We start from the raw sequence: 72,089 nt of genomic DNA on the forward strand, positions 1-72,089 counted from the left end.
TATATTCATTGAGAGTAATATGCCAAATTAAACGAGATTCTTCAAGTTTAATGGAACGCCATATCCTTTCAAGTTGTCTCGACTTTTGCTTTATTTTGCGGGTTTCGACATTATGCCATGGAGCTAATCTATGTTGTTTTATTTTCTTCGTTTTCAAAGGAGCAACAGAGTCTAATTTTATTCGCAGGGCATCTGTAGCACTATCAACAACATGATCAATTTGGGGTGGTGTACATTTTGTATAAGTTTCCTCCCCTACATGCAGACATGCTATCGAGTTAAGTATTGGTGGAATCTCTTCCTTAAATTTGGCTATAGCACTAACAGATAGGTTTCTGCTGCAGGAGCTTTTGACTAATGCTTTGTAGTCTAGTAACAGAACTTCAAAAGTTACTAAGAAATGGTCGGATAAAGCAGGATTATGCGGTTCGACTAATAGTTGCTCAATTTCAATACCATAAGTCAGAACAAGGTCGAGAGTGTGATTATAGCAGTGGGTTGGTTTATTTACACTCTGACAGAAACTAACATAATCTAATATAGAGTTAAATGCAACAGTAAGGCTATTTTTATCATCGTCAACATGAATATTAAAGTCACCTACGATAATTACTTTATCTGTTTTAAGAACCAAAGTTGATAAAAACTCAGAGAATTCTGATTAGAATTCTGAATAAGGACCTGGTGCACGATACACTGTAACAAATAAGATTGGCTGCAAAGTTTTCCAGGTCGGATGCGTAAGACTAAAAACGAGACTTTCAAAGGAGGTATAAATTAATTTTGGTTTAGTATTGATAAGTAAACTTGAGTCAAAGATTGCTGCAACTCCACCTCCTCGGCCCGTGCCTCGAGCAATATGAGTGTTGATATGGCTGGGTGGAGTGGCCTCATTTATGCTGACATATTCTTCATGTCTCAACCAAGTTTCAGTGAGACAGCATATATCAATATTATAATCTGATATTAAATCATTTACCAATATTGCTTTAGATGCTAGAGATGTTATGTTTAAGAGACCACATTTAATCTTCCTGTTTTGTTGCACTGTAGTAGTTGTTACATTTACTTTTATTAGGTTATTATGTATGACACCTCTATTAGGTTTTACCTTAAAATTGTCCTTGGGCAGAACACGGGGGGTAGAACACGGACACAGGCCGTGGGTAGAAACCGGGTGAAAAAAAAGTGTCCGAAAATAGGCACTCGTGAGGCGGGCAGAGTCCCCTGTCAGCTCCCGTTACATTCCTCCATGGTGTCATCTGAGCGAAACACTTTTACGAGAACCAGGCTGGGGGGGTCAAAAGGGCTTGACCAAGGCCGACCCAAAGTGCACGGTGGGCGGACTCATCACCTCCGTGATGAGTCTCCATTGTGATTTGAAAACTTCCATCAAACGAGTCCTTTGGTGGGCGGGAAAAAAAACGCCTCAGAATCGTCACTTCCTGTACTGACAGTGGAGGTGTCCTGAGAGTGGAGGTCTGCACCGGAACTGTCCTGAGAGTGGAGGTCTGCAGGCAGGCTCCCATGGAAATGTTTGCCGAAATGAGATCTGCACCTTTCAAAGTAGGGTGAATGCCATCTCTCTTAATCAGACCAGGTTTTCCCCAGAAGGCTGTCCAATTATTTACGAAGCCCACATTGTTTGCTGGGCACCACCAAGACAACCAGCGCTGAAATGATGACATGCGGCTATACATGTCATCATTGATCAGATTGGGGAGGGGACCAGAGAAGATTACGGTGTCCGACATTGTTTTAGCATAACTACACACCGACTCCACATTAAGTTTGGTGCATTCTGATTGGCGTAAACGAACATCATTACCACCGACGTGAATAACAATCCTACTGTATTTACGTTTATTTTTAGCCAGCAGTTTAAGATGCGCCTCAACGTCGCCTGCTCTGGCCCCCGGAAAGCATGTGACCGTGGAGGCTTCGGTCTCTAAATGCACGTGTCTCATAATAGAGCTACCAATAACCAGAGTTGGCTTCTCAGCGGGTGTCTCGCTGAGTGGGGAATATCTGTTAGATACGTGAACGGGTTGGTGGGGACCTGCGGGTTTCGCGTTATGCCCCTTCTGAACAGTCACCCAGCCTCCCTGCTGCTCGGGAGTTGCCGGGGGACGGCTAATAGGAGCTACCTTTTGCCGGTCCGCACATGCTAACATGGGCTTTACTGTAGCTGGGTTACTTTCTAAGATGCGGAGCCGGGCTTCTATGGCTATGATTCCCGCCTCCAACCTAACAACTATACTACATTTAACACATGTATCCTTACCAGTAAAGGAGGTAGGGAAGTAACCAAACATGAGACAGGAAGAGCAGGAAATAACACCCGAGGGTGGGGAAAGAGCCATGGCTAGCTATCAAGCTAAAGTAGCTACCGTTAGCAAACCCGAAAAGAGTGTAGGCAACTGTGGAGTTACAGTCGCTAAGAGAAGGAGAGTTGTGAGTGCTTAAGCTGTAGTAACGTGTGATTACAACGTCAGGCAGTTGCCGTGATCAAGAGTTTTAAAACGATCGATTAAGTTAAGTCTGAGAAAATAAAACCAAAAGTACTTGACACCACTAGATGTAAGGGAGAAAATGTTTTCTTATTTGGGTGAATCGACCCTTTAACTACAGGTCAGCTGCTTTCTAATGCGTTGATGTTCAGCATTATTAAAAGCTCAGGTGCCACCTGACACATGACTGATTATGCTCCTGATACATTTGCAACATAAAGACTTATAGAAACGTATTGCCTATAGGATAACCCTGATTGGCAGACTTATTAAGAAGCTCAGGTGCGAGGTGGTGGTGTTCCTAATAAATGAGTCCGAGAGGTGTCAGATGCCCATCAGGGTACAATAGAGGGGGGTGACAGGGCTGGGCTGTCCCATCAGTCATCGTGCGGCGGGGGTTCAGAGGTGACCCTGGCACCCCATCTGGCTCAGGATACACACATTGGTAGGAGGGGGGGGTAGGGTGTGTTGAAAGGAGTGTTCGTGGTAGGGGGGCGAGACATGCTTATTGCTTATAAAGACAGAGATATGGGGCCTGGTGCACACACAGCATGTACATCAGAGGTGGAAGAAGTACTCAGATCTTGTACTTAAGTAGAAGTACCAGAGATTAAGAATACTCTGTTACGAGTAAAAGTCCTGCATTCAAATCTTACTTAAATGAAAGTTAAAAGTCATTAGCATAAACACTTTTTATTCATTAATCAAAATCTGAAGAGCATTAGGTATTACTACTATTATGATTTATTAGGTAAGGCATTTCATAAATGTAGTGAAGTAAAAGTACATGATTTACCTCTGAATTGTAGTGAAGTAGAAGTACAAAGTAGTCAAACATTTGAATACTCAAGTGAAGTACAAACCCTTCAAAAAAAATGTCCTAAGTAATGTACTTGAGTAAATGTACTTAGCTACTTTAAATACTGATGTACACGTTCAGGAACACACACACTCTGTGGTGTGTAACCAGAGCAACACAGTCTCTCCCCCAGGAGAGGGGTGATCTGTCACACCACGTACTGCAATTGTAACAGATGGACACACACACTCTCACACACACAGTCCCAGTGAGGCTGGCAGGGTCCCGACCTGTGTGACCGGACTTGCAGACCAGGCAGGCATATGGGCCAGGACCCCGGGGGCCGAGAGCCAGACCAAGAGCTGATTGGCACCGGTAGAGGATAAACACACATAGTTTATCTAGCTTTGAAGTCGTGTAATGCACTTTACACTCCTTTTTTGACAGGAAATAGTTTTTTTTAAGATGCGTTTTTTCACAATTGCTATCAGCCCGGTGTCTGCTCCTTGCCATTATTGGTTTCTTAAAAGAAAAAGTCAAGCATAACGCGATGCTGATAGGAAAGTGTTTTTATTTGTTCAGGCAGGAGCTGGGAGGAAGCAGGTGCTGGCGGGAGTTGGCATTGTCAGCTTGGATGAGGAAGGACATACACGGGTAGGCATGGATGGCTCCAAATTAACATGGGCTGGCTCACCTGCTGCAAGCTGTGTAATTTATATCCCACGTCAGCGAGTCTTTGTACTTTATATATAGTCAGTTTGTTTTTGCCGTGGGGTTGTTAAATTGGCAGATGGCTGAAAAACAATCGTCTGTTTCTCTCTCTTTTCACTTAAAGGTGTATATGCACACTCTCACACCGCAGAGCAGCAGCACCTGTAGCCGTGAACACTTGTTTCGTCTTGTTGAATACCTCACCCCAAAACAATAATAACCAGTCCTGGAAAAATAAGATCTGTTATGACACAACAATGACACCAGTCCAATGGCTCTCTTTCTAATGTTTTACAGATTTTTTTAACATCCAGAACGATGGAAAATAACTTAAATATATCTGTGATTAATAATAATAATAATATATTTAATTTATATAGCGCTTCTCATCTGCCAAGACAAATCTCGAAGTGCTTCACAACAAGGGATACTGATACACTTTGAGAGATTAAACAAATAATTGTAATAATAATAAGAAATCAAAAAATAAAATATAAAATAGAGTACAAAAAGTCGGAGATAGCGATAAAAATGGCAGTACTCCAGGTGTACCATGCTCAAAGTTTATTGGAAGGCCTGCTGAAAGAAGAGGGTCTTAAGGCCGGTTTTGAAGACCTCGGTGGAAGGGGCAGATCTCAGCTGATCTGGGAGGGAGTTCCAGAGGCGCGGGGCGAATGAGCAGAAGGATTATTGTGTACAAACAGAAATGGGCATTTTCACAGTATTCAAGCACTAATCCACACCGTTACAGATATTGATACATGCTTATTTGCTTTCTTGCTAAGAGTTATATGAGAAAGTCAATACCACTTCCATGCCTGTGTGCCTGCATATACAGATACAGCCAGCTTGGCAAAGCGTAATTATGATTTTTTTTAATGATTTTTTATAATAAAACATTTCATTTATGATTTGCAGGATAACATTGACAGACAATGAGAACAACAATTTGAAACAGTTTAATAGTTATACTACATTTAGCGAAGGAGCAATTAAATAAATGGCAAGCAAATCAAATAATATCTAATAATGTATCAGTCAAATAAAGACAGATGTAAGCTCACCGGTTGTTTCAGTGAGAATGAGGACCTAACAGAAAACACTTCAATTCTCAAGTTTGGTTTTCATGCAGAGTTATGATGCTTTGTGTAAACTTTGTGACTCAGAAATGTGTAAAGAAAGTAACAGTGAACAATTGGGATACCATTGAACTGATCCTTGAGAAGACTTGACTGGAAGACTGTCTTAATGAAAACACAAACTTCATTCAGGTAGAGATGGCACCTCTGAAGCTCACGATGCACTAATATCTCATTTGTTTTAACTGTACAAAAACTGTAGGAAATGAGCTTGGTCATGTCTGTAAAAAAGGTCCGATGTTTTATTAGCTTTGTCTTTAAAAGTACGGATATAGTACCAGGGGTCGACCGATTATCGGGGCCGATATTCATCATTTGACCGACTATCGGTATCGGCCTTTTTTTTATAAAATTGCCGATAACACTTTGGCTCTGATGCGGCCGTTTCTCTGTCTGCAGTCACCACTCTCTCACGAGCAATGTCCCGCCCACAGCGCTATCTGATAGGCTATTACTGAAGTGTCAATCAACACTGAAGATTTTCCGGGCGGGAGCCAGCCATAGAGGCGGACCTTCTCAGATTACAGGCAGGTGCGAAGAACGCAGACACAGACAGAGGCAAGCAGCAGCGCTGAGCGGCAGAGCCATACATGTGTTTCGAAGGTAAATCAGTTGAAAGCCGAAGTTCAATAAACATCCCAATCCCCTATGCTGAAGTTGCAAAAACAGCACGATCTATTGATCTAATTCTATCAGCTTCCCAGTTACACAGGGACGGGGGAAGTCAGTCAGCGTGCAGCGTCTTGCAGCGGAACTGTGGTGCGGAGGGGGGGCTGCGAGTGAAGCCTCGCAGTTTTTCAGGTTGATATGTGAAGCTCATTAGCTAGCCAACATGTATTTAGCAAATGTTTAGCACAATATTAGAAGTGAGGCTACTAGTCTAACGTTAGGTCTACTGCAATAGCCTCACTTTTAATAGTTTGCAAAACATTAGCTAGCATAGTGTTTTGCAGTTGCTAGCAGTTTATTGGGATTTTATGCTAGACAGACAGGCATTGGTTTGATATAATAAATTAAGCATTATTGTTAGTTAAGCATGTCAGCCTGCTGCCCCACTTCTTGTCTCTCTAACTCATTGCAGATGGCTGCACTAAAGAAAAGGGCTCAGAGAGGAAACCAGTTGTAAGATGTTTTAAAAGTTCATTAAACATAATATAGGCTATGCTTAAATGCATTTCAAAGAAGTTGTGTTGGAGTTTGTGTTATTCTACATTTTGACACCAAGATTTTCTGATTTTACTGCAAATGTATATCGGTTCCAAATATCGGTTATCGGTCTCCTTGATTACTAATAATCGGTATCGGCCTTGAAAAAGCCATATCGGTCGATCCCTAGTACCTACTGTACTTTTTCAAAACTGTTATAAAGTTGCAACGTATAACTTACCATGCGAAGTGTTTCTTGGAGCTTGAACCGCACCAGGACCTAAAAGTGGGCAGACATTTGTTTTTACAAAGCCCCTCTGTACTTCATCTGATCTGGTTTCATTTGTAAGTTCCATTCCCCAGTGGCTCCTGCCTTGATTGTTTTTGGAGTAGCACCCAGGTCTACCTTCTCCTGATCATCAGCAACCTTCACCTGTGATCTTCCCTCCTTCATCAATAGAGACGAGCCTTCTCCTCACATTTAAGACCTATCACTCCATCTCTCCTCCGTTTCTCTCACACACCTCCAGCTACATGAGATATACACACAGTCGATCAACTTGAGAGCCTCTTCACTCCCCGTTTACTCCTCACTCCGTGTGTATGCATGCATAAAAACACACGCGGGCCAGTGAGATGTGCACAGGGACAAATCACCAGCTGCCAGCGGTAAATGAAGATATAACCACTCCTGGCCGCCATGTCCCTTCAGCAGCGGCACTTAATCCTGCCATAGAATCTAATGTGGATGGACACTCAGTGATGGAGAAAGACATGCACTAACAAACACATCCACTCCAGCTAACAGTGATTGACACGAGCCCGCACAAAGCTCGCTCTGTCTGTAACACACAGTCAACCACGAAAACAGGCCAACATGCACAAACATACACACACACACAAAACCGTGCGCACACCATCTACACACCCTATTACAACCACTGCAATCGCGCTTTGTGTATCTCGAGTAATTAAAACGTCACATCCTTTTGAAATGCTGCCGGATCTTTGATGTGTATCACTAAGTTACATGTTGCACTCCCCAGAGATGTTCACAAGTCTTTTTTTGCAAGTCCAAGTCAAGTCTCAAGTCTTTAGTCACGAGTCCAAGTCAAGTCTCAAGTCTTTGTGGGGTGAGACTTGATCAAGTCTCAAGTCTTTAGTCACGAGTCCAAGTCAAGTCTCAAGTCTTTAGTCACGAGTCCAAGTCAAGTCTTTAGTCACGAGTCCAAGTCAAGTCTCACGTCTTTGTGGGGTGAGACTTGATCAAGTCTCAAGTCTTTGGTCACGAGTCCAAGTCAAGTCTCAAGTCTCTAAAAAAATAAAAGTCTCATGTCTCTTCTGGTTGTAATAAGCCTTCTATTGTCTGCTGCTATCCAGTCTGTTAAGAATACTGCACAGCTCTATCTAAGAAATTCAAAGCATTTACTGTGTTATTATCACTCCTATATCTATTAGCATACAGTATCAGTACTGATTAGTTGTTTGTTATATGATCACTTTAAACAGGCTATTGCAATGCAATATGAGGACAAACATCACACTTTAGCTAAATGCAAACAACTTATAAGCAAAACACTTCAGAATCAGAAATCAGTATCACAAATACTTTATTAATCCCCCGCAGGGAAACTGTTAAAAGTACTTAAAAGCGGGTAATGATTAACGTTACCGACCGTTTTTATGTCATGTCAAGAGTTGGATGTCAACGCCACTCAACTCAAACAAGTGTGACAAGCAATTCACTAATCTTTTCAAATATTCAGTTACAAAGCTAGCAGCAAGCTAAGTTAGCATTACACAGCTGATGCTGAGCTAAACATGTTTGCTCACCGTCCATGCGTTAATGTGACTGACCTCTCCGGGTGAGTTTTCAAGTGCCTGATGAAATTCGACGTTGCGCCAGCATCCTTGATTTTGATATTGCAGACTTTGCGGTGTGCGCTCCTTTTGTTGGTGCCGCCGGTGTTTTGTTAGAAGTTTTTGTAGTTGAACCTAATTACAAGCGGTACAGCCGCAGGTGTGCCGCCGGTCGCTATTGTGTTACTACGAGGTAGTAACAGAGGCGCGCACGTCTGCGTAATGAGCCCGGCTAAAGTAACTGGATGGCCTGCCTGCCTGTCAGCCTTCCACCTGGGCACAAACTTATCTCGTGCCCTCATTGGTCATGTGCACGTTCGTGTGTGTTGGAGGAGGCGGGCTCTATAAGGAAGTAGCAGCCTCTAGCAGATTATCTCCGGTTGTGTATTTTCAAATTCTAGCGATCTCGAGCCGGTTTCTCTCAAATGTACCTACCCCACCTTTAATACGCCAAAAATAGAAAACACAATGATTGTTCACGAGTCCCAACACACGAGTCCAAGTCGAGTCTGAAGTCTTTTGGTCACGAGTCCAAGTCAAGTCTGAAGTCTCTGTGTGTGCGACTTAAGTGCGACTCGAGTCCGAGTCGCAGACTCGAGTCCCCATCTCTGGCACTCCCACATACACTTTTTTCCTATATATTCAAACACTAATCTTAATTTTGGAGATAAGATACAATTTCCAAGACTTATAAATGAACGACTTTGGTGTTTATGACTGTTAATTGCGCCATAAAAACGACAGCTTTGTTATTAAAAGTACGCTGATGCCTTATGGGAAATCATTTGCTCAAAGTACAACCGAGGCTGTGTGAATAAATTAAGCATTTGACTTGATTGTTGGCAATAGAGGAAAAAGTAATAGATTCCCAAACAGTTTACAATGTATCTATTAAATTGTATCGCAATGACTTTAATAGCTGTTGTAACATTTGACTCAAAACAACAAAAGTGCAGACTATCGAGGAAATATTACGGCATCACCAATAGGATCCATTTCCATACAAAATCTAGTGCCAAAGCATCCTAAACATGTTCATATTTTACTGTGGCATTAATAGAAGAAGAGCAAATGTTATATTATATTTTCTTAGGACCATGGCTGCATAAAACGTTATGTAAATCAATCTAAAGGTTGTTGTCAGTAGAGACCAAAGTGGTGGCTAAACAAATAGACGGAGAAATAGACGGTAGTTGGGTTTCCATCCAAAACAATTGTTCAAATGTTACCTACAATTTGGACGAAATTGGCCCACGACAAAGCGAAACCATTGTATGATTATTAACTGTTGTTCATTGAGTGAGCAGTAGTTCGTTCTATTTGCATCTCCATCCTCACGCCCTCTTTTGTTCCCCGTCCTCCCTTCAGTCAGGGTCTGTCCCCATTGCCTCCATCTGCAGAGAGCAGAGATCGTGGCTAATGACAGGCGGCTTTAATTAGCCCACAGTAAACAATTAGCACAACCCTGAAGAAGACAATTCAATGCAAAACACATCCTCCAGTGATGAAGTGTGGCAACAATATCAATGAATACATTTGCCTGTAATTAGAAATACCATCCTGTGTGTGTGTGTGTGTGTGTGTGTGTGTGTGTGTGTGTGTGTGTGTGTGTGTGTGTGTGTGTGTGTGTGTGTGTGTGTGTGTGTGTGTGTGTGTGTGTGTGTGTGTGTGTGTGTGTGTGTGTGTGTGTGTGTGTGTGTGTGTGTGTGTCTTAATACATTCCTTTAAAACTGTTTTCCTTTCCACTTTGCTGGCCTTTTATGTGACTCGCTCATTAATGCTCATAGAATTGCTCCTGTATTCCTCTAATAGAAAGCCATAGAAACGGTGATCAAATGAAGCTGAATGGGCTGCAGATGAATAGGGAAACAGGATACAGTGTCTTTCTGTGTCTCCATCTCTCTCTTTACTTGACATGTTTTTAACATATTATGTTTTAATGTGAAGTAGATTGGTATCTGTATTGCTTGAATAGACAGTTCAATAGAGCGCGTGGAAATGAAATAAAGCGGACCGCCAGGAATAGCATACTGTACAGTGACGCCATTTACAATGCCTCCATTCGCAATTAAGTGGTTAAAAACGGGACACAGATTTACAGGCTGAAAGAATTAAGTCGTATTAGTCCATCTGTCAATTGTGGGTTGTCAGGCGCGAGAGGACATCTTCTCCCTGTTGGTGATGTGGTTTGGTAAGCCACTCCGTACGCATCACACTCCCCAGATCCCTCAGTCACGCATGAATACTAGACGGCAGCATCCCAACAGTAATATGATGTCTGGCTTACAAATTATAGACAGACAAATGGCATCGATCCTCCAATGCACTGGCTTTGTGTTGCCACTGAGTGAGTAATTGGTCTTGGCTAAATCTCTGCTAAAGGCCATTTGCACGTAAAAAATGATGAAAGTTCCCATGGAATGGAACATGGGGCTACACGGGCATTTTTCACTTTCAGTCTTCCTTTCTACAAGGGGCTGCAGTGAATGGAACAGAGGAGAAATACTGCCGTTGACACAATAAATCATTTCTCATCTTCCAGAGGTGAGACTGTGGGTTTAGTAAATTGAAATGCCTTCTCCCCTGTAACAACACACCGGCTGATAAACCTGTTTCAAACCAGACAACAGCGGAAAAGTCATTTCCAGTAAACGCTGCTGTACTTATCTGGGTCAATCACTAACAAATATGTCATCTTGTTTTGACCTGTAATTGTAGGGCCTCCCTTTGGGCCTGTCACTGTGATATAATAACAGGGGCCAGATGTACAAATGATGATTCTGGACAGAACAAAAACACTTTCCAGCACAGAATCTGGTATTTATTGTTAGAAACGTGCATACCTTCACGCATGCTTTGCGCCATGTGTGACACTTATTTGAAACCGCAAGCTTTTTCATTACATCATAGCTTTCAACAACAGCGTAAACTCACTTTTGATAACATTTAAAGCTGTGTGAATAAATACCTCTTTCTCCAAGATTTCCAGCATGTGTTGTATATAGGGTCGGGTTACCCACCCACATTATAAAATATTATGAGAATAAGACAAATCTGACAGTTATGTATCATTATTCTTATTAGTAGGCTGTTCTGGATCACAGTACACAGTATTCTGATGCATATGGCTGTGTGTAATTCCATCTACAGTACATGGCCAATGCCAGATCAACAGTCTGGGTTTTGTCCAAACAAGATTAAACAGAGGAATGTTGACATCGATTCATAAATAATTCTGGGAACGGGCGTCTGCATTGCACACATGCAAACACTTTCACTCGGATGCATAAATCTGACGTGAAGATCTTATACGCCGATGTTTAGTCACCAGTCTGCGTCGTGTCTTAAACACCTGGCCCCAAGGTAAACAGTGGTGAGCTCGGCATTTTACAATCTTAAAATCTCTCATTGCGAGGATGTTTTCGTATGCCATTTTGAGCCAAACCTGTCTTGTCTCCATCTGGATCCCTGTGCCTCCAAATAGATTTCGCATTGTTCAAATTACCACTCTGATTTTGGCCAATATTGTCTACATCCCTTTAAGGGCTAACATCACTCTCCCCTTCCCTCTCCCCTCCTTTTGAGTCCATGTTTTTCATGGCATCTCCATTTTGGCCCTGTTCTCCCATTTTATTTCCCCTCTCTCTCCAGTTCTCTCTTTCTCCATTCTCTGGAGTAATTGCATTGATAGTGAACAGTGCTGCTAATTAATTATGCAACGGCCAAAAATTGAGGTGAGAGCGAGGGATGAGAGGAGGAGAGATGAGGTGTGTGCCAAATGGTCTAGGTAGGGAGAGAGGAGAGACATGGAGAGTGTGTGAAGTACTTTAAGAAAAAAAAAAGAAGCCAGATGGGAAGCATAACAAAGAAAAGGAGGAAGATGAGAGGCGAAGAACGTAACGACTGAGAGGTTATGTTTGTAGCGAGGATCTGTCAAAACGTGAAGATCAACAGCGCCAGAAGGAGATCAGAAGGATGGAGCCAAGCACTGCAGGAAAAGTCAGAGGGAAATATCAGCGTTCCCTGCTTTCCTTCGATGAGACGTGCATATCTTAAATGTTTCTCATACTCAACATATGGGCCTGTCCTCCAATGAGCTTACCAGAGCTGATGGACCTGCGGGGTCACGCGAAAGAGTACTGATTACAAGACCTGAGGAAATATATCTTCTCATGAAAACATCTGTCTGTTCCCGGTGTGTGGGATTAGCTGCTAGTAGTTTTTAGCATATGTTCTATTTTAAATTTTAATTATTTGATTCACACAGACCCAGCAGTTGAAATAGACTGTTATACAAATAAACATTAACCTTTTCACTTCTCGATATACAGCGGTGAGCTACTAATTTGAAATAGCTGTGTCTTTATAGCGTTTCTTTTAATGGCACCATGCAATGCTGCTAATCTTCTTTGTAGATTAGAATGGTTAGCTTCCACTGTTCGTACGCCGTTATAAATAGTTTCTCTATTTGATAAATATATAGCTGGACCATGATATCATGTTTTGTATTCATTTACGTCGACATTGAACTGAGCCACCTGTCGCACATCCCTTTCCAGTAACTGCTTTATGATTAGAAGTAGAAATATTTCTATCACTGTCTTTCATAAGTCTTTCTCAGCCATTTTTAAACAGAAAGACCAGCTCTGACTTTTGTTCAGTGCACATATCAAGCGCTTTCCCTTTGTATTACAGATGTTGCCACGTGCATTCATGTGTCACGTATTCCCTGCTTTTCCAAATAACATTCAATAATGCCAATATTATATTTAAATTCCTACTTTGGCACTTTCTCACTTTACGCCTCACCTCAGCCCTTCTCCACAGCCTCTTCCAATTTACTTCAAATCCCACACCTCCCCTCCTCTCCCACTGTCTTCTCCATCTCTGCCGCCCTCTCCAGCTGAAGTGCCGGCTCGACTAATTAAAAGCCTTAATCAGGATTCATAATTAGGTCTAATCAGGGCCTTGTACATCATTCCCTTGCATTCTGCCTTCGCTGGCGGTGTGGGCCGAGATGCTTATGAAATAATTTAGGCAACTTAATGCTTCCAAATGCGGAGCGGGGCTTCAGTGAAAAGGGAAGAGAGAGGAACATGATTAGAACCAGGCGGCTGATTGCTTCCCCCTCCCCCCCTCTACTTCATACATTCGGATTTGTTCTGTCTCCCTCTGCCCTTTTCCCTGTGTGTGTGTGTGTGGTGCCCTCGTGACAAGACAGTGGGGTAATAAAGCAGACAGCCTCCCAGATTACAGCTCCCCCCTCTTCCCCCACTGCATCCACCTGTTTCATTACAGCTGAGGGCACAGCACACTAAACCCCGCAACAGCCCTTCCGCCTTTACTGCCTTCTGTCCACCTGAGCTCTCATCTGTTAGGATTAACACCCGACACAAAATAGTACAGGAACAGGAAATAATTATACTGTTCATTATGCAAAAAGGCCTCTGCAAAAGCTAAGACTACAGCCTTCCCGGTGTATTACCATGTCTCTGTGCTGCTATCATCCCGCCTACAAAGTCGCAATTTGATCTCGCTGCAAAGGAGCTGATCCTTTTGAGTTCCGCTGGTGTGTGTCATCGTAGCTCATAGAGTCCTGGTGGCTCAGAACATTTCTGCTGTGCCACTGTGTCAGCTTCCTGCCGTCTGCGGTGTTCTTTTATACATCGCTTTCAAAGAGCAAAACAGCAAACAGTAGGAGACTTTGAAAGTGGCAAATAGAACAGATTTCAGAACGGTGCATATTCTGCCCTCTTTGTCCGGGCTGTCAGAACAGGACCATTTATTATAAATATACCCGGTGCCCAGGTACACACATTGCTGCGGGACACACATGTAATCGCAATTACGATGACAATGATTTCCCTGCGAGCCGTACAGAAATGTGTCAAAAATGTGACATGCATTGTTCTGTGCAAGCTATTAGGCTTATAATGCAGCGGTTACCTTGACGACCGTAAATCAAGCCAGTGAGTGCAGGATGAGGGTTATTGAGGGCAGAGGAAAAGTAGAAATTGGTGTTCTTTTCTGAAAAGGTTGCTTTATAATCAGGGATGTCCTGCAAGGTTGGTCTCTGGGTGTGAATAAGATGTCTGCACAAAGGAAATAATCACTGTACTTCCTGCATACACCGTAATTAGAAAATCTGTTTAATTTCTAATTATTAGCAGAAAGGGGCCAGGTGCATCCATTCTCAATGAAGAACAGATGACCTTTCAACTAATTCTTAATGAATCTCGACTTTGGAAACGTCTATAAAGAATTTTTAAGTCCCAGGAAATTCGTTTTCTACCTACAGTAATCTCGGATCTGTACGGTGGTGATTTAGCCTCTTGGGGCAGCAGCATACATTTGGGCATTTCTGGTAGCCCTTCTTTTCCGTACACCAGTCATGGTTTATAGCTCAAATAGCGACTTCATTTGTTAGAATTGAGTTGGAGCTGAGAGACGACTTCTACAACCATTTTATCGGAAGCAGCCAGTTTACAAAACATTTCTTAAGCTTAATTCTCTTCAGAAGTTGTGGTCCATAATTACATTTCTGCAAATATGTTCCGCTTCTTTTTCTCTCCACATGTTTATCTGCACTCAAACAATGCCCGCTCAAAAGGGATTGATCAACAATACTCAAACTACAAGCTGAAACCAGAACCTAACCATCTCTGCTGGTACACGTCCAAGAAAGTCTTCCAGCAACAGCTTTGGGAAACATTACATTGGGGGAAAAGTGATGACCCTGGACAGAAAGAAATCCAGAAGCAGATAATATCAGCTGTCTGTCGAACAGCAGTCAAATACTGTTCGTGTAATTGACAGGGAGGGAGTCAAGGTCACCGACCAGCACACTGTGAATGGTGGTAGAAAGATGACCTTCCTCCCCGTCTACAGTATATGGCTGATTTGTATCATGTGTTCGCATGACATCATTGCTTTGAACTTTAATCATTTCTTTCTGGTCCCTACTGGAATCGCTTGCTATACTTCCAAGACAAAAGAATCAATAGACAGTAGTTCTTTGGCAGGTATATTACAAAGGTCAGCTGAAGCTATTACGAGTTAACTTTAGATAAACGTTGTATACATGTATGTTGGATCATGAAACAAGGGATTTAGACTTCTCTCTCTTACATTGAAAGCTTTAATACAGCAAACAAAGTGTTTTGAAGTACATCAAGTGGGGATCAAGGGCTAGCATTAAAAGCCTACGCTAGTTCTTTGCTAATTGAAAACCCTTCACATTATGCAGAATTAGTACGTATTATACCAAATCACTCTTTATATTTATATCCTGTAAACCTTTCTAAATGCAGAAGTCCAACATATGGTGGAGTATTACTGCATCATGACATTATAACTTTTTCTTTTTAGGCTTTTCTGCGTGCATTATTGAAATAGAAAACATAACATCTAGAATGTAAAATAAACAAAGTACAATGCAGGGCTACCTCAGGTCAAATGCATCAATTAGACACAATCAGTAAGTCTTTGTAGCAGATTTAGAAACACTAAAAGTTTTCTGACCTAAATGACTGCATTTGTGCAAAAGTTTAAAAGCTGATGTGACAAGAATTATTAATCATAACTATACAGTTATCAAATGATGTATACAGTACTTTAGTGTAAATGCTGTAATCAGTTGAGACAATGGAAGAGATGATTGCTACCCTCCATCTCATGGCACAAGTATTTTTAGCGCGTGCCTACATTTCCCATGATTGCTGTAACTTTTCGTCGCAAACACAAAGTATTATGAGAGGCTTTTAAAGACCTCCATCGTATTCAGCTGAGGATCTTTTGGTTTATGGTAATTGTTTTTATGTCTCTAATTTCATGCGACACTGAATAACTAATGTTTTAGATTCCACATGGCAACAGTAATATTGTGATACTGGTCTCTTCAGTCCCAACAATTAAGAACTTATAGTTTAAAGAGACTTTAACTCGCCTCAGTGGGAATCTTCAAACATGTGGAAATGGTGGACAGTGCCCCTCTTTTAAAACCTTTTATTGCTCATAACAGCGAGAGGGAGACACATGAACTGGCACCCCAACACAATGCAATTCAACAGTTTAACAATTCAAATGATATTTTAATAAATGCATGAGCGCTGCACCTGTGGCCACTTTGGAATTACAGTGAAGTCATATTTACAAGCCTCACAGCGTGCGTCTTTGGACAGAAACGAATACACATTTCATGGATGCAACTGGAATTAAAGTGTTGTCCCCAAACCAACGCTCTTGCACACTTCGACTTAATGCCATTAAAAGTCATTAATTGGTTTTAAAGTTGCCATGTTTATTTATTCAGTGCTTCAGAGAAAGTAAAGTGGAACAAAAAGTAAAGGTCAACACTTCACAGAGGCTTGCTGGAGTGCAAATGAATGGGCACGAGCGTGTGTGTGTGTGTGTGTGTGTGTGTGTGTGTGTGTGTGTGTGTGTGTGTGTGTGTGTGTTCACATCCACATAAAATAAATCTTTGAGTTTGAATCTCACACGATGTGAAAGAGCATGAGTGACTCACTGCAAGTTGGTCTCATGGCCTCTTGATGTCACACACACACACACACACACACACACACACACACACACACACACACACACACACACACACACACACACACACACACACACACACACACACACACACACACACACACACACACACACACACACACACACACACACACACACACACACACACACACTGCAGCTGTCTGAGCAGTCGTTTCCAGGGATATTAGGGGCCATATACCACGGTGGGCCATTGACAGCAGAATAATATCACAAGTTGACCCTTGACATTCATAGCAGCTTATATCTCCTTGCTGATAGATGCAGGCGCTGCATATGGCACTCTGTACTGGAAATGAACCCACACGGAGGGAGAAGAGGGCCAAATCCCTCCATCTTAAGCCTCGCTGGAGCGAATAGCAGAGCAGCTTAGGGGAGGAGGGAGGGGCGCGAGGGGGGGGGAGAGACAGAGAGGCTTTGATACAAACTGGGGAGAGAAGCAGCGATGATGGGATAATGAGAATGTAGAGAGCAGATTTCTTTCGGTCTTTTTTACGAGGTCTTCCATCTCAACCCTGTTGCCCCAAACCCGGCACGACGGCATTCAGCCACGTGACATCACCTGTTGATTTGGGAGCAGTGATATATTACACCCCTCACTCTTTTCGGCTCTCTATTATACGCTTGTTTGTATTCTGCCCGTGCACGCCACTCACCGCGTCTTTCATTCCTGTGCCATTACTCATCGACTCGTGTTTTGCCTGTTCTTACCAGAACTCCCCTATTTTTACCTTCCCGTGATTCCCCCGCGTCCTCTGCACCCGCTGCAGGTGTGATTAATAAAGCATTGACATTGTTCATTTGCATCTCTAAGTTGCTCAAATCCCCCAATGTGCGCCATGTTTTGACCTTTTCCCCTTTCCCCTTCTGCCTTGCTTCCCTTTCCCACATGATTTCAGTTTCCTCCCTCTGTCTGCGTGCCCTTAAGCGGCAGTGTAACCCGTTTCCCATGAGGCCATGTGGCAGCCTACCTAACTTCATCTTTTCCACCCTTTCCTGCCCCCAAATGTTCCACCCGCTTCACCTCCATCTTTCCACCTCCAAACACCCGCAGATGACTCGGTGCCCACCTGCCCCAGGCATCATCTATCAGTCAATCTACACACACACACAATAGATGCCTGTGTGTGCTCCACGGGGGACAGTAATGCTGTGAAGGACTAAACTGACAGCTCCAGCCCTCAGGGATAGGCTGAACTTCTGCATGTGTGTGTGCACATGCTCAACAGTGTACATGTAAATGTAGTTATCTCTTATAAATATGTATGGTAATGCATCGGGAGAGGCTGTGAATAAAACATGGGGACAGGTGATGGTGTCTGCACTATACACTTTATGGGTGTTCATCTCTGAGGCTGTGATTGTGAGGTCTCCACAATATCCTGTTCAAATGTCACTGCATTCTGCCGTTATTCTAAAGTGTTTTATTACTATTCTTTAGGTAGGAAATTACATTAACATGACAATAACTTTTGATTATATATTGAATTGAAAGTACTTATTGCCTGAGATCGCATGCTGTGGTTTTATTAAATGTGCCAAGTGCTAGGACTGTTTTAGGGAAGAAAGCTTTTAGATGTGCAGCTCCACTAACATGGAACAGTCTGCAAAAATAATTGAAAATTACCAAGCTAGTACCACTACATGTTTTTAAAGCTCGGTTGGATGCTACACAATCAGATGCTGTTGGTACCTGGACATGTGGTTAAATATGTAAATTGTAATCCCTGTACATTTTGCTGTAGGGTGTCCTTTTGTTGTTCTGTTGTTTATGTTTTTATGTCTTCTTGTGGAACCTACTGCTGCAGGTCTCCCTTGAAAAAGAGATCATTGATCTCAATGGGATTTTACCTGGATAAATAAAGGTTTTGAATTGAATTGAATATTCTGGGAGATCTGTAAAAGTTCCACAATATTGTTTCAAATCAGACGTAAAAAAGTTTGGCAATGAACTTGAATTAAAGGTCAGCCATAAGTTCTCTTTTTATAATAAGACTTTTGTGTTTTAGGACATTCATATGCAACATATATTAATTCTAGACTCATCACTCATTTTGACAGAATTGTGTTTTTTGTTCGATGCTCGTAAACATCATAAGCTGCCAGATAAGATTTTCTCCAAGTTCTGAAAAATATAATTAACATATCTGGGATACATCCCTACCTTATTATACTGTGATACGAATATGCATTTACTTCTCCTCCTTTTTTTGTTTGTTGTAACATTTGTAGAGGAAATGAAAAAAGAAATCCCCCTCAAATTGACAGTGAAAGTTCATTATTTATTGTCTTTACTGAAATAACTAAATTGCCATATAAGGAATGCAGCTTTGGTGATATCTAACGTTTCCTGTACCAACAATACCATACAAATGTCTCAACTCTTAGATGGACTTTGTATAGAAATATATCTTACCTTTAGGATGAACGTAGATTACCTTTAAGATTTCAGTTTCCTCAATTCTTTGAGTAATGACCTAAAACCTGCCAAAATAATGAGTTTCCTCTCCAATCTCGGCATGCACAAGATGGTAAACATGTTAAACTTTACATCCGAGAAACATCAGCATATTACCATTGCGAACATGTTAGCATGTTAAGCAAGCACTTTTTCACTTATGAAAATCGCCAAAAAACGTTTTACCAGGAAACCATTTACCATCCAAAAAGTGTTCACTCAACAAGTGGGGGGATATAGTTCAAGGAGACCATTTCAATTCGAAATTCATAGGGTCCGTACAACCGGAAGAACATTTTGTATCTCAGCCTGTGGAGTGAGACTATGGAACAGTGTGAACGTGGAGTGAGACTATGGAACAGTGTGAATGTGGAGTGAGACTATGGAACAGTGTGAACGTGGAGTGAGACTATGGAACAGTGAGAACGTGGAGAGAGACTATGGAACAGTGTGAACGTGGAGAGAGACTATGGAACAGTGTGAACGTGGAGTGAGACTATGGAACAGTGTGAACGTGGAGTGAGACTATGGAACAGTGTGAACGTGGAGAGAGACTATGGAACAGTGAACGTGGAGAGAGACTATGGAACAGTGTGAATGTGGAGTGAGACTATGGAACAGTGAGAACGTGGAGAGAGACTATGGAACAGTGAACGTGGAGAGAGACTATGGAACAGTGTGAACGTGGAGTGAGACTATGGAACAGTGTGAACGTGGAGTGAGACTATGGAACAGTGAGAACGTGGAGTGAGACTATGGAACAGTGAACGTGGAGAGAGACTATGGAACAGTGTGAATGTGGAGTGAGACTATGGAACAGTGTGAACGTGGAGTGAGACTATGGAACAGTGTGAACGTGGAGTGAGACTATGGAACAGTGTGAACGTGGAGAGAGACTATGGAACAGTGATGAACGTGGAGAGAGACTATGGAACAGTGTGAACGTGGAGTGAGACTATGGAACAGTGAACGTGGAGTGAGACTATGGAACAGTGTGAATGTGGAGTGAGACTATGGAACAGTGTGAACGTGGAGTGAGACTATGGAACAGTGTGAACGTGGAGTGAGACTATGGAACAGTGTGAACGTGGAGTGAGACTATGGAACAGTGTGAACGTGGAGTGAGACTATGGAACAGTGTGAACGTGGAGATGAGACTATGGAACAGTGTGAACTGTGGAGTGAGACTATGGAACAGTGTGAACGTGGAGAGAGACTATGGAACAGTGTGAACGTGGAGAGAGACTATGGAACAGTGTGAACGTGGAGTGAGACTATGGAACAGTGTGAATGTGGAGTGAGACTATGGAACAGTGTGAACGTGGAGTGAGACTATGGAACAGTGAGAACGTGGAGAGAGACTATGGAACAGTGTGAACGTGGAGTGAGACTATGGAACAGTGAGAACGTGGAGAGAGACTATGGAACAGTGTGAACGTGGAGAGAGACTATGGAACAGTGAGAACGTGGAGAGAGACTATGGAACAGTGTGAACGTGGAGAGAGACTATGGAACAGTGTGAACGTGGAGTGAGACTATGGAACAGTGTGAACGTGGAGTGAGACTATGGAACAGTGTGAACGTGGAGAGAGACTATGGAACAGTGAACGTGGAGAGAGACTATGGAACAGTGTGAATGTGGAGTGAGACTATGGAACAGTGAGAACGTGGAGAGAGACTATGGAACAGTGAACGTGGAGAGAGACTATGGAACAGTGTGAACGTGGAGTGAGACTATGGAACAGTGTGAACGTGGAGTGAGACTATGGAACAGTGAGAACGTGGAGAGAGACTATGGAACAGTGAACGTGGAGAGAGACTATGGAACAGTGTGAATGTGGAGTGAGACTATGGAACAGTGTGAACGTGGAGTGAGACTATGGAACAGTGTGAACGTGGAGTGAGACTATGGAACAGTGTGAACGTGGAGAGAGACTATGGAACAGTGAGAACGTGGAGAGAGACTATTGAACAGTGTGAACGTGGAGAGAGACTATGGAACAGTGAACGTGGAGAGAGACTATGGAACAGTGTGAATGTGGAGTGAGACTATGGAACAGTGTGAACGTGGAGTGAGACTATGGAACAGTGTGAACGTGGAGAGAGACTATGGAACAGTGTGAACGTGGAGTGAGACTATGGAACAGTGTGAACGTGGAGTGAGACTATGGAACAGTGTGAACGTGGAGAGAGACTATGGAACAGTGTGAATGTGGAGTGAGACTATGGAACAGTGTGAACGTGGAGTGAGACTATGGAACAGTGTGAACGTGGAGAGAGACTATGGAACAGTGTGAACGTGGAGTGAGACTATGGAACAGTGAGAACGTGGAGAGAGACTATGGAACAGTGTGAACGTGGAGTGAGACTATGGAACAGTGAGAACGTGGAGTGAGACTATGGAACAGTGTGAACGTGGAGAGAGACTATGGAACAGTGTGAACGTGGAGTGAGACTATGGAACAGTGAGAACGTGGAGAGAGACTATGGAACAGTGTGAACGTGGAGTGAGACTATGGAACAGTGAGAACGTGGAGTGAGACTATGGAACAGTGTGAACGTGGAGTGAGACTATGGAACAGTGAGAACGTGGAGTGATGGGGAGGGTGTTTGACTGTATGTATCTATGTGTGTATATGTGTTTGTACTGTATATGTGTGTATATATGTGTGTGTGTATGTATATGTGTATATATATGTTTATATGTACAGTATATATGTCAATCAACAAGTAAAGCAGATTAATAATAAAAATAATAATTAATAATAATAACAATAATTATTTATAGATTATAAATAAATAATTTAGGGACAAGGGGGTGAGATTAAATAAGTTATTCTTCTTCTCACTCCTTTTCGAACACTAGATGTGTTGTTGTTGTAAATGTCACTTTGTTTTGTTTTTTCTTACTGTACATGACTATGCACTGCAACATTTATTTGTTTTTGTAATTATTTATTTTACTTGTTCGAAATAAAATCAATCAAATAGTTTGATTGGCACTTTTAACATTACAATAATACATTGTTCACATCTCCAGACAGATCTAACAACAAATTCACATAAAGTGAAGTGTCTAGTCGAAACATTGCAAAATACTGGAATAATATTACTCCTTTTTTGGCTATTCACATCATGGATTAATTACTGAGTGATTGCGCTTGATCCCCATTTGAATTAGTGTCTTGTAGGGCAGAAAGTAAAAACGTCCTTTTATTAAAAAAAACATCATCTCTCACTTATACAAAGTGGCAATGCACGATTCATCCCTGTCACGATCATAGTTAAAAATTACGAGATTAAAGACACAAATGGAAGGTCACTCAAGAGAAGAATAAGGCGGCAGACAGAGAAAAATGTGGTTTAGTTAGCGGTTTGAGTTGACGGGGGGGAACTCCCTGTGGACTGAAATGAGACAGTGTAATGAGTTGCCAGGGTTTGATCCAGTTTTCCCAATCTTACTAATGCATTCTGCTGTCGACATTTTCCCAGCTTGCCTCCCTCCTTCCTTCTCTCCTCTCCCGGCCTCCTCTCCGTCTCTCTCTGTTCCAGCCTATCAGACATGACAGTACCAGCTGGCTGCTGGCAAACTCACAGCCAGAGGATATAAGCTTGTGTGTGTGGGTGTGTGTGTGTGTGTGTGTGTGTGTGTGTGTGTGTGTGTGTGTGTGTGTGTGTGTGTGTGTGTGTGTGTGTGTGTGTGTGTGTGTGTGTGTGTGTGTGTGTGTGTGTGTGTGTGTGTGTGTGTGTGTGTGTCAACATATCGGTCTTTCAAAGTGTGTCCACATTTCTGACAGTCTTAGGTGTGTGTGTGTGCGTGTGAGCCACATTTAATAGGAGTTTGTCTGTGATGCATCAAAAAGCGTACATGTTGATTTATGGATTCTGAGCCTGAGTGATGTGAGTCACAGGTGTGTGGCGGTTACTTGGGGGCGTGGTAAAGAGCAATATTTAATTCCTATAAAGATAGTTGTCAACACTTCCTTGAAGCAGCTGTGTACTCTTGTGGGTGCTTGGCATTTGCTTTTCTCCCTGACTCACTGAGCACATTAAAAGCCACTTATTTGCCTTCCTCGCTGTCTGCCTGTGCGCCTGAAAAGATGTGTACCCTTGTCTTTTTTACTTCTGTGTATCAAGTTTGGTTAATTTATAGGAGCGACTAATGAAAAAAGGGGTGAGATACCACCTAGTTTTTCAACACGTACACGCACACAAAGAAAATCAAACCCCCCCCCCCCTTCTGTCTTGGCAGCTTGGTAGACTTTCACAGGGCTTCAGGAAACATGTAAAGCTTATTGGAAACATTCAAGATGAACAGCAGATGTGTCTGTGATTTTGGCACTGTTCAACATGTTCACCCCGACCCCTCCTCACCTTTCTCTCCCACTGCTCCCTCTCTCTCCCTCTCTCTCTCTCTCCCCCCCATCGATTAAAAACACATATTCCTTTCCTTCCATCTGTCCAGTCATACCTCCTGTAGCCTTATAGAGTTTTGCCCTAGATTCAAAGTGTGTTAAAAACATCCCAGTTGGGGGACATGTTCATTCCCCTCTCCTCGAATCTCATCTCAAATGTTATTTTTAGAACTTCAGTAAAGCAGACTTAAACTTCCCTTTTAACTTTCTGCGTTCCAAAATGATTTATTTATATTTACTTTTTACTTTTGTCCCCAATCGTCTAACCTAATTTGCCTTAGTTGTTTTTTAGCATATCAATTAACAACATTTCAATCCTAAATACAAGTGCAAAGGTCAAACTCCTGATGATCTTTCAATATTCCTGTTAGGTTATTACGTGTCCCTGTTTTTAAAAGTCAGGGTTTGGCACAAGCAATGGTGAAGCTTTGGATAGGCTTCAATCAAAATCATGGTTGCAGCTCAGCAGCTTGGCCAGACATTAAGTAAGAGCTCTAATTTGAAAGGACCACAATGGAACTTGATGTAAACTAACAGGGCCCTGTGGGTTTAACCAGACCGGCTCTGTACTAGTTGAAACGGACCCGAGCTGATGACAGACAGGCAGACCAGAAATGACGAGAACAGGGGCTCCCATGTTACATGCTGTTTGTTCTGTACTAACTCCAAAAAGTGCGAGACACGGAGGGACGGAGAGACATTTAGACAGCGTTGGAAAGGGAGAAGGAGCAGGGGAGAGATGGGAAAAGAGTAGGAATAGGGGTGAAATTAGTGGAGAAGTAGAGAGGAAATGGGTCGACAGTGAGTAAGGGGAGGTGGAGGAAAGGGTGGGAGAGGAAGGCGGCTGTGGGAGGACACTTTAATATATTCATAAGAAAAGTTTGAGTTTTTGTTTTAGGTACTGTAAAGGGCTTCGGTCTGCTTTATGTTTCAGAAATGTCACTTCTTTTCCAGGCAGAGAAAGGGGAGGAAATAGATGTGTGTGTGGAGCCCCCAGAGGTTGGAGGAGTACAGAGGGAACTTCTTAAACCTCAGGCACAGTGACAAGGAGGGATGGATGAAGGGAAAGAGGAACAGAGTGAAAAGGATTCTAAGAAAGCAGGGCTAATGCAGTGCAAAGTAAAATATTCAATTTTGAAAACAGTGAAGGGATAGTGAGGGGTAGAATAAAATAAAGCTATAATGTGTGTTTTGAGGAGAAAATAAATATCGCATGAAGAGGGACAGAATAGCTGTAGGCCAGTTGGCAGTGACCGTAACAGCCTTCATTGAGAGGTGTTGATTCTGAAAGCGAGCCTAAGAGCCACAAGCGCTTGACCTCGACAACAACCGAGAACAATGGCCACATAAACTGATAACACGTTAGGTGAAATACAGCGTTTACTGCCCGGAACAATGACATCTGGAGCTGGGGAACTGAATCAAGGCTCCAGGCTTGAGCGAGGTGCTGAGAGGTGAACATTAGGGCAGGCTGCAGGTGAGATTTGGTGTTGCATTATGGTTAAAAGTGCATCCCTTTTTATAAATCCCCAGATGCACAACCCAATGACCGGGATTGTTCTCAGGTTACCAAGCAGTTCCCTCGGGGACTCGTTAATCGGCGGATCAAGCCCTGTTTTTTATGAATCACCTGCACTGTAATATATGTCACTGCTCATTACTGATGAAACTGACTGTGATGTTGCACTGGGGGGTCTCAGGAGGGGGCTGTGACTCCTGCGGTGACGGTTAAGACCAACTTACACGTGTACATGCTGTGGGTACAGCCTCAACGCCATTAACCAATGTGTATGTGCCAGACAGTGTGTTTCTTTTAAGTGATGCGATTTCACGTTTGCTGTAGGCACAGTTTGACATATGCTGTTTTAATGCTTCTCTTTTCAGTGTAGATGTTCAATAATTAAATGATTTTTGTCTTATTTCCAAGGAAGTCTGATAAATACGTGTCTGCGAGGGAAGCTTGTGTGTCTTTGCAAAGGAGACGGAGAGGGAGAGTGGCAGCTCAGTGTGTGTTTGCGAGTTCTGCTGTGAATGTGTTCCAGATAGTGCTGCTGATGGTTATCTTTCGGAGAGAGCTCTATTGATTTGGCTGGGGTAAATAATTGGTTGGGTCTACAAGCTGTCATGTTCGGCCTGATTGCTGAGCATTGGTGGTCTCGCAGTTATCTTCCTCCATATCCCTCTTTGATCCTTCTCTAGCCTCCTTAGTCTATCCCTACATTTATCGATTAGGACCTCATATGACCATTCTCCATCTTTCAATTTGGGCAATAATCCTTGTCCCAAAGCTGTGGGTAACAAGTTATCTGCTCTACACTCCTTGTCCTGCTTTAGAGAGAGGGAAAGTACAATTTGGGAAAGCGAGAAACATAAAAACTGACGAGAATACAGAATGAGGACATTTGGAAGGGTCAGACGAACAGGCTTGCATGGCCTGTCCTACTTTTCCTTGACAGTGGACTACATCAAGTGGGGTGGGTGTCGAGGTCTGCTGGGAGTGGGTGGAAGTCACCTGCAAGTGTAATTTCATTAGGCTAACTAGAAATAAATAATCTGGAAGGGCTGTTTTAAACATTATCGTGTACATTCCCGTTCCCGTATTAGATCACACAAATGCAGACAAATGTAACACCAAATCCCATCTTAAAACCCCTCATGTGGATTTGCCTGGATCAAGCCTCTGTCTGCTGGCTCTGTGGTCTATTTCCTCTCCACTGGGAGGGCTGGGTGTCAAGTTTGCGAGGCCCTGGCCCACATGCTGCAGCCTCTCAGGGTCACTGAGCTGAGGCGATGAGAAGACCATTAGCGACCCCGCTTGAATGGCTTTGGGAACTGCAACCCCCACTGAGGTAGGAACAAGAGGCTTTATTATCCAGGCAAACCCACAAAGCTTGCTTTTAAAAATGCGGAGAAACGCCTCATTTATTGCAACTGGTGGAATTTTGTTCGCTTAAAAAACTATAACAGGCCCAACATTACATGCACATAATTCCTGCCAAACTCACAGGGAACGGCTCTAATATACCCCTACAGGGACTTTAGCATATTTAATTATGGTTTTGTATGGCATAAATGTATAACTCCTGCATAACGATACATGTACCACAGCTGACTTTAAAGTGACCCAACCGTAGATTTTCTCCAGTGGTTAGCTTTTATAATCGATTATACATATTTTTTATACATGAAGTTGCGTATTAAGCTTTTATTTGTAGTATTGCTGCAATCAAATGGAGTCAAATGTAATGCTTGAAACAGAACGGGCTTTAAATAGCGCTTTTCAAAGTATGAGACTCAGCCTAAAACCACTATGGTTAAGTATGTATTTTGGGTCGTATTTAAAGTTTTACGAAATGTTTCTTACGTCTTAATTAACACCGTTAAACTCAAATAGTGCTCAGTGGCAGTTTAAACGGGAAGCGTGGAAGTTTCTGGAAAAACTGAACTCTTTCCCGGGATGAAGTTAAGGGGAGACGGTAAACTTCCTCCGAGAGCTGCCACGTATAAACCCACTCACAGCCCCACTTCCTCTGGAGGACGTAACTTAAAAAAGGAGAAGCATCAGCGAAGGATACACTTGAATTCATTAAGGGTAACTTTAAACAAATACGCTTTTTCCGCCTTTCCTTGCCTGGAGGTCTTTGGAAATCATAACAGAGTAGGCTGGACCAGACGGCAGATGTTAGCCGTCAGTCCTGTCACCGGCTCGCTGATGAGTGTTTTTTGTTGTTGCAAGGCACAATAGAGAAACGCGAATGCTAAAAAGCTTCCTTCGAAACTTAATCTAAGGTTTTCCCGCAGCGGGTGAGATAATAACCGTGTTGCCAAGTGGGAGGAATTTACAACATCAAGTTGTGGCTCTGTAGGAGCAGGGACTGCTGTTTGCACACGTCTTTTTACACTAGAGAGGGAACCCTTAGGCTGTGTTTATATTGCTTAAAAAAAAATATGAACACAGCAATAACAGCATGAGTTGCAATTACACTGTTAAAAATCCATTAAAATATATGTTATAAATATAGATATATCTTTGTGTACTAAATGTGAGGAATGCATTCTCTTCATCCATCTCTTCACACATTATTTGTACTGACTCTGCTCTGTTTCCTCTAGATCTGCCATGTTCCCCAGGCTTCCTGTCTATTTCATAATTTCTTTGCCAGTTGTTCTGGTGCAGGGCAGCACTGCTGTTTCCTCCAAGCAGAACCCTGCACCCCGCCCGCCTCCCCCCCTTGGTGACCCCAGCTGGACTCTTGGTCTGCGCCTGTATACAAGGCCCTCCACTCTGACTCCAGCTGTGAGAACACCGTCTTCTCCCCTCTGCTTGTGGCCTCCTCACTGGGAGCGCTCGGTGGGGGCTCAGCAGGCACCACTTCCAGCCAGCTCAAATACCTCCTCAAGACCTCGACCCCCGCCAAGGCTGGAGCTGAAGACCTTCTGTCTGAGGAGTTGAAGAGCTTCACTAAAGCTAATGGTACCAGCTTTCACCTGCACGCGTCATCAGCCCTGTTTTCAAAGCAAGCTCCTCCAGTCAGCCAGGCATTTGTGAAAGAGAGCCAGGCCAGGTTTATGCTGCAGCATCAGCCTCTGGGAAAAGGAGACTCCGAGGCTGACCTGAAGCAGCTCCATGGCTGGGCTAAGGCTGGGCTGGGGGGGGCAGGAAGGAGCTCCTCTAGTGGATCACATCCAGACTGAGGCTGGAGGTCTGATACTGGCCAATGCACTGCGCCTTAAAGGTATGTAGACACAATGCACAGTAATTACACAGGTTTACAAGTGACTCGTACTTGCTCACTTCACCATGGTAACTTTGGTCATAATATGTTAGAAAATAATGCTTGAAAAATTACTATTACAATTTTCTATTATCAAAATAGTTGACGATGAATTTTCTGTCAAATAGACGAATCGATTAGTCCACTAATTTCTGCAGTCTATGTTCTCAAAATGTTGGATACAATGGTAGCGGTTGAGAAATGATTCTCATACAATAATATGCAAACAAGTCATCATTTCTCACTGTATCCAAAACAGTCATGACCGTGACTCTTAATGATTCAACTGTATAGCCAAATGAATATTTTATTATGTTGCGTACCCAGTGGCATAACCGCCTGGCTGCAGACCCGTAGCTCAGCAGCCTGGCTGGACTGAGTAATGCTGAATTAGACTGGTGTGTTTGGTAATTGTAGAGTCATTTCTAATCATGCAATGTCTCTGTATTGATGTTGTTTTGCTGCATTGGATGAGAAGTCTTAGAATATTAATGAAACAAGTTCCAGTGTTCCGACAGCACTGATAGCCTACACACCACTTTGCCTATTACATTGTGTGTGCCAGCATGCCCACCTGAGTGCAGTGTGTGTGTGTGTGTGTGTGTGTGTGTGTGTGTGTGTGTGTGTGTGTGTGTGTGTGTGTGTGTGTGTGTGTGTGTGTGTGTGTGTGTGTGTGTGTGTGTGTGTGTGTGTGTGTGTGTGTGTGTGTGTGTGTGTGTGTGTGTGTGTGTGTGTGTGTGTGTGTGTGTGTGTGTGTGTGTGTGTGTGTGTGTGTGTGTGTGTGTGTGTGTGCAGTGGACTCCAGCTGGTGGACACAGCAGATAAAGGATGATTCCGGGGCCTATCACTGAGAGCTTATTCATCTTCCATTGGGGGGTGATGTGTCTTCTTAAATAATTGAGTAACAAGTGTCCAGACTCTCTCCCTCGGTGTCATGCCTAACATCTGTGCTCGAAGCGCTCCAAGTCTGCAGTGGCGCGGCTTGGCTCGGCATTGTTCTTTGTTACACACTGCAGTAGTAGATGAAGAAGTCAATGTTTCCATATGAATGCATTCACTAGGAAGACACCCGTTGCATCTCAAAACAATCCATGTGATGTTAAATTCCTTATTTTGCCCTTTTTAAAAAGGTCAATCAAAGGTCAAAGAGCTAGTAACCTTTTGACCTTTGATTATACTTTTTAAAAGGATATCACTTTTACATCACGGTTTAAGGATGTCCGTGTTCATACAACTAGTGTTTAGTTAATTATGAGTCAAAGAAAAAGCAAATCGCCCATGGCCATGACAACTTTTCAGGGATATAATCTACCATCTATTTCTTCCTCGGAGCACGGCCAATATTTCCATGCCTGCTGATCTCATTTTTGTTTGCCATCTCCACAAAAGATGATGACGTGTTAGTTACATCCTTCTGTTTCACTCGTTCGGTTTTCTCTGTTTTTGTGCTTTTGTCATTGTTTATCACGTGTCCGATCTACCCCTGTCTCCTCTTCCTCCACATGTCTCCTGTTCACGTCCTTATCTGCCTCCATCTGCCTCTTTTCCTTCTGTTCCCTGCTGCAGGTATTCTTTTTATTAGGTGCAAAGAAGGCGAGGCGGCTGAAGTGAAAACAGGCTGCCAACAGAGAGACAGCCTTTTGAAAATAACATTCCCTGACAGACTATATACATTGATAAGCATTTTAATTAATTTTCTTTTGTTTGATGTTTTAACTTCATTACCACATTTTTGTGAGCAGATTCTCAATGGTCGGTTCATTAATTTTGTTGAGGGAAATATACAAATTAGATTATACAGCAGAGTGGAGCACATAAATTAGATTACCTAAAATTGGATTCCTTTAGTTTTGATTCGTAATTCACAAGTGGTCAATAGTTGTCTTCTTGCTCATACAGTAGCTCCCTCTGGATGCTTGGAACCTTTTGTATTTGTCTTTGATTTCACGGTCCTTAGGCAATTCATAGTGTGTGATAATGTAATGGTTTCAGAGATGTCGCCGGGACTTCTTTTGGCACTGAACAGTCGTCTGCTTCCTTGTCCGTTCCTGTTTGTTTAATTTCCCCTTTAGTTAATTATTGAAGGATGAATTCAAAAAAGCTTTTTGCTGTCCCTCCTTCCCCGGGCTGTACACAGCATCCACAGAAAGGGAAGGTCAGGGCCAATTAGTAGTGGAACATGTTTACAGTGGAGAGACGTTAAAAGCAAAGAGAACTACAAGAGCACTGCAGAGAAAGAGCAGTGCAGGGAGAGATGTCTGGGTGGGAAGGGGACAAAGAGACGCAGGATAAAGAGATGGGAGCAAAGCAAATGGCCAGAAACGGAGGAAAGCAAAGAAAGGGTGGCCTGCTGAGAGAGCCAAGGAGATTGACAGACATGGTGCGGGATGTAAAAAGGCCTACCTTGGGAGTTTCAGTCCACACTAGTTAATTAATTCAGGCTTTGTTCCCGTTTTAGACAAACACTGCAGACGGAAGAGGACATCTAAGATTGTGAATGAAAAGAAAAAGGGGAAACGTAGACACAAGATAACACGGGGAACGAGAAGAGGAAAGAAAGGGCGGGAGAGAACAACAAGTTCCCACTTATTTTATCTCTAATAATAGCTTCTGAAATACCACAACTTCTTGTAATCAAAAGTTGATGAGGGAGCAGAGGGAGCGGGTCCGTCTCATCGATTCTCCTCTGCTCGTAGCCTCAAGTGTACAGTATGAATTGGTAAGTCTGCGAGCTATTAGATTTCTTGGCTGGGCATTTTTCTCATTGTTTATCGTTGATGGATATTAATGAATGCAAGTGTCAAGGGATCTCTCCGCTACAGTGCTGTCCTATACAAGAGGATACTGTAGTGCAAACCCAAAGCAGGCCCTGCTGCGACACACACAGAGACACACACACAGACACACACACACACACACACACACACACACACACACACACACACACACACACACACACACACACACACACACACACACACACACACACACACACACACACACACACGGTGAGGTCATTAGAACGACACAATTCAAACATGTATACATACTGCGGAGGGGTTATTCCTCATTGTGACATCATTGCAGCAACACGGCTGCCACTTCAGGTAATCTTCAACCAGTTGTTTTTGAATTCCAGCGTGATCATGTTTCAATCTCCGATGTTACAGGAAGCGGAGCGAATGTCTGTGACTTGCGCTAGCATGCCTGGAAGGGAAACTCACATGTTGGAGCTGTACTGCTGTGACTTGTTATTGGCTGAAGCACAATGAGGGCTTGGGGGTTTTTGGGAACGCCAAGTGCTGGAGCAAGAAGCCTATTAGTTGATCAACATTACATTACATTGCATTTGGCTGACGCTTTTATCCAAAGCGACTTACAATAAGTACATTCGACTAGGAAGACCTTGAAGAAAACAGAATCATATAAGTACAGCATAATATACATCCACTATTTGGGAAGTCTATTTAAGGTGGCTCCAGTTTTACACAAGTTTAGTGTAGTCGTCATAAAGAATTCCAGACAGCCCATAAAAAACTGTTTTATTGGCTCTGGAGCTTTGCAAAGTCTGATGAATATCACCGATGACTCAATCGGGGCAGTATGGTTGAAAATAACTTCTTCATCTTTACAATTTCAAAATGTTTTGGAAAAGTATACTAACGGAACATGGTTTCATTCATTTTGAACATTCTTTTTTAGCCTTGCTGGCGATGTGACCGAGCCTTACTTAAAAGAAGTGCAGTGCTTAATATAGAGTATCTTTTTAAGTCATTTATCCAGCAGAACATCCAAACATTTAAATAACAAAGAATATCTGGCATGTAGCTGGGTTTACTTTATTTAATTTGTATTCAGAATCCACAAAAGGACTTCCTTTTATATTTACTTTTAAATTGAATTATTCAACTTGAATTGTCTCTGTTTTCGGACTAATAATTGAGTATCGATGGAGAATAGAAAGCCTTTAATGATAGTCTTTATTGACATACATGTAGCCAAGCAATACAACTATAGACTATTATCAGGGTAGATGAACCATTAGATTGATTTGGCCTTCTGGCACCTTAGTATTGTGTCAGAAGTGTGTTAATCGATCATTTATGATGAAAATCATCGCTAACTGCGGCCCTAGCTGGCGTCAGACGTCACTCGCAAAGAGGGACATGAGTACAAGTCATAATCCGTCGACCTCCTCGCTCCACGCCTGCACCATTGAATGGCCCAGCGGCTTGGGGAATGTATTGTGAGGTTATTACAACAGTAAGTCCAACACTCTCAGCCCCTTCTAAATTGACAGCTGTCAGGGGGTGAGCAGGGCCAAGTGGGATGTGGTGAGCAGTGAATAGGACCATGTGGCCTTAAGGACCTCATAACTGCCTCAGTGTAGCACTCAGCAGCTTTGAGACGAGTAGACGCTTTATGAGTGGCAGTAGATATTGAAGATTCATGAGCAGTGTCAGCCGATGTCACCGTGCGTGAGGTCGGAATGTATTTTATGAACATGGCATTGTTTAACCTGTTGTCCACTTCTTCCCCTCTTCCGATCATTAAGTATTTCCTCACAGGCTCTGATTTGCTGCATTCAAAATGTCCTCTGCTTGTTTGTGTGTCTGCTCAGGGCCGTGGGAGAGAGTTCAGCGAGGGGGGCAAAGATCTTCCAACCTTCCTGGGGAAGAAGTACACCAAAGAGATGATGATGCACAGAGCAGGTAAAAAAAACACACACGGTCTGCTGCCACTGACCTCCTGCCAGCAAAGCAATTTGAGTTGTGAAATTGTTTGAACATCTGTACAGTCCAAATCTGCAGCTTTCCAATTTGTGTGTCTATAATTTATTTAACACGCTTTTCATATTTTATACTTTGTCAAACAACAAGGAAGAGGAAAGTCCTGCAGTAGCAGCAGTAAAACATGTTAGGGAGATAACTTTACAGTATATACTACTTCATTATAATATCATTTATTATTTTTAGGCAGGTGAGAACTTGCTGCTGAACTTCCAAGAGAACTGCTGATTCACACTTTACTGTTGAAAAGCGGTAAATATCACTTTATGGAAAATGTTCTCCTTTCCTCTCTGATGTTCCTGTGCGTGCCTCCGCCTGTCACTGTCCTCCAGGGTTGTACCGTTACCATGAGGACGTGCAGGTAGGTTCTGGAGGCGCCCCTATGTGGGGGCAAGGCCAGCATGGTGCTCCTCATGCCCTTCCATGTGGAGGATCTGGGGAAGTTGGAGAAGCTCCTGACCCCGGAGCTGCTGACCAATCGGCTGCCCACGGCCAACATCACCAGCACGCTCAGTCTGAAGGTCAGGACAACACACTTCTAGTTTTATCCGTATTTGGTGTAATATTTGTAACAAAGATTGGTATGTAAGTTCTCTTTAATAATGAATTTAAAGTCAGGGTAGTTAAAAGGTATGTTGCATTTTTTAGTAAAAAAAAAAGACATAAAGATAACATTAAATTAAGATGGAATGAGCTTGACCTCATCCCATACATCTCACATGTTGAGTCCCAGACTAGAGTGGCATCTCTAATGCTGAATGCTCTGATATGTCTTGATAAAAGCTGGAGCTGATGTCTTATTCCTCACCTGATAGGCTAAGAGACTCTGCGAGGGGCTTCTTTACGTCCCTGACTATCTGAGGCTCCCCGTTCTCAGTTGTTTAGTACTATAGTGGGATCTGACCGAGTCGATCCCTGCAGCAGCCTCAATTGTTGTCTATTTTTATTACTTTCTACTTTTCATTTATTTCCACAAACTGCATCACCCTTCAATCCACCTCATACGGTTTCTTATATCTCCACGATATCCATCCTCATGGTTTCCTCTTCATCCTCGCCTTTGGTTTCTCCACGTCTCCTCTTCTTTGTTTTACGCTTCTGCAATTTCCATTCATGTCTTCCCTCTGCCTCACTACTCTTCCTCCGTGTTGCATGTCATTTCTTCCTCTTTCTTGTCCATCTCCATACATTCGTCACCTGTGACCTCTGTTTCTCTCCTACATTTCTCTCGTCCTCTTCCTCTGCCTCCCAGTAACTGAATCAGTGGCCTGCCTTGCCCCTTCCAGTTCATTGCGGACTGACTTAGGGGGGTTTAAATGTCACTCCGTCCCACGCTTCTCCACTCTCCCTTGAGGAGATGGGGCTGAAATATCATTCAGCAGGGAATCAGACCCTAGGATAGGGTCAAGAGGCCTGGAAATGACCATACCTCCTCAGTGGGCTTCCAGACCCTCCCACAGACTTCCTTTCATAGGGTCACACCACCGCCCAGCTGTTAGTCTGTGCTGCCCTCAGCCTCAGAGCAGCAGGTAGCCGGTCTGAGTCAGAGCAGACAGACAGGCAGCAGCAGCTTAGTGACTGCTGATGCTAATATAAGTGCATGGGGTTTGTTAAGGTTCACACAGGCCAACCAGAGGCTGTGTCGGGGGCCGCCGACGAAAAAGGCTGGAGGCTTGTCGAGCTAGCGTAAGAACATGTATTTGACCAGGCCACAGGGTCCTTCACACGGGGCGAGGTCACAGACAAGTTGCTAGAATCACGCAGCCTCCACACCGCTGAGAATATCCTGCTGATGTGGGTCAAGGCCAGAAGAAAGTTTCATTTTCGAGCTTTGTGCGCTGACCTTTACCTTCAGTCACGGTTCGACAGGTTAGCTTTTTTCCTTGGCAGTTGCCTGGAGTCTAGTTTTATGTACGTGTCTGCTGATTTTCACAAGCTACATGATTCAAATACTTCTGGTCCTGGTTGATCTTATCACGCTGAAACACTCCCACTTGCACTTGAACTGTCGGTTCACAGAGTGGAGTATATTTGTCTCACAAATCATATTCCAAGGGCAATGTTTGCCATTTCATCTGGCAGACAGAATGTTCGTCAGCATTGGCTCAAAATGAGAGGGCTGCTATAAATGTTTTGTACCCTGAGAGCAAAAAGATTCTTATAAGATTTGAGCTTCTTCACTTGCATAGGGAAGCACGATGCCGATGTCGTAGTAACCCTAACCCGACGTGTTTACAGATTGAACTAGTTAAGGACAGACCTTAAGACGCATTTAGATTGGATGCAAAGACATTTGACTCTCCATACTTACATTTCAGAACTCACAATTTTCCGTTAATTTCTTAAATAATTGTCCTCAGCTTTGGTTCCATTTAAATGTTGCCTCGTACGATTTTGAAGTGAAGTCATACAACCTCTGGATAATTTGTAAAGTTGAACCATTGTCATACTGCATGGATCTGTCTTCACATCACTTCCAGTAGCTCAGAACAAGATGCCTCCTGTTTGCATCCTCTTGCGTCTTTCCCTTGGCTCTGCAGGAAGTCACACTGCTTCTGAAAGGCCGCATTGAGTCTGGGAACATACTCTTTGAGTCAGAGAGAGACAGTTGCTGGTGGGAAAAGATCGTGGGTGAGTGAGAAAGACACAGTAAGAGAGAGGTTAGTTGAACCTGACAGACACACAGCATGTCGGGAAAACCCATTTCCTTAGGACAGGGTACGCTGCCTGGAATCTATTACCACGGCCCCCTTAGATGTACATTGTAACCTCATCATGGACTGATGAAATCCACTTTGGCCTCTTTCTGGTTTGACAAACATCTCTGAAGAGTTGTGCTGCCATGATATTCTGCTCGCCATGCCCTGAGGAAACACGCGTTTGACGTTAACACTGTCAGGGCGCTCTGGGGAGGACTCTGTAATCTAGAACTAAAGCTTGAAACAACTCCCTTTGACACGGCCATGACTTTGCAACGGGAAGAACAGTACACAAACTGTTACACACATCGTCTTTTGTCTCTACGAGAGACTTTGCCAGACAGAAGAAAAAAGATTGACTCGTGCAAATAACTAAAAGTAGCTTTGCTCTCATTGTGTAACCTAACCTAATTATGGAAATGCACTTGAATGTTTTGGCCTCTATTTCTCCGACTCGTCGAGAGTTGTCCGCCTCTGTTTGCTCTCTTTAGGAAAAGAAGGTGCATTTGAGGAATCATTATGAAAGGACTGTACAAACTCTCAACCCACTCCCATCTCATTTCATCTCACTTGTCAAGCCCCCATGGCCAGCCTGCCATGTCCTCTCTTGACGATCATTTCTCCAATTGGTACGGGGCAAATAATTGCTCATCACCGCGCGTTAACACTGTTTACACTCTGCCTGTCAGTGCCTCTGATGGCCATGGACTCCTGGGAGCGGAGACAAACAGATGAGCATAGTAGTGTGTGTAACGCCAACCCTAACGCCAGTGTCCGCTGAGCAAGGACACAGCTAAGAACAAACCAAATGAAGCACCTCTGGGTTAGGGATGCCAGCGATTATTCGATTATTCGAATATTCTTTACAGTCTACATAAGTCGAATATTATTTTAAAAATCGATTTTATTTATATATTTTTTTTTATTATTTATGTTTTTTTTTTTTTTTTTTCTGGCTTAGTTTCAACCAAAGAATATATTATAAATATATATATGCTAATGATATATATAATGCTAATCGGTCGAATAATCGATTATTATCGCCAGGGCTGCCGAATAATCGATTTTTATCATGGTTCAGTTTCTGGGCAACCACTACTCTGGGTCATGTGGCACGGATTTTGCCACTTTCCAAACGCACCCATTCCCTCCCTCACCTCTGCCCTCCCGTCTTATCAGTCCCACCAGATCTAATTCCGTTGTCTCACATGTTACTGTAATACGCTATCAGTCAGCGGCCGCACGTTTGCTCTGCTGACCTAAATAGGAATGACATTTCGGATGGGAAGTGAGCAGGAGAGGTGGAGGACGACGAGGGGGGTCAATGATTGCTCAGGGACAAGGTTACAAGTGTTTGAGAGAGTACTATACATAGCTGCAGAAACCGGCCTTCCTTTCCGTCTGCCCATTTGCTGCGTTCTCCTTCGCTGAAGGGCAGACTTTGTCGGAGTCTGTAGTCGGAGAACTCTCTTAACAAGCCTGGCCCAGAGGTCACTGGATAAACCACCCTCATCGCTCTCTCCCTCTCCCTCTGATGCAGGGCTGACCAGGCCACACACACATACACACTAATGGTGAAGCTTGAGCTCCATCCTGGCTATATCTCCAGCCGGTGACTAAGGACATATGAGCGCGCACCGGAGAGCTCACTCAATCACGGATAATGAGGTCAAAAGGCCATCAAATATTTACAAGAGCACACTGGCAGTATACAGTGTCGAGGGACAGCTGTTTTAAACACAGCTTACCTCAGCCCCTGCTTATATGAATAATCAGTAGTGTTTCACTGGCCATTATTTAGATATCCCACACAAGCTGCGGCTACTTTTTTCCTTTTTCGTTTGCGCTTAAGTAGCCCTGTGGAATAAAAGCGTTGCATGTATTTGAGTGAGTGAATGAGACACATAGTGTGTGTTGTACAATAGGTGAAAGCCCAGTAAATAACACCACCGGTGGTGGTATTGCTGACGAGACTCAATGATAGAAGCCTCAGGAGAGCTCATAGAAAGAGACCTTTCTTCTTTCTTTTAAAAGCTTGCATCAGATGTGTCCTTATCATGGAGCTGTGATTGAAGCCAGTGCTACACGCTGCATGTTTCCACCCACACTGAATGTAAAGGGCAGTATTGATTTAAGCAGAACACGTCTGTAGTTGTTTAAGGCGACGCAGTCTGCGAGTGTGATTGGTAAGCCAGAGGCAACAGGAGGTGGAAACTGATGAGAGAGAGCTGAGATGAGAAGATTTCTAGTCTTAGTCCTTTTTAATGGTTGGTTTATTCCATCAGAATGTACAGTAGGTGTCACAATTGGTTAGTTCTGGTTTATGTAGATATTGCTGGAAGGAAGAAATCATACCGTTAATGGTGTTCAATAATGTACAAATAAATGGCCTTCATATTAGTTATTATGATGTTATGCTGGATAAATGAAGAGGCAGACAGGACAATGCTGGAGCTCACAAAAAACAACCAACACAAGTGATTTGATTTATAAGTATTTTGGATTTGAACAATTTATTCTTTCAGTCAGCTTTTTCCAGCTTCTCTTTGTGATGATTTTCAGTTGTTTACCTTGCTTCATATAATTGTAGACCTGGACATGTTGTAGATGTGGACTGTTAGTCTTCAGAAAAAGCCATTTTTAAGATGTCATATTGGGCTTTATGAAATAATGAGTGGTTATTTATTGAACTATTTTCCAACAAATATAGACATCGTTTTTCATGAAATGTTAGCAATAGCCTAGTGCCAACTTGATCCTGTCTGGGGTACTCTACTGTTTATTAAGAAGGTGCTCATAGTTGAAATCCCATAGTTCACGAGCAGCTGCTGATATAAAAAGAGCAGACAATAGTCACCCCGTTATATATCTTCATTTGTCTTCTCATCTCACCTCCTACAGTCATTTTAAAGGCCGCTCTTACTTGAAGTACCTCCTCACAGATAGAGCTGTAACATGTCCCGGCTGCCACAACCTATCCCCTTTAAACGCCCACAGGTTCACCCAACACGCTACTTAGTGGGCTCAACCATCGAGCTGAAATAATGTGATGCGGACTGGAGTGCTGCACACCTGAGGGCTGGTGCCTGTAAGCTACACACACACAGAGGACACCACTGGCTGACAATGCCTGTGGCTGTAAATACTCAGACAAATAGCTCATTGATGCTGTGTGCGAGGCATCAGCAGTCTGCCCAGTGATGTTCCATCTAGATTCATGTGGCGCTTCAGAGAGAAAGGGCACCTCCCAAAGGCTCTTCACACAATTTAATGCAGCGCCACATCCCTCCATAGGATCCTCTGACACCTGGTCCGTTTCCCAACGCGGTGCCACAGGGTTCCTTCATTTTAAAACACTTTATATCTTGAAATAAAGAATTACCAAGTGTTCCTGCCCTGACAGGAAGGGTAGGAGAGATGGAGGGGAAAGGCTAGGTCAGGTGGGGTTGGTTGGTACTATTTATATGCTCCATCGTGGTACCAGCACTACTGTAGGCCAAGAGAGCACGTTCCTCATGGACTACTGCAGAAAGTGAATGAGGCAGACACCCAGACACCAGCTGCGTTTCCTCACACACACACACACACACACACACCACACACACACACACACACACACACACCACACACACACACGCACGCACGCACGCACACTCATTGGTCTTTAACAATTTGCAGAATCCACCCGCTTACATCTGCTTCTGTTTCCTCTTTAGATAAGGAGTTGTAAAAACCTGGATAGGATTTGCGAGAGCAATGGATACCGGGCCCGGCCGAACTGTCAGACACAGAGAAGGATGAGGTGGGGAGAGAAAAGACTGAGTTTGGAGCAGAGAGAGTGAGACAAAGGGGATAAAATAAAGGCAGATGAGGGATGAGGATGCCAGGCAAGTGGCAGAGCAGCAGAGGAAGACAGTGATGTAGTGGTAGCGAGTGGAAGGAGAGAGGAAGAGTGGAGCACTAATGGATGAGGACATATAGAAGTGCATTAGAGCAGGAGGTGTGTGGTCTGTGTGGAGCGGAGCTTTGCATGCAAGCACTAGAATGGGATTGACAGATGCCTACAACTGTATATACATCTACTTATTACGTGTTTAGGCATACTCCGACATGATGCAGCCTCTAAGTAGAAAAGCAGACATTCTACATGGATTATTACAATTGCCCATTCGCATGTGGTCCTGAGCAGTATTATACTGAGCTACAACAATGTGGCTTTGAAAAACAAAGCCAAAGGAAGCACGCACCGTCACCTAGACAACTCTTCTAAATTTACTCTTCGTGTCTGCCTGGAACAACATATATCCAATAAAAGAGTTTGATTAGCAAAAAGTTTAAGAAAAAAACAAGATCTTCACCCACTCATCTCCCTCTGCAACTTTCCCTCCAGTCGTGGCCTCCCACTCGTCTGCACAGTCACACGCTCACACCACACATGCTCTCATCCGGCCCCTGGAGAAGCCTGTCACTGTGAGTGGACCTCGGCCATGGGAGAATAAACTACCTGTCATGACCACGACTTTATGTGGAATTCATATCAGAGCCAAAACAAAGGAGGTGCTGGGGGTCACGGGGCATCACTCTTAAATTATTCATCCACCGCTTCCTCCTTCCGTCTCCTCTCTGCCTGTCGCCCACTTTGTTCTGCCAGCTCACAACAAGGGCAACCGTCAGCCTCCTTCCCATCTCGAAGTATCGGGGTTGGAAAGTAAAAAACAATAGTAAACAATACTATCCAAAACTCCTTTAGAGAAGTTACTGATTCACTGTTTTGGTGGGTTTATGTTTACATTGAACATGGGGCCGGGTTCAGTGCGGTTCCCCCCGCTTCCGATTTAGTATGACCTCAGAGCTTGGGGATAATTGATTCTAAGCAGATTCTATCACTCTGTGTTTTCTTGTTGCAGAAACAGTTCTGGGTTGGACCGAAGCGTGGGACCAGAAGGTGGCTGATTTCTCCATGGTGCCAGACAAGGGCAAGGGGAAAGTCCACCTGGGGGGTGTTCTGCACTGGGCTTCTCTGGAGCTGGCTCCTCAAGCCGGGAAAGGAGGCAGCGATGTAGACGAGAACGTAAAAAAGCCCAAGCTGTTCTACGGCGATCACCCCTTCATCTTCTTCGTCAGAGACAACACTACTGGAGCCCTGCTGCTGATGGGAGCTCTGGACCAGGCCCTGCGTGATGAACTGTAACACCCACACACCTCTGTTCTTTTCCCTGTCTTTATTTCGCTCTGTTCCCTACACACTCCTTCTCAAAGACTAGACATGCACTGTGGTACACTATCACATCAGACTATGGCTGCCTGTCACACATTGACACTGCATACTCTCACGCTGACTGACACTGCCATCCCCGACACTCTCACAGTCACACACATACCGACACCTACATGGGGCGCTTAAAAATACAGTCGAAGACGTTACTTAAGTTGACGGATTCAGCGAAAACACTAACTTGACGAGTATTTTTTTCGTCACCCAAAAAATGTCAAACAAGAATGCACTGACGAACACTAACACGCAGTCGTGGTTACACGTTAATGAATAGAGGCTCGCAGTGACACGTCCTCCCTGTCAGGAAAACAGGTGAATGTGTGTGTGTGTGTGTGTGTGTGTGTGGTGTGTGTGTATGCGTGTGAGTTGACCACAGATGCCCATGCGGTGTTCTCGGAGTGACAGGGGTCTAAAATAAATATCGCATGAAGAGGGACAGAATAGCTGTAGGCCAGTTGGCAGTGACCGTAACAGCCTTCATTGAGAGGTGTTGATTCTGAAAGCGAGCCTAAGAGCCACAAGCGCTTGACCTCGACAACAACCGAGAACAATGGCCACATAAACTGATAACACGTTAGGTGAAATACAGCGTTTACTGCCCGGAACAATGACATCTGGAGCTGGGGAACTGAATCAAGGCTCCAGGCTTGAGCGAGGTGCTGAGAGGTGAACATTAGGGCAGGCTGCAGGTGAGATTTGGTGTTGCATTATGGTTAAAAGTGCATCCCTTTTTATAAATCCCCAGATGCACAACCCAATGACCGGGATTGTTCTCAGGTTACCAAGCAGTTCCCTCGGGGACTCGTTAATCGGCGGATCAAGCCCTGTTTTTTATGAATCACCTGCACTGTAATATATGTCACTGCTCATTACTGATGAACTGATGCTGTGATGTTGGCTCTGGGGGGTCTCAGGAGGGGGCTGTGACTCCTGCGGTGACGGTTAAGACCAACTTACACGTGTACATGCTGTGGGTACAGCCTCAACGCCATTAACCAATGTGTATGTGCCAGACAGTGTGTTTCTTTTAAGTGATGCGATTTCACGTTTGCTGTAGGCACATTTGACATATGCTGTTTTAATGCTTCTCTTTCAGTGTAGATGTTCAATAATTAAATGATTTTTGTCTTATTTCCAAGGAAGTCTGATAAATACGTGTCTGCGAGGGAAGCTTGTGTGTCTTTGCAAAGGAGACGGAGAGGGAGAGTGGCAGCTCAGTGTGTGTTTGCGAGTTCTGCTGTGAATGTGTTCCAGATAGTGCTGCTGATGGTTATCTTTCGGAGAGAGCTCTATTGATTTGGCTGGGGTAAATAATTGGTTGGGTCTACAAGCTGTCATGTTCGGCCTGATTGCTGAGCATTGGTGGTCTCGCAGTTATCTTCCTCCATATCCCTCTTTGATCCTTCTCTAGCCTCCTTAGTCTATCCCTACATTTATCGATTAGGACCTCATATGACCATTCTCCATCTTTCAATTTGGGCAATAATCCTTGTCCCAAAGCTGTGGGTAACAAGTTATCTGCTCTACACTCCTTGTCCTGCTTTAGAGAGAGGGAAAGTACAATTTGGGAAAGCGAGAAACATAAAAACTGACGAGAATACAGAATGAGGACATTGGAAGGGTCAGACGAACAGGCTTGCATGGCCTGTCCTACTTTTCCTTGACAGTGGACTACATCAAGTGGGTGGGTGCGAGGTCTGCTGGGAGTGGGTGGAAGTCACCTGCAAGTGTAATTTCATTAGGCTAACTAGAATAAATAATCTGGAAGGGCTGTTTTAAACATTATCGTGTACATTCCCGTTCCCGTATTAGATCACACAAATGCAGACAAATGTAACACCAAATCCCATCTTAAAACCCCTCATGTGGATTTGCCTGGATCAAGCCTCTGTCTGCTGGCTCTGTGGTCTATTTCCTCTCCACTGGGAGGGCTGGGTGTCAAGTTTGCGAGGCCCTGGCCCACATGCTGCAGCCTCTCAGGGTCACTGAGCTGAGGCGATGAGAAGACCATTAGCGACCCCGCTTGAATGGCTTTGGGAACTGCAACCCCCACTGAGGTAGGAACAAGAGGCTTTATTATCCAGGCAAACCCACAAAGCTTGCTTTTAAAAATGCGGAGAAACGCCTCATTTATTGCAACTGGTGGAATTTTGTTCGCTTAAAAAACTATAACAGGCCCAACATTACATGCACATAATTCCTGCCAAACTCACAGGGAACGGCTCTAATATACCCTACAGGGACTTTAGCATTTTAATTATGGTTTTGTATGGCATAAATGTATAACTCCTGCATAACGATACATGTACCACAGCTGACTTTAAAGTGACCCAACCGAGATTTTCTCCAGTGGTTAGCTTTTATAATCGATTTACATATTTTTTATACATGAAGTTGCGTATTAAGCTTTATTTGTAGTATTGCTGCAATCAAATGGAGTCAAATGTAATGCTTGAAACAGAACGGGCTTTAATAGCGCTTTTCAAAGTATGAGACTCAGCCTAAAACCACTATGGTTAAGTATGTATTTTGGGTCGTATTTAAAGTTTTACGAAATGTTTCTTACGTCTTAATTAACACCGTTAAACTCAAATAGTGCTCAGTGGCAGTTTAAACGGGAAGCGTGGAAGTTTCTGGAAAAACTGAACTCTTTCCCGGGATGAAGTTAAGGGGAGACGGTAAACTTCCTCCGAGAGCTGCCACGTATAAACCCACTCACAGCCCACTTCCTCTGAGACGTAACTTAAAAAAGGAGAAGCATCAGCGAAGGATACACTTGAATTCATTAAGGGTAACTTTAAAACAAATACGCTTTTTCCGCCTTTCCTTGCCTGGAGGTCTTTGGAAATCATAACAGAGTAGGCTGGACCAGACGGCAGATGTTAGCCGTCAGTCCTGTCACCGGCTCGCTGATGAGTGTTTTTTTTTGTTGCAAGGCACAATAGAGAAACGCGAATGCTAAAAAGCTTCCTTCGAAACTTAATCTAAGGTTTTCCCGCAGCGGGTGAGATAAAACCGTGTTGCCAGTGGAGGAATTTACAACATCAAGTTGTGGCTCTGTAGGAGCAGGACTGCTGTTTGCACACGTCTTTTTACACTATAGAGGGAACCCTTAGGCTGTGTTTATATTGCTTAAAAAAAAATATGAACACAGCAATAACAGCATGAGTTGCAATCACTGTTAAAAATCCATTAAAATATATGTTATAAATATAGATATCTTTGTGTACTAAATGTGAGGAATGCATTCTCTTCATCCATCTCTTCACACATTATTTGTACTGACTCTGCTCTGTTTCCTCTAGATCTGCCATGTTCCCCAGGCTTCCTGTCTATTTCATAATTTCTTTGCAGTTGTTCTGGTGCAGGCAGCACTGCTGTTTCCTCCAAGCAGAACCCTGCACCCCGCCCCCTCCCCCCCTTGGTGACCCCAGCTGGACTCTTGGTCTGCGCCTGTATACAAGGCCCTCCACTCTGACTCCAGCTGTGAGAACACCGTCTTCTCCCCTCTGCTTGTGGCCTCCTCACTGGGAGCGCTCGGTGGGGGCTCAGCAGGCACCACTTCCAGCCAGCTCAAATACCTCCTCAAGACCTCGACCCCCGCCAAGGCTGGAGCTGAAGACCTTCTGTCTGAGGAGTTGAAGAGCTTCACTAAAGCTAATGGTACCAGCTTTCACCTGCACGCGTCATCAGCCCTGTTTTCAAAGCAAGCTCCTCCAGTCAGCCAGGCATTTGTGAAAGAGAGCCAGGCCAGGTTTATGCTGCAGCATCAGCCTCTGGGAAAAGGAGACTCCGAGGCTGACCTGAAGCAGCTCCATGGCTGGGCTAAGGCTGGGCTGGGGGGGCAGGAAGGAGCTCCTCTAGTGGATCACATCCAGACTGAGGCTGGAGGTCTGATACTGGCCAATGCACTGCGCCTTAAAGGTATGTAGACACAATGCACAGTAATTACACAGGTTTACAAGTGACTCGTACTTGCTCACTTCACCATGGTAACTTTGGTCATAATATGTTAGAAAATAATGCTTGAAAAATTACTATTACAATTTTCTATTATCAAAATAGTTGACGATGAATTTTCTGTCAAATAGACGAATCGATTAGTCCACTAATTTCTGCAGTCTATGTTCTCAAAATGTTGGATACAATGGTAGCGGTTGAGAAATGATTCTCATACAATAATATGCAAACAAGTCATCATTTCTCACTGTATCCAAAACAGTCATGACCGTGACTCTTAATGATTCAACTGTATAGCCAAATGAATATTTTATTATGTTGCGTACCCAGTGGCATAACCGCCTGGCTGCAGACCCGTAGCTCAGCAGCCTGGCTGGACTGAGTAATGCTGAATTAGACTGGTGTGTTTGGTAATTGTAGAGTCATTTCTAATCATGCAATGTCTCTGTATTGATGTTGTTTTGCTGCATTGGATGAGAAGTCTTAGAATATTAATGAAACAAGTTCCAGTGTTCCGACAGCACTGATAGCCTACACACCACTTTGCCTATTACATTGTGTGTGCCAGCATGCCCACCTGAGTGCAGTGTGTGTGTGTGGTGTGTGTGTGTGTGTGTGTGTGTGTGTGTGTGTGTGTGTGTGTGTGTGTTGTGTGTGTGTGGTTTGTGTGTTGTGTGTGTGTGTGTGTGTTTGGTGTGTGTGTGTGTGTGGTGTGTGTTGTGTTTGTGTGTGTGTGTGTTGTGTGTGTGTTTGTGTGTGTGTGTGTGTGTGTGTGTGCAGTGGACTCCAGCTGGTGGACACAGCAGATAAAGGATGATTCCGGGGCCTATCACTGAGAGCTTATTCATCTTCCATTGGGGGGTGATGTGTCTTCTTAAATAATTGAGTAACAAGTGTCCAGACTCTCTCCCTCGGTGTCATGCCTAACATCTGTGCTCGAAGCGCTCCAAGTCTGCAGTGGCGCGGCTTGGCTCGGCATTGTTCTTTGTTACACACTGCAGTAGTAGATGAAGAAGTCAATGTTTCCATATGAATGCATTCACTAGGAAGACACCCGTTGCATCTCAAAACAATCCATGTGATGTTAAATTCCTTATTTTGCCCTTTTTAAAAAGGTCAATCAAAGGTCAAAGAGCTAGTAACCTTTTGACCTTTGATTATACTTTTTAAAAGGATATCACTTTTACATCACGGTTTAAGGATGTCCGTGTTCATACAACTAGTGTTTAGTTAATTATGAGTCAAAGAAAAGCAAATCGCCCATGGCCATGACAACTTTTCAGGGATATAATCTACCATCTATTTCTTCCTCGGAGCACGGCCAATATTTCCATGCCTGCTGATCTCATTTTTGTTTGCCATCTCCACAAAAGATGATGACGTGTGTTAGTACATCCTTCTGTTTCACTCGTTCGGTTTTCTCTGTTTTTGTGCTTTTGTCATTGTTTATCACGTGTCCGATCTACCCCTGTCTCCTCTTCCTCCACATGTCTCCTGTTCACGTCCTTATCTGCCTCCATCTGCCTCTTTTCCTTCTGTTCCCTGCTGCAGGTATTCTTTTTATTAGGTGCAAAGAAGGCGAGGCGGCTGAAGTGAAAACAGGCTGCCAACAGAGAGACAGCCTTTTGAAAATAACATTCCCTGACAGACTATATACATTGATAAGCATTTTAATTAATTTTCTTTTGTTTGATGTTTTAACTTCATTACCACATTTTTTGTGAGCAGATTCTCAATGGTCGGTTCATTAATTTTGTTGAGGGAAATATACAAATTAGATTATACAGCAGAGTGGAGCACATAAATTAGATTACCTAAAATTGGATTCCTTTAGTTTTGATTCGTAATTCACAAGTGGTCAATAGTTGTCTTCTTGCTCATACAGTAGCTCCCTCTGGATGCTTGGAACCTTTTGTATTGTCTTTGAATTTCACCGGTCCTTAGGCAATTCATAGTGTGTGATAATGTAATGGTTTTCAGAGATGTCGCCGGACTTCTTTTGGCACTGAACAGTCGTCTGCTTCCTTGTCCGTTCCTGTTTGTTTAATTTCCCCTTTAGTTAATTATTGAAGGATGATTCAAAAAAGCTTTTTGCTGTCCCTCCTTCCCCGGGCTGTACACAGCATCCACAGAAAGGGAAGGTCAGGGCCAATTAGTAGTGGAACATGTTTACAGTGGAGAGACGTTAAAAGCAAAGAGAACTACAAGAGCACTGCAGAGAAAGAGCAGTGCAGGGAGAGATGTCTGGGTGGGAAGGGGACAAAGAGACGCAGGATAAAGAGATGGGAGCAAAGCAAATGGCCAGAAACGGAGGAAAGCAAAGAAAGGGTGGCGCCTGCTGAGAGAGCCAAGGAGATTGACAGACATGGTGCGGGATGTAAAAAGGCCTACCTTGGGAGTTTCAGTCCACACTAGTTAATTAATTCAGGCTTTGTTCCCGTTTTAGACAAACACTGCAGACGGAAGAGGACATCTAAGATTGTTGAAATGAAAAGAAAAAGGGAGAACGTAGACACAAGATAACACGGGGAACGAGAAGAGGAAAGAAAGGGCGGGAGAGAACAACAAGTTCCCACTTATTTTATCTCTAATAATAGCTTCTGAAATACCACAACTTCTTGTAATCAAAAGTTGATGAGGGAGCAGAGGGAGCGGGTCCGTCTCATCGATTCTCCTCTGCTCGTAGCCTCAAGTGTACAGTATGAATTGGTAAGTCTGCGAGCTATTAGATTTCTTGGCTGGGCATTTTTCTCATTGTTTATCGTTGATGGATATTAATGAATGCAAGTGTCAAGGGATCTTCTCCGCTACAGTGCTGTCCTATACAAGAGGATACTGTAGTGCAAACCCAAAGCAGGCCCTGCTGCGACACACACAGAGACACACACACAGAGACACACACACACACACACACACACACACACACACACACACACACACACACACACACACACACACACACACACACACACACACACACACACACACACACACACACACGGTGAGGTCATTAGAACGACACAATTCAAACATGTATACATACTGCGGAGGGGTATTCCTCATTGTGACATCATTGCAGCAACACGGCTGCCACTTCAGGTAATCTTCAACCAGTTGTTTTTGAATTCCAGCGTGATCATGTTTCAATCTCCGATGTTACAGGAAGCGGAGCGAATGTCTGTGACTTGCGCTAGCATGCCTGGAAGGGAAACTCACATGTTGGAGCTGTACTGCTGTGACTTGTTATTGGCTGAAGCACAATGAGGGCTTGGGGGTTTTTGGGAACGCCAAGTGCTGGAGCAAGAAGCCTATTAGTTGATCAACATTACATTACATTGCATTTGGCTGACGCTTTTATCCAAAGCGACTTACAATAAGTACATTCGACTAGGAAGACCTTGAAGAAAACAGAATCATATAAGTACAGCATAATATACATCCACTATTTGGGAAGTCTATTTAAGGTGGCTCCAGTTTTACACAAGTTTAGTGTAGTCGTCATAAAGAATTCCAGACAGCCCATAAAAAACTGTTTTATTGGCTCTGGAGCTTTGCAAAGTCTGATGAATATCACCGATGACTCAATCGGGGCAGTATGGTTGAAAATAACTTCTTCATCTTTACAATTTCAAAATGTTTTGGAAAAGTATACTAACGGAACATGGTTTCATTCATTTTGAACATTCTTTTTTAGCCTTGCTGGCGATGTGACCGAGCCTTACTTAAAAGAAGTGCAGTGCTTAATATAGAGTATCTTTTTAAGTCATTATCCAGCAGAACATCCAAACATTTAAATAACAAAGAATATCTGGCATGTAGCTGGGTTTACTTTATTTAATTTGTATTCAGAATCCACAAAAGGACTTCCTTTTATATTTACTTTTAAATTGAATTATTCAACTTGAATTGTCTCTGTTTTCGGACTAATAATTGAGTATCGATGGAGAATAGAAAGCCTTTAATGATAGTCTTTATTGACATACATGTAGCCAAGCAATACAACTATAGACTATTATCAGGGTAGATGAACCATTAGATTGATTTGGCCTTCTGGCACCTTAGTATTGTGTCAGAAGTGTGTTAATCGATCATTTATGATGAAAATCATCGCTAACTGCGGCCCTAGCTGGCGTCAGACGTCACTCGCAAAGAGGGACATGAGTACAAGTCATAATCCGTCGACCTCCTCGCTCCACGCCTGCACCATTGAATGGCCCAGCGGCTTGGGGAATGTATTGTGAGGTTATTACAACAGTAAGTCCAACACTCTCAGCCCCTTCTAAATTGACAGCTGTCAGGGGGTGAGCAGGGCCAAGTGGGATGTGGTGAGCAGTGAATAGGACCATGTGGCCTTAAGGACCTCATAACTGCCTCAGTGTAGCACTCAGCAGCTTTGAGACGAGTAGACGCTTTATGAGTGGCAGTAGATATTGAAGATTCATGAGCAGTGTCAGCCGATGTCACCGTGCGTGAGGTCGGAATGTATTTTATGAACATGGCATTGTTTAACCTGTTGTCCACTTCTTCCCCTCTTCCGATCATTAAGTATTTCCTCACAGGCTCTGATTTGCTGCATTCAAAATGTCCTCTGCTTGTTTGTGTGTCTGCTCAGGGCCGTGGGAGAGAGTTCAGCGAGGGGGGCAAAGATCTTCCAACCTTCCTGGGGAAGAAGTACACCAAAGAGATGATGATGCACAGAGCAGGTAAAAAAACACACACGGTCTGCTGCCACTGACCTCCTGCCAGCAAAGCAATTTGAGTTGTGAAATTGTTTGAACATCTGTACAGTCCAAATCTGCAGCTTTCCAATTTGTGTGTCTATAATTTATTTAACACGCTTTTCATATTTTATACTTTGTCAAACAACAAGGAAGAGGAAAGTCCTGCAGTAGCAGCAGTAAAACATGTTAGGGAGATAACTTTACAGTATATACTACTTCATTATAATATCATTTATTATTTTTAGGCAGGTGAGAACTTGCTGCTGAACTTCCAAGAGAACTGCTGATTCACACTTTACTGTTGAAAAGCGGGTAAATATCACTTTATGGAAAATGTTCTCCTTTCCTCTCTGATGTTCCTGTGCGTGCCTCCGCCTGTCACTGTCCTCCAGGGTTGTACCGTTACCATGAGGACGTGCAGGTAGGTTCTGGAGGCGCCCCTATGTGGGGGCAAGGCCAGCATGGTGCTCCTCATGCCCTTCCATGTGGAGGATCTGGGAAGTTGGAGAAGCTCCTGACCCCGGAGCTGCTGACCAATCGGCTGCCCACGGCCAACATCACCAGCACGCTCAGTCTGAAGGTCAGGACAACACACTTCTAGTTTTATCCGTATTTGGTGTAATATTTGTAACAAAGATTGGTATGTAAGTTCTCTTTAATAATGAATTTAAAGTCAGGGTAGTTAAAAGGTATGTTGCATTTTTTAGTAAAAAAAAAAGACATAAAGATAACATTAAATTAAGATGGAATGAGCTTGACCTCATCCCATACATCTCACATGTTGAGTCCCAGACTAGAGTGGCATCTCTAATGCTGAATGCTCTGATATGTCTTGATAAAAGCTGGAGCTGATGTCTTATTCCTCACCTGATAGGCTAAGAGACTCTGCGAGGGGCTTCTTTACGTCCCTGACTATCTGAGGCTCCCCCGTTCTCAGTTGTTTAGTACTATAGTGGGATCTGACCGAGTCGATCCCTGCAGCAGCCTCAATTGTTGTCTATTTTTATTACTTTCTACTTTTCATTTATTTCCACAAACTGCATCACCCTTCAATCCACCTCATACGGTTTCTTATATCTCCACGATATCCATCCTCATGGTTTCCTCTTCATCCTCGCCTTTGGTTTCTCCACGTCTCCTCTTCTTTGTTTTACGCTTCTGCAATTTCCATTCATGTCTTCCCTCTGCCTCACTACTCTTCCTCCGTGTTGCATGTCATTTCTTCCTCTTTCTTGTCCATCTCCATACATTCGTCACCTGTGACCTCTGTTTCTCTCCTACATTTCTCTCGTCCTCTTCCTCTGCCTCCCAGTAACTGAATCAGTGGCCTGCCTTGCCCCTTCCAGTTCATTGCGGACTGACTTAGGGGGGTTTAAATGTCACTCCGTCCCACGCTTCTCCACTCTCCCTTGAGGAGATGGGGCTGAAATATCATTCAGCAGGGAATCAGACCCTAGGATAGGGTCAAGAGGCCTGGAAATGACCATACCTCCTCAGTGGGCTTCCAGACCCTCCCACAGACTTCCTTTCATAGGGTCACACCACCGCCCAGCTGTTAGTCTGTGCTGCCCTCAGCCTCAGAGCCAGCAGGTAGCCGGTCTGAGTCAGAGCAGACAGACAGGCAGCAGCAGCTTAGTGACTGCTGATGCTAATATAAGTGCATGGGGTTTGTTAAGGTTCACACAGGCCAAACCAGAGGCTGTGTCGGGGGCCGCCGACGAAAAGGCTGGAGGCTTGTCGAGCTAGCGTAAGAACATGTATTTGACCAGGCCACAGGGTCCTTCACACGGGGCGAGGTCACAGACAAGTTGCTAGAATCACGCAGCCTCCACACCGCTGAGAATATCCTGCTGATGTGGGTCAAGGCCAGAAGAAAGTTTCATTTTCGAGCTTTGTGCGCTGACCTTACCTTCAGTCACGGTTCGACAGGTTAGCTTTTTTCCTTGGCAGTTGCCTGGAGTCTAGTTTTATGTACGTGTCTGCTGATTTTTCACAAGCTACATGATTCAAATACTTCTGGTCCTGGTTTGATCTTATCACGCTGAAACACTCCCACTTGCACTTGAACTGTCGGTTCACAGAGTGGAGTATATTTGTCTCACAAATCATATTCCAAGGGCAATGTTTGCCATTTCATCTGGCAGAAATGTTCGTCAGCATTGGCTCAAAATGAGAGGCTGCTATAAATGTTTTGTACCCTGAGAGCAAAAAGATTCTTAATAGATTTGAGCTTCTTCACTTGCATAGGGAAGCACGATGCCGATGTCGTAGTAACCCTAACCCGACGTGTTTACAGATTGAACTAGTTAAGGACAGACCTTAAGACGCATTTAGATTGGATGCAAAGACATTTGACTCTCCATACTTACATTTCAGAACTCACAATTTTCCGTTAATTTCTTAAATAATTGTCCTCAGCTTTGGTTCCATTTAAATGTTGCCTCGTACGATTTTGAAGTGAAGTCATACAACCTCTGGATAATTTTAAAGTTGAACCATTGTCATACTGCATGGATCTGTCTTCACATCACTTCCAGTAGCTCAGAACAAGATGCCTCCTGTTTGCATCCTCTTGCGTCTTTCCCTTGGCTCTGCAGGAAGTCACACTGCTTCTGAAAGGCCGCATTGAGTCTGGACATACTCTTTGAGTCAGAGAGAGACAGTTGCTGGTGGGAAAAGATCGTGGGTGAGTGAGAAAGACACAGTAAGAGAGAGGTTAGTTGAACCTGACAGACACACAGCATGTCGGGAAAACCCATTTCCTTAGGACAGGGTACGCTGCCTGGAATCTATTACCACGGCCCCCTTAGATGTACATTGTAACCTCATCATGGACTGATGAAATCCACTTTGGCCTCTTTCTGGTTTGACAAACATCTCTGAAGAGTTGTGCTGCCATGATATTCTGCTCGCCATGCCCTGAGGAACACGCGTTTGACGTTAACACTGTCAGGGCGCTCTGGGGAGGACTCTGTAATCTAGAACTAAAGCTTGAAACAACTCCCTTTGACACGGCCATGACTTTGCAACGGGAAGAACAGTACACAAACTGTTACACACATCGTCTTTTGTCTCTACGAGAGACTTTGCCAGACAGAAGAAAAAAGATTGACTCGTGCAAATAACTAAAAGTAGCTTTGCTCTCATTGTGTAACCTAACCTAATTATGGAAATGCACTTGAATGTTTTGGCCTCTATTTCTCCGACTCGTCGAGAGTTGTCCGCCTCTGTTTGCTCTCTTTAGGAAAAGAAGGTGCATTTGAGGAATCATTATGAAAGGACTGTACAAACTCTCAACCCACTCCCATCTCATTTCATCTCACTTGTCAAGCCCCCATGGCCAGCCTGCCATGTCCTCTCTGACGATCATTTCTCCAATTGGTACGGGCAAATAATTGCTCATCACCGCGCGTTAACACTGTTTACACTCTGCCTGTCAGTGCCTCTGATGGCCATGGACTCCTGGGAGCGGAGACAAACAGATGAGCATAGTAGTGTGTGTAACGCCAACCCTAACGCCAGTGTCCGCTGAGCAAGGACACAGCTAAGAACAAACCAAATGAAGCACCTCTGGGTTAGGGATGCCAGCGATTATTCGATTATTCGAATATTCTTTACAGTCTCCATAATCGAATATTATTTTTAAAAATCGATTTTATTTATATATTTTTTTTTATTATTTATGTTTTTTTTTTTTTTTTTCTGGCTTAGTTTCAACCAAAATATATATAAATATATATATGCTAATGATATATATAATGCTAATCGGTCGAATAATCGATTATTATTCGCCAGGGCTGCCGAATAATCGATTTTTATCATGGTCAGTTTCTGGCAACCCTACTCTGGGTCATGTGGCACGGATTTGCCACTTCCAAACGCACCCATTCCCTCCCTCACCTCTGCCCTCCCCGTCTTATCAGTCCCACAGATCTAATTCCGTTGTCTCACATGTTACTGTAATACGCTATCAGTCAGCGGCCGCACGTTTGCTCTGCTGACCTAAATAGGAATGACATTCGGATGGGAAGTGAGCAGGAGAGGTGGAGGACGACGAGGGGGGTCAATGATTGCTCAGGGACAAGGTTACAAGTGTTTGAGAGAGTACTATACATAGCTGCAGAAACCGGCCTTCTTTCCGTCTGCCCATTTGCTGCGTTCTCCTTCGCTGAAGGGCAGACTTTGTCGGAGTCTGTAGTCGGAGAACTCTCTTAACAAGCCTGGCCCAGAGGTCACTGGATAAACCACCCTCATCGCTCTCTCCCTCTCCCTCTGATGCAGGGCTGACCAGGCCACACACACATACACACTAATGGTGAAGCTTGAGCTCCATCCTGGCTATATCTCCAGCCGGTGACTAAGACATATGAGCGCGCACCGGAGAGCTCACTCAATCACGGATAATGAGGTCAAAAGGCCATCAAATATTTACAAGAGCACACTCGGCAGTATACAGTGTCGAGGGACAGCTGTTTTAACACAGCTACCTCAGCCCTGCTTTATATGAATAATCAGTAGTGTTTCATGGCCATTATTTAGATATCCCACACAAAGCTGCGGCTACTTTTTTCCTTTTTCGTTTGCGCTTAAGTAGCCCTGTGGAATAAAAAGCGTTGCATGTATTTGAGTGAGTGAATGAGACACATAGTGTGTGTTGTACAATAGGTGAAAGCCCATGTAAATAACACACCGGTGGTGGTATTGCTGACGAGACTCAATGAAGAAGCCTCAGGAGAGCTCATAGAAAGAGACCTTTCTTCTTTCTTTAAAAGCTTGCATCAGATGTGTCCTTATCATGGAGCTGTGATGAAGCCAGTGCTACACGCTGCATGTTTCCACCCACACTGAATGTAAAGGGCAGTATTGATTTAAGCAGAACACGTCTGTAGTTGTTTAAGGCGACGGCAGTCTGCGAGTGTGATTGGTAAGCCAGAGGCAACAGGAGGTGGAAACTGATGAGAGAGAAGCTGAGATGAGAAGATTTCTAGTCTTAGTCCTTTTTAATGGTTGGTTTATTCCATCAGAATGTACAGTAGGTGTCACAATTGGTTAGTTCTGGTTTATGTAGATATTGGAAGGAAGAAATCATACCGTTAATGGTGTTCAATAATGTACAAATAAATGGCCTTCATATTATTATTATTATGTTATGCTGGATAAATGAAGAGGCAGACAGGAAATGCTGGAGCTCACAAAAAAACAAACAACACAAGTGATTTGATTTATAAGTATTTGGATTTGAACAATTTATTCTTTCAGTCAGCTTTTTCCAGCTTCTTCTTTGTGATGATTTTCAGTTGTTTACCTGCTTCATATAATTGTAGACTGGACATGTTGTAGATGTGGACTGTTAGTCTTCAGAAAAAGCCATTTTTAAGATGTCATATTGGGCTTTATGAAATAATGAGTGGTTATTTATTGAACTATTTTCCAACAAATCATAGACATCGTTTTTCATGAAATGTTAGCAATAGCCTAGTGCCAACTTGATCCTGTCTGGGGTACTCTACTGTTTATTAAGAAGGTGCTCATAGTTGAAATCCCATAGTTCACGAGCAGCTGCTGATATAAAAAGAGCAGACAATAGTCACCCCGTTATATATCTTCATTTGTCTTCTCATCTCACCTCCTACAGTCATTTTAAAGGCCGCTCTTACTTGAAGTACCTCCTCACAGATAGAGCTGTAACATGTCCCGGCTGCCACAACCTATCCCCTTTAAACGCCCACAGGTTCACCCAACACGCTACTTAGTGGGCTCAACCATCGAGCTGAAATAATGTGATGCGGACTGGAGTGCTGCACACCTGAGGGCTGGTGCCTGTAAGCTACACACACACAGAGGACACCACTGGCTGACAATGCCTGTGGCTGTAAATACTCAGACAAATAGCTCATTGATGCTGTGTGCGAGGCATCAGCAGTCTGCCCAGTGATGTTCCATCTAAGATTCATGTGGCGCTTCAGAGAGAAAGGGCACCTCCCAAAGGCTCTTCACACAATTTAATGCAGCGCCACATCCCTCCATAGGATCCTCTGACACCTGGTCCGTTTCCCAACGCGGTGCCACAGGGTTCCTTCATTTTTAAACACTTTATATCTTGAAATAAAGAATTACCAAGTGTTCCTGCCCTGACAGGAAGGGTAGGAGAGATGGAGGGGAAGGCTAGGTCAGGTGGGGTTGGTTGGTACTATTTATATGCTCCATCGTGGTACCAGCACTACTGTAGGCCAAGAGAGCACGTTCCTCATGGACTACTGCAGAAATGAATGAGGCAGACACCCAGACACCAGCTGCGTTTCCTCACACACACACACACACACACACACACACACACACACACACACACACACACACACACACACACACACACGCACGCACGCACGCACACTCATTGGTCTTTAACAATTTGCAGAATCCACCCGCTTACATCTGCTTCTGTTTCCTCTTTAGATAAGGAGTGTAAAAACCTGGATAGGATTTGCGAGAGCAATGGATACCGGGCCCGGCCGAACTGTCAGACACAGAGAAGGATGAGGTGGGGAGAGAAAAGACTGAGTTTGGAGCAGAGAGAGTGAGACAAAGGGGGATAAAATAAAGGCAGATGAGGGATGAGGATGCCAGGCAAGTGGCAGAGCAGCAGAGGAAGACAGTGATGTAGTGGTAGCGAGTGGAAGGAGAGAGGAAGAGTGGAGCAATAATGGATGAGGACAATAGAAGTGCATTAGAGCAGGAGGTGTGTGTCTGTGTGGAGCGGAGCTTTGCATGCAAGCACTAGAATGGGATTGACAGATGCCTACAACTGTATATACATCTACTTATTACGTGTTTAGGCATACTCCGACATGATGCAGCCTCTAAGTAGAAAAGCAGACATTCTACATGGATTATTACAATTGCCCATTCGCATGTGGTCCTGAGCAGTATTATACTGAGCTACAACAATGTGGCTTTGAAAAACAAAGCCAAAGGAAGCACGCACCGTCACCTAGACAACTCTTCTAAATTTACTCTTCGTGTCTGCCTGGAACACATATATCCAATAAAAGAGTTTGATTAGCAAAAAGTTTAAGAAAAAAACAAGATCTTCACCCACTCATCTCCCTCTGCAACTTTCCCTCCAGTCGTGGCCTCCCACTCGTCTGCACAGTCACACGCTCACACCCACACATGCTCTCATCCGGCCCCTGGAGAAGCCTGTCACTGTGAGTGGACCTCGGCCATGGGAGAATAAACTACCTGTCATGACCACGACTTTATGTGGAATTCATATCAGAGCCAAAACAAAGGAGGTGCTGGGGGTCACGGGGCATCACTCTTAAATTATTCATCCACCGCTTCCTCCTTCCGTCTCCTCTCTGCCTGTCGCCCACTTTGTTCTGCCAGCTCACAACAAGGGCAACCGTCAGCCTCCTTCCCATCTCGAAGTATCGGGGTTGGAAAGTAAATAAACAATAGTAAACAATACTATCCAAAACTCCTTTAGAGAAGTTACTGATTCACTGTTTTGGTGGGTTTATGTTTACATTGAACATGGGGCCGGGTTCAGTGCGGTTCCCCCCGCTTCCGATTTAGTATGACCTCAGAGCTTGGGGATAATTGATTCTAAGCAGATTCTATCACTCTGTGTTTTCTTGTTGCAGAAACAGTTCTGGGTTGGACCGAAGCGTGGGACCAGAAGGTGGCTGATTTCTCCATGGTGCCAGACAAGGGCAAGGGGAAAGTCCACCTGGGGGGTGTTCTGCACTGGGCTTCTCTGGAGCTGGCTCCTCAAGCCGGGAAAGGAGGCAGCGATGTAGACGAGAACGTAGAAAAGCCCAAGCTGTTCTACGGCGATCACCCCTTCATCTTCTTCGTCAGAGACAACACTACTGGAGCCCTGCTGCTGATGGGAGCTCTGGACCAGGCCCTGCGTGATGAACTGTAACACCCACACACCTCTGTTCTTTTCCCTGTCTTTATTTCGCTCTGTTCCCTACACACTCCTTCTCAAAGACTAGACATGCACTGTGGTACACTATCACATCAGACTATGGCTGCCTGTCACACATTGACACTGCATACTCTCACGCTGACTGACACTGCCATCCCCGACACTCTCACAGTCACACACATACCGACACCTACATGGGGCGCTTAAAAATACAGTCGAAGACGTTACTTAAGTTGACGGATTCAGCGAAAACACTAACTTGACGAGTATTTTTTTCGTCACCCAATAAAATGTCAAACAAGAATGCACTGACGAACACTAACACGCAGTCGTGGTTACACGTTAATGAATAGAGGCTCGCAGTGACACGTCCTCCCTGTCAGGAAAACAGGTGAATGTGTGTGTGTGTGTGTGTGTGTGTGTGTGTGTGTGTGTGTATGCGTGTGAGTTGACCCACAGATGCCCATGCGGTGTTCTCGGAGCTGACAGGGGTCTGCGGCGGGGTCCCCTGGGCTAGATCAGCGGAAGACTGATGGATCAACCAAGTGCTTATTGATGAGCCAGCTTAATGCTAATAGCCGTAATGAGTCACAACGCCTGTCAACAACACGGAGAGACGGGATCCTTTTAATCTCTTAATACCAGCCGGGATCAATGACAGCGTTGCCCCAAGAACATGACTGACATCGCTGGACTTAAATGTAATGACTTACTACGTTTAGGATGATTACAGCAATTCGAAGAGGTATTGATTTTTTTGTATATTTGTTTTCTAAGCACCGGTGGGGATTGTCTTGACATGGGAATGACTGATAAGGTGTATTATTTGAGATGCATTTCTCTTAAATACTTCTAGAAATATTTTACTGCTTTAAATGTACTTTATAAATATATTATTCACGTTGACTTCCGCAGCTCCATCTTGCTTGACAGCACTGATGCAAGAAGCTTCTTTGCTTTTACCCTGTACTGAATTGGCTGACATTGAGCCTCAAGGGTGTATGAAAACAGATTTAAAAACCCTGAAGCAGCTTCAGTTATTGAATTTTGAGGGACAACACTCGATAGACTTGCAGTGCTTAGAAAGTGCATCAACAACTTTGTCAACACACTCAGCAAAAATGCTTTCCAACAAGCAAATATAAAAAACTCATCATGTGTATCAACATTTCATGTATTTTAGTTTCAATTCCTACATTCTGGGCTGTAAAAAGTATGGTGATTATTTTTATGCTTTCAGTGTTTTATTGACTGTTACATGTGTTACAGGGTTATTCGAAGCATCGAGGCACACATCTGGTCCATCTGATGCACATCATTCCTTCTCCAGGAACACAGCGTTGTTCCTAATTTAGCCCTCTGCACAGGTCTGCTCGGCAACAGTGGGTGTGGTGCACGTGTGTGCTCTTGTACTGTTCACGTGCACATTCGTGTGTGAATAAAGCTACTACAATGACCTCTGCAGGGGCCTCCTGTGCAGCAGAGATTGTAAAGGGCACGGTACCGCAGGTATACAGCGTGCTGAATAAACCGGAGAGCCCCGTTCAGACAGGACTATGATGGATCCGAGTCCTTCTGCTGTGAGCACATCAATCCTGCTCGTTCCAACAGCAGCTCCCCGCTGACTCACCTTCACATTGCATTCAGTGCAGAACACTGACAAACACATACAGGCCCACGTCCGCTCACAAAGACCGGGTAAGAAGGCCACATCTCTCTACTCACAGTATTTACGGGTTTGGAAAATACGTCAATGTACTTATTGAGTGGTTTTAGAGGGAAATTGCACTCGTAAAAAATGTATGAGGTTTTTTTCTATCCTCTTTCTGTACACATTTTTGTGTTTTTCCCATTTTTGGTCATAACACATGTTTGTATTAAGACAGCATGACTTTGCAGGGGTCTGTGGAGTGAGCCGTGAAATGCACACATGCTTCTTGATACACGTCTTATTTGGGCAACTTTCATATACTTTTATTATTTTTTTCTTGTGTTTTTTTCTTTTCGAATTGATATCACTGAGCCATACTTTGCACAAAATAAATCATTTATCTCCAGATTACAGCAGGCACAGAAGGTTTCTAACTAATCAACACAAAATAATTGGTAAACCAGTAATTAGTGCAAGATCCTATAGGTCTTTTGAATATAATTATCCATACATTGAATTATTCAATTTGTGTCTGCATCTGTGAAAATGATCATGCCACCATGCTTGATATATACCACAATGAAATAGAGTTGTATTCAGAGCCTTTTTCGATACATGTTGACAGTTTGTGTGTTTTCTCTTCAGCATCCGGGAGCCCCATTTGGCCGACAGCTACAGCAACATTTTGGACAGGTAATTGAGGTGAGCTGCAATACAAGCTCTCTGTGATCATCACCAACAGAGCTTCGTCTCGCTCGCTCACATGAACAAATGGTTTGAAGGGAATTGAATGTTTAATCTCCATTTTTAAATAAATCATGATAAAAGTGGGACCATGAACTCCCTGTCTTTCCCGCCGCTCTGTACGATGGGATTAACTCTTGGACATTCAAAGTGGCAGAAAAGAGGGTGAGACCACGAAAGAGCACTCAGAGCAGTCAACCCAGTTACAGTACAGTACTTACCCTTTAGAGGAAATCATAGAAGTGGCTCTGCTCAACTAGGGGTCAAATGCTGACAGAAATGCTACAGAGGCTCGTCCCGCTCCAGCTTGAGATAGGTCAAAAATAAGAGGCAGGCCTGTAATACATGAAACAGCCATTTATTTTACTTGAGTTGTGTAGAGACACACATCCAACTGCATGGAAGCATTTTTAGATGTGGATTTAAACCTACAAGGGAAATGCAATTCAAAAACAAGTGTTAACATAGCTTTAGCAGGAGTTCACATAAGGCTCTTACAATCTGGGACATGCCTTCCTGTTACTCTTTATTAAAACAAACCTAGTTTATTTTGTATAACATCTGTAATTTAAGCAAATATTATAAATTGTATAATATTATTCTAATTTATTCGTAGATGTTAAAAATAAGGTACCGTCCTGAAAACAAAATAGAGCCAATGCTGAATGAGACCGAAATGCTAAACATATCACTCTTAAAACAAACTAGTTACATAGTCAAAAATATGCCAAGGTTGCAGGCTGATACCTAATAAATCAATTTGTGTGCAAGCACAAGTGGATGAACTATTCAGACTGATATTATTATTATTTATGTGGGTCTTTTATAAAAGTGTATCACACCAGTGAGTTTGTCATCAGTTATTTCAAAATGAACAAACTTTATGAGACGTATTTATCGAGATTCGTACGGTGGCCCAGAGGGCTCAGTATGCAGGTAAGAACGTTGTTGTGGCCAATTCATTCTAACTTTTTTTTTTTTGTCGTTGCAGTGAAGTTGTAAAAGGCGATAAAACATGTTTTAAAACTATGTTTCCGCATTAAGCCTGTGAGTTAGCTTATGTTAGCTACAGGTTAGCTAACTGTTAAGTGGCTAATCAAGTTGGCTAATTACTCTTACAGTACGCTAGTCAGTGCCATTTTATTTGGTGTTACCATGTTTATTACATTAAAACGTATTTTTTAAATATAAATATACAGAAATGAACTGTACTTGCAGAAATAAATGGTATTATATGGTTAATACAAAAAGTATGTTCAAATAAATGACGTCGATATTTTTGTCGATAAGAAACAACAACAAAATGAATAGTGGCATAGCTTAATTGAGTTACCTCAAATATTTGGAAAACAAAAGTAATGTGTCAGTATTACTTAAACTTAAACACCAGTAGGCCTATGTGTAAAGCATTCTCAAAGGGCAGGTCATCTCTGCTTTATTTATGTCCCTAAAGCTTAAAGATGATAATAATAGACTCTGTAGACATTTTGGCATACTACATAAGGAAATGTAAAGGGAAATGTGTAATTATTAGATAATAAACAATGAGTTTAGTACATTTAGTCACCTTGGTATTTTTTAACTTGGCTATCTGACATGGCTTACTGGGACACTAAATGGAAGCAGTAATTAACACAATTAGTTTCACCTGTGCGTTCCCTATCGTTGCAGCACCGTCAGTTTATTGTTGCCTGCTTGGAATTAACTCTATTGCTTTTTTGGTGAGAAACCCCAATACCACCATTGATATAATAACATGTTTGAGAGTATCTTGAAGTTCTGGCAACCTATTTCTTTAACAATTTCAATAGGCTTGATCACAAAGGCATGACTTAAAGCTATTGTAACTGACGGCTACGTTATTTGAATATGCATGGTTAGGGGCGGGCGTAGGTATGGGTCTATGGGTGTGACGCTGCGAACCCCGGAATCATAACTGATTTAAACTGTTCCCAGGCAACGAGGTCTAGCCTGTGTTACGGACAGGCCCGGTTCTACTGGGGTGCATAAGGGTGCATTGCACCCTCAGTTGAGTCGTTATGCACCCTCATTTGAAAAATTAAAAGTAAAAAAAATTAAAAGTGAAAAACATTACATTTTGCCTACTATTACTAACAATAGTAGTAATAATAATAATAATAATAATAAGAAGAATATAGTTGAAATAAAATAAATTGTAATTGTGGTTGAATAGCATTGTCTGCTGCATTTATTTGATCAATTTAAACGGTAAGTAACATTATTATGTCAGGTGTGCGTGACCTGTGCCGCTGCACATTCATCATCTGCAAGGTGCTTACACAGCAGTCAATGATGGATCAGAAAATGGTTAAAACAACAAGCCCTTATCGCCAGCATACACTGCATCTACTGCAGGTAATAACAGTTCAGATCATGGGGACATTACGTTACTGTCGTGGACACTAACGTCCTCCTGCCCGACTCGCCGGCTTTGCCCGCCACGCCCACAGAGGCGGAGCAGCCACAGCCGTCTTCGTTACCCCAAACACCGCCACCCCTCGGCGGCCCGCAAGTGCCAGAGGACCTCTGCAAAACAGAGCCTGCCCAGGTATATTTAAAAAAGTACCCAACTCGCCTGTACAGTGGGGTGAGGTGCTCATTTTGCAGCTCATGGTTTCAAAACAGAGATTGGCTGGAATATTCATGTAAAAAAGATGCCATCTTCTGCTATGCATGTGGACATTTCGGTTCAAGTAAGTCAGATGCCTTCACCACAACTGGCTACAACAACTGGCGCCATGCTGTTATAGGCTACGTGATAAGGGACTGGGAAGGCATAATCAAGCAAAGAGCACATAGATCCATAGATCTCTTCATGTTGCTCTCAAAGTAACCAGATTGATGGTTTTAACTTCAATATTTAAAAAAAAAAATCTTCCCGGGGGAGCATGCCCCCGGACCCCCCCCCCCCCCAGAGGAGGTGAGGACCCTCATAGAGAGTGTTAGGTACACTCCCCACTTATAAAAATAGCACTTTACCACTGCACCTTCTCTAATCTCAGATGCACCCTTAGTCATTTTGTTCTGGAACCGGGCCTGGCTACGGACCTCTCAAACATACATGTAAGTTACTGAATTGCCACGAACATTGTGTTATATAATCGGTTTATATAGGTTTGAATTGAAACTGTGTGTGTTGTTCCTTGGCTCAACTGTTCATAGTGCCAAGTGATTTATTAAGATAAGGACTGCCTTGCCTGACGTCGCACATATTGCACCCTCGGTGAGCGGAGCGAGGTACGTTACAGGGACTGTATTACAAGTGTTTGTTTGATCCGTGAATATATATTTGTGATTTAATCAATGATTTGTACTTGTTCTATGTCTGTATATATTTTAGTTTTCACGATGATTGAAAGACCATTAAAGAAACTACATCCGTCGAGACTCTGCTGTGATTATTGCCGAGGGCAGCTACAGCTATTATCTAAAGAAGTCGGAGACATATTAACATTAGCACCAATAAAACTAAATCCTAACTATTTGCTCTATACCATTTTGTACATTTAATTTATTTATTTCACTTTACACCCATAATTGATAAGTTGGATCAACCACAAGCCGATCAAAACACTTTTAAAGGCTAAATATCACACAATAGCTTTACTCTGTCACCATTGTCTTGTCTTTTTCAGCAGCAGATAGTTAATCTGCCTGAAGCAGTCTGTCGGCAGCAGCCCATATTAATGTTATTGATCATTGTCAACTTTTGTGCTTGCTCTCAATTCACACTGTATCGTCAGGCTTTTGGCTTTTCTATTTCCAGCAAAGGTTTATTTTTTCATTACACCCTTTCCCTGTTCTTCTCTCCAATAACCTGTCTCCTTTATTGCACACAATCCTTAGAAAGTGACAACTTGGGAAACTGAATCAAAGTTTCAATAAAAACCGGACTGCTATGGGCTTTGACAAGTGAGGTGGCTGGAGTGGAACAGTACAGAAAGAGACTGAAGGAGGACATATCAGTCCCTGGAAGATAAATAGTTCATGAAGCTGTTGACTTCGCCATTTTATTACTTTTGTCTCGGAATTTTCCGGCTGCCTGCAGCTCTTTCTGCCCACAAATTATTCATTGTGCTCCCTAAAGGCCGCAGCTGTCAATCCTGGGATTAGCAGTCGGTGGGGAAGATGGTTGTTGTAAGTTTGTTATGGGCTCAAGCTGCATGCATACTTGTTAGGGTCCTGATTAAAACGTTAAAAGCTATTATGATTCCTTATGTATTAATTTCAGAAAAACAAAAAAGCCGTGGCACTGAACACTCAACCTAGACTGGAGCGCTTTCATGTTTTAGTTCTTTGACCTTACTTCTCCCCTTTTTTTGTAGCTAAATCAGGAGGACTCAGGAAGACCATGATGGCAGACTGAAGTCTCTAATCATCACTGCAGGCGGTCCAACCTGAAGGTAAATTAGAACGATAGCTACAGTACAGGGACATACTGTATAGACACCATGCAACCAAACGAGACACAAAAGTGATTATTTGTGCATAAACAATACTCAAACATTATGATCATATTTTCTCTTTGAGATTAAATGCATCATGTAACTGTTGTTTCATTTTCAACTAAAAAGTGGTCAATTATTTAATCAATTAGTTAATATAATCGATTATCAATTAAGCATGTGTGATGTCATTTTAGGATAATGCAAATTAAAAATACATACAAGTAAATACTCCTGATGCCTTTAAAATGAATTTAAGATGCTCGATCGTGTGCGAACAAGGTGAAACTCAAATCCTTTTTACACTGTCATGCTATGAATGTGTTTTTTTATGTGGTGTCCAGCTAATCTTTAAGATGACAAAGCATCTTGTAATTATCCTGTATCTTTTCTCCTCAAAGATGCCTCATTTTGTAATTATGTGATTACCCCTGGGAGGAAGTAATTGTGTGATTTTTTGGATTTTCACATTCCATTTATACAAAAGTGGGTCTCATCATAGTTCCATCGCCCATTAAGTCCAGGCTACTGTCAAAAGTAATGACAGTGCTCAAAATAACAAAAAGGAAAGAGAGAATAGCAAGATTAGATTATTCTGTCAATGTGAAGCCAATGTAATTGTACAAAAATGGTGTCCTCCAGTACTGTGTTTCACTGCATTTCAAAGGTCTATTAAAATGTTCTGGGTACATGTTGCTGCATATACACCACAAGAACTTCAGTACAGAACAAAAACTGCTTGTTGTATCAAATGAAGCTTCAAAGATAGGAAAAATCCTTCCTTCCCATTATAGAAACAATTCATGAACTCATCTCTTTCTCAAACCCTATATTTCATCTTAACAAATCCTAACTGAATGAATATTCAGTCAGCACACTTGTCATGAGGCTATCTAAGTTTAAAAAAATACAGCTAAACACAGCCAGGCTACTTGATGTGAAATCCATAATATTAAAGTAACTAAAGACATATCTGCAGCCTCTGTCTTTGAGGCACCCTTAGCTAAATAACAGCCAGTTCTACCAGTGGTCGCATTTCCCCTTGTAGGCCTCTATAGAGACGAACATAGAACCTCCATCACATTCAAAATGAATCATCTTGGCCGTTGATACCTTTTTCTAAATGGGCTGGAGCAATTGAAAGTGTCATCAAATGGTTTCTCACAACCGAGTGTGAAGCGGCTGGGATGAGGATCAGCACCTCCAAATCTGAGGCCATGGTTCTCAGCAGGAAACCGATGGACTGTCCACTCCAAGTAGGGAATGAGTCCTTACCCCAAGTGAAGGAGTTCAAGTATCTCGGGGTCTTGTTCTCGAGTGAGGGAACAATGGAGCGTGAGATGGGCCGGAGAATCGGAGCAGCGGGAGCGGGACTGCAGTCGCTTTCCCGCACCGTTGTGACGAAAAGGGAGCTGAGCCAGAAGGCAAAGCTCTCTGTCTACCGGGCCATTTTCGTTCCTACCCTCACCTACGGTCATGAAGGATGGGTCATGACTGAAAGAACAAGATCGCGGATACAAGCGGCCGAGATGGGTTTTCTCCGCAGGGCGGCTGGTGTCTCCCTTAGGGATAAGGTGAGAAATTCGGTCATCCGGGAGGGACTCGGAGTTGAACCGCTCCTCCTTCGCGTCGAAAGAAGCCAGTTGAGGTGGTTCGGGCACCTAGTTAGGATGCCACCTGGGCGCTTCCCTAGGGAGGTGTTCCAGACACGTCCAGCTGGGAAGAGACCAAGGGGTAGACCTAGGACCAGGTGGAGGGATTATATCTCTTCGCTGGCCTGGGAGCGCCTTGGGATCCCCCTGTCAGAGCTGGTTGATGTCGCCAGGGAAAGGAAGTTTGGGGCTCTCTGCTGGAACTGCTACCCCGCGACCCGACCACGGATAAGCGGGAGAAGATGGATGGATGGATGGATGGATCAAATGGTTTCAGTATCCTTTCCATCATTATATTTCGGTGTTAATATTACTCCCCGTCTTCATTGTCATTGCCATACAGACCTTAGGGCTGCTCCCAGATCTACGCCCTTCTAACTTAGGATATCTATCTTTGGAAAAAGGAGGGTCCTGTAATAGTTAATTCCTATCATAAGATAATAAAGGCTTGTTTTTTGTGAATGCACTCTGGAAAGGGAGTAAAACCAGAAATCCCAAACTGAGGGGAGATAGGATTATCAAAAGTCCTACATTATTCAATTAAAATAAAGTAGTAAAAACAATAAGTGTGGCTTGATATTGAGTAAGAAAAAGGTTGATAAACGCTGTGAGAATGGATCTGCGGAGAGCATTTCTCCGCGATCCCAACTTGTCTATTACCAACGTTCAGGGAGCTTTCTGTCCCCAGAGTCAGAACTAAACATGGTAAAGCAGCGTTCAGTTATTATGCTCCAAATATCTGGAACAAACTCCCAAAAACCTGCAGGTCCGCTGCAACTCTGACTACTTTTAAATCCAGACTAAAGACTTTTCTTTTTGTTGCTGCTTTTAATTGAACTATTCACATCTTAAACTGTACTGTAACTTTTATCCATGTATTTTTTCTTTTAATGTTTTTTTTCTTTTTTTTCTTTTTAATGACTGATTTTAAATGCCATTTTCTTAATGTCTTTCGTTTTTTGTAAAGCACTTTGAATTGCCTTGTGTTGAAAGGTGCTATATAAATATACTTACCTTGCCTTGCCTATGCAAGTCAATGGGACTCCCTGATAGTTGAAACTCGACGCTAGTGGCGTTTTCTCCTGGAGGCCAAGGGAAGCCAGGCTTCCCCTGTTTTTTCGGATTGTAGTTATCATTTTAATAAATAAATAAAAACACTTCGTTTAGTTTCAGAAATTCTTTGCTGTGTGTTGCTGCTGGCCCGTCTCTCCCACATTCTCATTGAGTATTTTACAAAGAGTGAAACAGCGCCCCTCTAGATGTTATGGTGAAACAGTAGATTGCACTCTCTGTTGCGAGAGGAGGCCAGCTGAAACTGGCTTCCCTTGGTGAAAAAAAACAGGGATTGACCAATCAGATGAGGCTCACGTCATGCCCCTGCCAACCTGTGATTGGTCAGGGCCATGCCAAGGGAAGCCAGAGGCGGCTGGCTTCCCTTACCTCACAATCCAATCAAATCGCATCAACTTGGTGTTGCAGTGACGCGTCCTAAAACCCGGAAGTAAGCTGCGCTCGGATTCCCTCGACAAAAAAGCAATCGGATTTCTCCATAGGATTTTGGAAAATAGCTCGAAATAAGGTCAGTGGAAAACGAACCTGTTAGATAAATGCACGTTGTGTTCAGTCGGATAATATCCACATGTCTACCCTACTTTTCTAATTTTCGAATCATACATCTAATCGATAGAAGATAGATAGCGTCACTGCACCACTCTCACCGCCGTTAGAAAGTAGCAAGCAACTGAAACAAGTGCAATTATGGAGGGTGGAGATTTGGAGTATTTCATCAAAAATAATTGTACTAAACTTCCGCTACAGCAGCAACAACAAATACAATCTGATGACTGGCCAATGCCCAAACTGGAGCTGTGTACAGCGAGGAACAAAGGAGCGAATCGGACGTAAAACGTTAAAGGTCTCCTGATTTAGTTTGTGAATGAATGCTTATTAGAGTTTCGGCCTGTCGGTTAGATAACAGGCGTGTGTAAGTCCTGCATCTGTAAAATGATACCGGGTGCTGTAATCACTCATCTGGTTACGTTATTACATTGACCACCACACCCCCAAACCAAAAGAAAGGACGTATTATTGGCTTCCCCTAATTTTTTTCCCACGCCACGCTACTGACGCTAAAGCCCCCCCCCTTGCGTTGGAAAGTGACGACAGGAACCCTGACATAACGTCAACATAGGCCGAGTTGGGAGTGAGAATGTGTTGGTACAACATGTACAGACATGTGGTATCGATGCTTGTATTCTGTTTACCTGAGCAAAACTGAAGATGAATGCCAGAGAATGCTTTAGGAGAGGAACATATGCCAAACGGTGCATCTGTTAGCTGGTAAAACATTCAAACTGCTTAATGGAATCCATGTCAGTGATGAAGAATTATAGGTCAGGGACTCCCAACCACCGACAGTGGCACTCTGCAGGGTTACACTATCTACATTGCAGATGAACATTAAACTGGAATACTACTTAATGCGAGACAAATGTTATTTTTGGGTTCTTCTATAGTCCAATCAATGTTTGTGTACATAAAAAACTCTCATCGTAAGCCAAAAAACATACTGCCATCCAGACTAACCGTCTCAGAATGCTTCATAAGCAGTGTATGGAAGCTTGATTTTGTGAGCCACCAGATGTTTTCTCAGGCTTATAGAACAATGTGAACAAAATGTATTTGTCCACGACATGATATAAGTACTCAACTAACAGTCATTCAGTTTCTTTCAGCTGATAATTTTTCATGTTTTCATGTTGCATAGGAACAGCATATTTGTTAATTGTTGAGTTCAAATTCGTGCATGCGAGAATCATCAGGTTAAGAAGACAAGGGAGAAATACTTAAAATGTATAAATATTCTTCTCTGGAAATCCTCTTATTTAACTATATATTCTATAAACGGGATATCACTGACATGACGTATACCAAAAGGTGCAACATACATAACTAAAAATACTGGCAACGGGTGATTAGATTATTCATAAATAAAAATCCGACAACAATGCTAAGTGCTAAATGTGTTCTTTTAGTTGTTTCCCTGTAATCTCTCTTGCCCAAATTAGTTGCTGGTATTTGTCTTTGAAGTGTTAATCAATGTTTTGTTTTCCAATAGTGCTAACAAATTATAATGAAGTAAAAAGCCACCGTCCTCATCAGTGAAATTAATACAATTAATTATCACTCCCTGCCTTGGAACACACTGCATTGCATTTCCAAAGCATCTACAATGACACACATTCTGCTGTGCCTGTAGCCGCCTGTTAGCAATACTCAACCAGACAGCTTCATGTATAATTGGCATAGTGATATCATTTAGGTGATATTGGAGTTAGATCAGGCACCACCTGCTTGTGTGTTTTAATTTCTGTAGAGGAATAGGGCCCGGTGAGTTCTTCATCAACACAGCCCCTACCAATTATGATTGAAATTGTCATAATTGGGGGTTACAGGCCATTGTACTATGTAACTGATGTCCTATTGAGTGATGTATATCTACCCAAAGTGGCAACTCTGTGTTGATGTGGGTTGTAATGAAAGCTCTCACCGTGAAGACCTCTGTAACATGTATGGTTGTATTGTGGGAGCTGTATGGGAGGCCAGTAGACCGTGCTGTACCTACTCTAGGAAGAGACACAACGTCAAGCCAGGGTGGAATAAACATGTGGCTGATCAATACGCTGAAGCCAAGCATGCTTTTGTGGCCTGGGTCCGGGCAGGAAGGCCCAGAGAGGGGCCTGTCCTGGATCTCAAAAAGCGTACAAATGCTAGATATAAATATGCAGTTCGTTATGTCAACAAACATACAGAAACATTGAGAGCGGACTCTATGGCTGAAAAGCTCCTTCATAATGATGTGACTGGCTTCTGGAAGGAGGTGAGAGCTCTGAACAGGGCCAGTACGTCATTACCGTGTACCATAGAGGGAGTATCTGGAGCCGATAACATAGCTGAGTTGTGGAGGCAACATTACTCTACTATACTTAATTGTGTTAAAAGTGACCCCTACCAAGTTGGTAATGTTGTGAAAAGTGACACAGTGGGAATCACAGCTAACGAGGTTTATGGAGCAATTGCACAGCTAGCTGATAACAAAGCATGCGGCTCTGACCCAATCACTGCAGAGCACCTTAAACTGGCAAGCCCGAAGGTTGCAGTTCTTCTTGCCATTTGTTTTACCGGCCTCATGACTCATGGTGTGTTGCCAGACTCCATGTTGACTGTTACTTTGGTCCCTGTCATTAAAGGAATGGTATGCTCATGACACTCATTTTTTAAAAATTATCATCCGATAAAACAGACCAGTCTCTGCCAGTCTCTCTCTCTTTTTTTTGTTTTAATCCGATGACATTATCAGTGATTTTAAACTGATTATATACCGAAATAACATCAACACTGTGGGCGCCGCCATTTCCCGGACGTGACGTAATCCATGCGTTTGGTTTTCGAAGACACGTTGATCTCCATGTTATTTACTGTAGTTTCTCTATTCAAATATGCCTCACTGTATCGCGAAATATTGCCATAATTCGGATAGGAACAATCCACGGAATGCTCGGTTCCATCTGTTGCCAAAAGGTAAGCATAAGAAGTACATTCGGAGGCAGTGGCTAGCGAAATGTGGCCGGCCCGAACCGAGAGATTTACAGGCTCATGTATGCAGCGAACATTTCACATTTCCGGACGACTACTCTGAGAGTATGATCAAACATAACATGGGATTTAAAGAACAACCATTACTCAATGGAGATGCAGTACCATCGGTCTTTCTGGTGTCATCACCGACCAGGACACCAGTTCGGCCAGTAGAGAAATCGCCCTCTGCAAGTGTGAAGCGACGGAGGAGCAGAAGTAGTGCTCGGAGTAAGAATAAGGTATGTTATAGCGCATTTCCATTGCAGCGGCTAGCCCCGTTTTAACGTCCAGGCCAGGACAGTTTTTGGTGGCCTTTCCATATAGCGTAGTACCGGCTAGTGTGTATTTCCCCCCAGTTTTTCCGGCTCCATAAAATCGTGATTCTATGGCCAGGGACAACGAAGCTGAGTATGCTAAACTAGAGAGGGAATCGCTAGCAAGGGTGGTACTACATGCATACATATAGTATCTTATATCATCTTCCCATTATACACACATGCATTTCCAAACATTTGGACTACCTATGTTGCAAATGTATTATCTTTTCAATTTACACACGGCATCTATTGCACGTCTGTCCGTCCTGGGAGAGGGATCCCTCCTCTGTTGCTCTCCCTGAGGTTTCTCCCATGTTCCCTTTAAACTGTGGGTTTTCTTCGGAAGTTTTTCCTTGTACGATGTGAGGGTCTTAGGACAGAGGGTGTCGTATTGTCATACTGATATGTATGGCTGAATTCCCCCATCCAATCTCTTCACATTGGTCAAAACTTGTTCCTCTGCTGACGAGTTCGAACTGAAATACTCCGTGTGTTGACAAAGTGAACGCATGGATGACGTCACGACCATCACGTGACTACTGAAAATGGCAAACATGGCGGCGGCCAGACGGAATATACAGGTCTTGATAAAAAAGAGCTATAAAATCATTATTTACCGGGGAATATCGCTGATTTCTTCAGGGTATGGTTTAAACATAACGTTTCACTAAATACTGAAGTTTTGATTAATTATCTAATGAGTGGACCATTCCTTTAAGAACAGAGCGGGCAAGGTAAGGAGCTTGGATAACTATAGACCAATTGCTCTAGCCAGTGTGTTATCCAAAGTCCTGGAAAGAATTGTGTTAGATAGACTATGTTCGTATTTATGTACCTCAGATAACCAGTTTGGCTT

At 43.2% G+C, this 72,089-nt stretch overlaps 2 pseudogenes; both read left to right on the forward strand.

Moving 5' to 3' along the window:
* Window positions 1-27,069: 27,069 nt before the first annotated feature.
* LOC117463521 (serpin H1-like) lies at window positions 27,070-41,285 on the forward strand (annotated as a pseudogene).
* A 473-nt stretch (window positions 41,286-41,758) lies between these two features.
* Window positions 41,759-60,196, forward strand: LOC117463522 (serpin H1-like; annotated as a pseudogene).
* Window positions 60,197-72,089: the final 11,893 nt, after the last annotated feature.

This window comes from Pseudochaenichthys georgianus, chromosome 18 (genome assembly GCF_902827115.2).
Source record: "Pseudochaenichthys georgianus chromosome 18, fPseGeo1.2, whole genome shotgun sequence".
NCBI classification, from domain to species: Eukaryota; Metazoa; Chordata; class Actinopteri; order Perciformes; family Channichthyidae; genus Pseudochaenichthys; species Pseudochaenichthys georgianus.